A 72,089-nucleotide genomic window follows, 5' to 3' on the forward strand; every position below is an offset into this window, starting at 1 on the left:
GCAAGCTGCGGGCCAGCTAATAGTGGTGTCTCAGGACGGGGAATGGGTAGCCAGGAGGGACACACTTTCAGTCTATCCTATGTCCTTCTTTTCATATTTTATTTCATGCACAAGTATTATGTGCCCCCTCTCCTCCCAATATATCAATAATGTTTTATCTTTTCCTTTTTCGTTTTGTTTTTACTTGATTAAAAAACAAACAAACAAACCTGTGCATATTTATACAAAAGCTATAATGTATGCAGACAGTTGAAAGGAGCTTTTGTTGGCTTTGTGGGTAAGCTGCAACTTCAGCTGCAAATTGCGTGGCAACCACGTATGTTTTTTGTTTGTTTGTTTGTTTGTTTGTTTGTTTAAGCAAATGGAACATCTTTAAAGACTACACCAGAATGCGAACAGTCAAGTAGCTGCCCACTCTGCTGTGCTCAGAATGAATGAATCTTCCCTGCTTCCCCCGGCATGCGTGATTCCTGTGTGTCGGGCACAGTCAGCTTCCGGCTGTCTTCTCTGAGTTCTCTGCAGGGAAGGAGTCTAAGCAACACACGGGAGGATGCGTGCGAGAGCAGCCTGAGGTCCATGATATTTAAACTGTCCTTAGGATAAGAACGAGGTTGTGTAAGGATTAATGAAGTTTCCTCTGCTGTTCGTTCTAATCTTCCAGTGGCTCTATGACGGATCTCGCCAGCGCGTTCTCCAGGAAACAAATGGGTCAGGATAGCTCTCTATAGGAGAGCAAACAGTTCTGCCTGAAAAAAAAAACTAATCATTTATTACTTTTGCACATTGTACTTCAGCGGGGAGCGTGTATTATCTTATTATCTCCGCCCCGTGTGTTCATGCTGTGTCTACTCATAGCATCATGCTGTACGTATCTACTTTTTCATTCTGTTTTTATCCTAATTAATTAATTACGTTAGCACACATAGGGCTTTTACTGTGGCATTTTTATAGGAGGACATCACTGAACTGTGCGCTTACTCATCCCTCATCCCACTGCCCTCGACTGTGCTCCCTGTGCCCTTTGCCTGGTTCCAGAGAGTCATGTCACATGTACTCCATGAACTGACACACCCCTGAGATCTCTTCCTCTTTTTTCATTCTTTTAACATGCCGTGGCTTTTTAAACTCCCGTGACTAATTTTGGAGGGAAGTCTATTTTATCGGGTAACAGATTAGTTATACCATCTTGCTTTCGGCTTCTATTTGCTTGATAGATTATTATTTTTCCATCCTTTGACTCTCAGTCTGAGAGTGCCTTTGCCCATGTGACATGTTTCGTGTTGGCAGTAGTTGTGTCTAGTGTTTGCTTGCTTGCTTGCTTGCTTGCTTGCTTGCTTTTGTGGTAGTCTCAGTATGCTGTTCTGGTTGCTTTGGAATGAGCTATGTAGACCAGGCTAGCCTCAAACTAATAGAAATCCACCTCCCTCTGAGTCCCGCTTATTGAATTAAAGGAATTATAGGCATGTGCTACCACACCCCACTTGGATCTATATATTTAATCTAATCAGACAGCCTCGTCTCTTTATTGGTACGCTGAGAGCATTTTCTTTTCAGGTTCCTTCAGGGAAATGATTAGTAATTCTTGCAATTGTGCTTTCCTGGCTGCTTTGATTATTTGTTATTGTCTGTCTCCTGTGTCAGGGTTAGAGTTGGCAGATTTACTGTGTCATTCACAATGGGTTTCTTTCCAGCTTTCAGTTAGTCATCATTTTTCTTACGAAATTTATTCCTTCCTATGTCTGAGACTTTCCTCCCTATCAGTATAGAGCGGTGGTTCTCAACTTTCCCAATGCTGTGACCCTTTAATACACTTCCTCCTGTTGTCGTGACCCCCCCAACCATAAAATTACTTTTGTCTGTTCATTTATAACTGTAATTTTGCTACTGTTATGAATCATAAGGTAAACATCTGTGCTTTTCAATGGTCTTAGGGGACCCCTGTGAAAGGCTCATGTGACCCCCAAAGGGGCCTCAACCCTCAGGTTGAGAACTGTTGTTATATAATATCCCCTTAAGTCTCTTCTTTGGTGCAGGCTTATTGATCAAGATCACTACTACCATTACTACTTAGCTTGAAATGTCCTTATATAGCTGCAGTAACTTTAAAAGGTGACTTTGACGGTGCAGTCAGTCATTTTGGTCGGCAGTCATTTACTCTCAGGGCTTGAAATACCTCATTTCCATGCTTTTCTTGAGTTTATTCGGTTGCCTTTGCTTTTGTTAGTAGACTGGCATTTTCCCCTTAGAGTTTTCAATATTGCTTCTTTGCCTTATGTTTTTGACATCTTGACTCTAATCTGTCATGGAGAAGTTCTCCTCACATCATGTCTGTTTTGAATTAGAAATGCCTATTATGTTTGAATGTCTACATCTTTCTCTAGATTTGGAGAGTTTGTTTGTTTGTTTGTTTGTTTGTTTGCTATGCAGTCATTGAATATATTATTTGTGCCTTTACTGTGTATCCCAGCTCCTTCTATCCTGTGTATTCTCATGCTTCCCGTGGCTGGATTCCAGAGTTCTGGGACAGTGTGATCATCCTGGGTGGCTTTATGATATTTCCTCTCCCTTGTCCTCTGTTCCTGATATTCTATCTCCTGCTTGGTCAAATCTACTCATAAAGCTTTGCCTCTTTCCTTTCTTTGATTTTTATTTATTGAGTTTTTTCATTTCCAACATTTCTATTTAGTTTTTTTATTTTTCTTCAAAATCTCAATTTCCTTGATGGATTTTTTCTATGGTTTTTTTTTTTAATTCATTTTGCCAGTTTTCTCGTCTACTTTGCTGAATCTTTCTTTTCTTTTTAAGATTTATTTATGTATTTATTATGTGTACAGTGTTTGCCTGTATGTATTCCTGCAGGCCAGAAGACAACATCAGATTTCATTACAGATGGTTGTGAGCCACCATGTGGGTGCTGGGAATTGAACTCAGGACTTTTGGAGGAGCAGCCAGTGCTCTTATCCGCTGAGCCATCTTCAGCCTCTGAAGTTTTCTTATACAATGTTGCCTTTCCTCCAGATCCTCCATTGAATCCACTTGCTTGTTTGAACCATCTTTCTGATAATTAACCATTTTTACTTTTAAAATCACCTTAGCATTTTCTCTACTTCAGTGTGACACTCTGTCGTTGGTATTTCTCCTGTTTCCGTGTTGCAGTTCACGTATCTGTTGACTTGTACATTTTCGGTTATGTAGGGATCTTGATGAGCAGCCCACTCTACTTGAAGCATCATTTAGAAGGAAACAGAGTGCATGTGGAGCCATCTTCTGCTGCCCCCCAGGGAGCTGCGTGTTCGAAGCTCACCCCTTGGTGTATCACCAACCTTTCTCCTCTGTGTTTTTCAGAGACTCTTTCATTCCCTCTGTAGATTCCCAGTAGTCTTTTGCTCTTCTTTGGGAAAGAATCTTTTTTTTTTTTTATTATTTCAATTCCCCTTTTCACTGGCACACAGAGATAGCCGGTAGCCTTCCATCTTACCCAGAAATCCTACTTCATTTTCTTATGTAAAATGAAATACTTGGATGCCCACACTCTGATTATGGTCAGATAATCTGTCTTTGGTACTAGGAACCTATCCGTCATCAAACATAGCCATCCTCTCCAGTTTCAAGTTCTGACACTGTTCTAAGAGCACTGTAACTTCTGTCCTGGATCACAGTCTGTCTCCCTTTTGTCTTTTTATTTTTTTAGTACTTGGGGAATGAATTTAATGGCCTCAGATATTCTGGCCAACAGATCTACCATTGAATGACAGCTCCACAAGGTCACATGAAGTTCCCCAGACCGGCACTGGACTTAGAATTGTCCTACCTCAACTTCCCAAGTTACAGGGTTACCAGCCTGTTACTGGCCACCAGGCCTGGGCTCCGAACTGCTCTTCTCTTGAGCAGAGCGTGCCTACGTGACTTAGTTTTCTGTCTCCAGAATGTCTTACTAATACTGAGCATAACTCTTTTTTTCTTTAAAGGTAGAAACAAACTCATTTTGACAAGACACACGAGTCTCAGTACGTTATGAATCCTCTCATAGGTTCAAGTGACCCTCCCCTTCTAATCAAAATGAGCAAAGAGATAATAACATATGACCCAGGGCAATGGATTCCTAATGGTGCCAAAGGTAGCTTCGGGAAAGGGCCTGACAAAGGTGTCCTTTACTATAATGACGGACAGCAAGCTGCAAAGGACAAAGAATAACCTGAAAAGATTATGCTTGATTCTTAACTTAGATGTTGTATAACTTCCTCCTACCACGTTCGGCCCACAATTCTTCGAGAGTTCTAATAGGAACCGTGTCCATTCCACCTTTGTTCCTAGTGGGAAAAGCCAGGTCTTTCTTTACAAATGTCTCTCTCTGCAGAACAGTGGTTGTAACCAAGGGGCTGCAAGGGCCCTTTCACCTGGAGAGCAACAGGCTCTTTGGAAGATGTCACTTCCTCCTGGTTAGGGACTATGCGGTGTCTCTGCAAAAGGGTCCCTCCAAGAGGTTCTGCCGATGCGTTTGGATCAATCTTCAATCTCTCAGTAGGCTTGGGGAAAAAAAATGTTGTGTAATAAACCATTAGGGGGTGGTGGCAGTTTCTTCTCCCCAAGAGAAATGATTGCGACTCACATTTAAAATAACATTTCTCTCCTTTGCTGGCTACAATTGCAAGAGTCTCTTCAGCACCACTCTCTGCATGAGGTAAGATAAGTATTTTGTCATCTTCTATTATTAGGGAGGGATTCTGAGTCACACAGAAGCTAAGCGATTTTTTTTTCTCCCGGCCTCAGAAATAAAAGGATGAACACGAAGCTGGCTGATGAGCACATTATTTTAGGAGGAGGGCAATCGTGTCAGTGTTGCCTCATTTTCCTGGACAACTGCACCGGCTTCCTAGTCGGTTTCTCTGCCCGCAGTTTCTCTCCTCCCCGAGCTGCACTCACCCCCACAGTTACCAGAATTATATCCTAAAACCATGTCACACTTCTTTGTCACACACCTCTGACTGGGGAGTCCGTGCGGGAATCTCAAGCGCAAATTCTTTAGCTTGGTGTTTAAAGCCCATTTCCGGGATCCTAAGCTGCCTCCCTCACTCACGTTCCTTCCCAGTCTTTTACTCCGACACTGCTCAGCCAAACTGCAATGATCATGTATGTCCATCCCAAAGAGCCTCGTGCATTTCTCTCCGGTAGAGCGCCTTCCTTTTCTTATCCCTGGGGGTTATGGTTTGGATCTTGAATATCTCTCAAAGGCTGTGTGTTGAAGGGTTCCTCTCTAGCCTGGGGAGACATTGGGAGATGGTGGAGACTTTAGGAAGTGGAGCTGGGTTAAGTTAGATCACTGGATGTGCACATTTGAAGGAGATAACAGGAGCCCAACCTATTACTGTCCCTCTTTCTTCCTTGACCACCAAGAAGTGAGCATTCTCTTCTTTGTTTTCTCCCATGATGCTTTGCCTATCACCTGTGCCAGAGCAACAAAGCCAGCTGATCACCACCTAAGATCTCTTTAAAAGTATTATCTGTTACATTTTAATGTATACTGGCCTTTTGTCTGCATGGATGTCTGTGTGAGGGTGTCCTCTGGGATATCCTCTGGGAATGGAGTTATAAACAGCTATGAAATGACGTGTAGGTGCTAGGAATTGAACCCAGGTCCTCTGGAAGAAAAGTCAGTGTTCTTACCTGCTGAGCATTCTCTCCAGCCTAGTATCTCTCTAACTGTAACTCCAAATACATTTCCCTTCTTGTGGTGGTTTGATAGGTTAGGTCCCGTAGGTTCATGTGTTTGAATGCTTGGCCATAGGAATGGCACTATTAGGAGCTGTGACCTTATTGTGGCCTTGTTGGAGAAAGTGTTGTCAGTATGTGGGTGGTCTTTGAGGTCTCCTATGCTCAAGGTCTGCCCAGTGTGGGGTAGTCCCCTTCTGCTGCTTGCAGATCAAGATGTAGAACTCTTGCTTCCATTAGCAGCATGTCTGCCTGTAGGCTGCCATGCTTCTCACCATGATAATAATGGACTGAACTTCTGAACATGGAAGTCAGTCCCAGTGAAATGGTTTCTTTTGTAAGAGTTACCTTGGTCGTAGTGTCGATTAAGTGTTTTTTGTTTTGTTGTTGTTGTTGTTTTTTTTTTTTTTCATAGCAACAAAAAGCTAACACACTTTGAGGGATGGAGGGACGAAGGGAAGTTGGAGGAGGATACTCTGCTCTTCCACCGGGATCCAGTTCACATGGAGGTTTCTCTGGGTCACTTCCCAGTGCTGCTTCTACTTCCCCCTCACCTCAGAGTAGCTGGCACTCCCTGCTCTTGTTCCCATTCTCCTCTCTTTCTATTGCAATTATACTTAAAAAAAATTACATTCTTGCCACTGAAGCATGTGTTTAGCTTCCCCAGTCCGGTTTCTATTTTGTGATAACTTAGCTAGAATCATTTCCTATGCCACACACTCAATTCAGTCCAAGAGCTACCTCCTAAGAAACATTGAAGTTGCTCTCAGGGACTCCATTCTTCCAGGCAACCCTGGATCTGGGTACCATGTTCCAGTCACCTGAATGTACTCAGGGAGCCATGCCTGCTAGGGCAAGCAGATGGGTCCTGTCTAATATTATGTCTTTTGGGGTAAAGTTTGGCATGTATAGGTAAATGATAAAACTTGATTCATCTTTCCAGATAATTTTCATATTCTATGACTGTAGTTTATGAGTAAGATCCCTTTGTGTGGGTTATCACATGGAGTTTCTCAAAGTATAGTCCCCCTATCTGTGCTCTACCTGGCTGCAAGGCTACAATTTAATCTCCTGGGTCCCTGTCTAGACTTTAAGAACGGGAATCTTTGGGATCCAGGTATGACAGCACATGCCTTTAATTCAAGCACTTGGGAGTTAGAGGCAAGCAAATCTCTGTAAGTTTTGAGATCAGCCTGGTCTAATATATTCCAGACCAGCAAAGTTACGTGGTAAGACCCTGTCTCAAACACATAAACACAAACTCTCTCTCTATTTCTCCCTCTCTCTCCCCCCTCTCTCTCACATACGAGAGAGAGAGAGAGAGAGAGAGAGAGAGAGAGAGAGAGAGAGAGAGAGAGAGAGAGAGAGAGAGAGATGAATTTTAAAAACAAAGAAACAGCCAGGCATTGTGGCCCACATTTTTAATCCCAGCACCCAGGAGACAGAGGTAGACAAATGTCTGAGTTTGAAACCAGCCATGACTGCACAGGTCTTCCTAGCCTTGAACTCATGATTTTACTCTGGCTGACACTGAACCTGCAATCCTCCTGCCTCACACTGGTGAATATCTGAGATTCTCTACCTATGCCAGGTCCAGCTTGGAAGCTTCATGAGTGCATTTTTCATTATGAAAGTGAAACTCATACCACATGTAACTGGACTTTACCCCATGAGCCTTGGCCATGAGCATACATAGAAAGGAGTCCTTGTCCTTGTCGTTCTCCTAGTACCAGGGCCACAAAGGTCTCTTCCTCAAGCAAAAACATCAGGTCTTTTGGTCTCATGGAGGCAGATCCTAAACTCCACAACTGGAGGCTACACCGTGATGCTGCCTGGCATCTCAGTCACACAACATCCTTGGGTCACAACTCCTCTAATAATAGCCTATTGTAAGCCCATTGATTTCAGCAATAGGAATAATTTTTCATTTGTGCCTAGTTTGAGCTTGTCATCTCAGAATATCAGAGAAGTGAGGCAGGAGGATTGCAAATACAAGGCAATTTAATAGGTAATTTAGTGAGACCCTGTCTCAAAACAAAGGGCCGGGCCAGCAAGTACCTTGAATGTGTAAGGCAGTGGGCTCAATGGGCAGAAACACACACAGTGAAGAAGAGGGTTCATCTGACATCTTTTATGCTAAGTAAAAAAAAAAGTCTCTGGTCACTAAGATGATCCATGTTAAAGAACATCACAGTCATCTATACTACATGTGCTTGTGTATGTGTGTGTTTATATATATGTGTGTGTGTGTGTAATATGTATGTGGTACATATCTTTTGTTTCAGCACTCTGAAGGCAGAATTGGGTGAATCTTTGTGAGTTTAGGCCAACCTGTGATACATAGCAAGTTCCAGATTGTCCTGGGTTATCTACTGAGATCCTGTCTAAAAAACAAACAAACAAACAAAAAACAAAAACAAAAAACAAAAAAACTTGATATATCATACTATATACTACTATATAGTGGTTATGTTGATTTACATAAAAAGTAAATTCTCATACAGGAATCATAACAAAGACAGAGAAATGCCTTCATAAAGCACTTTTATTTGGAGCACTGGGTAGGTAGGGACACAGCCCAGCAAGCACTCGACTTTTGATGTTTGGGTGAAGACTAAAGCTTTTAGTGGGTTTAGAAGACCCTGGGGGGTTAGATTTTAAAAAGGTTGATGCTTGCCAGACACTTAACAAAAATAATCTTGTTCGCACACATGTAAATGTTGCTATAGAAACTGTAGGCAGGTGGATGGTTCAGAGCTGCTGTGAGCTTGCACTGCAGGTCTTAGCAGAGTCTTCCTCATCCAGGAGTGGAAGATTCCTTTTGGTCATACAAGAGTGGCTTTCACACCCAGCTCTGAGCCTCCCCCCAACCCCCCTCATCTGACAAACTCCTGCAGGGCATTAATTCAAAGGGAGAGTGGAAATTCCCAGAGAAAGAGGTTCCCTATATCCCCCGAGTCAGTATCAGTGTGTGTGCCCATCAGGGATGCAAATTTCAGGGCACCAGGAGACCATGGATCCATGGCTCACCCAGTAGATTTCCAATCCCTTTGTGGTATGATGAATGTGTAGCCCGCAAACAGGTGTGGCTGAGCCTGCAATGATGGAAGATAGAAAGCACCTGCTACTTCAGCAGGTATGGCCTGGAAAACCTCTGGAAAGCAATGTGCATGTGCGCCATCTTGGTTCACTTGGGTTTCTCCACATCTCACACAAAAAAAATGTACCTGGCGTGGTGGCTCATACTTTCATCTTAGCACCGTGAAGGCAGAGTGGTGTGGATCTTTGTGAGTTCAGGCCAAGCTGTTATATATAGTGAGTTCCATGCCAACCAGAGCTACCTACTGATATCCTGTCACAGAAGAAAGTAAAATTTGGAACTGTTTGCTTCAGCAATAACAAGGAGTGGTTAAAAAAAAATCCAGTCATCATTATCGTCGTCGCTGTCGTCATCATCATCATCGTCGCTGTCGTCATCGTCACCGTCACTATTATTACTGTTATTAGTGTGTGTACTTTGTTACAGAGATGCATGTTCTGGCCCAGGTATGGATCAGAAGCCAGAATTGGTTCTCTCCTTTCACCTTTGCCAGGGTCCTGAGATTCAACTCTGGTCACCAGGCTTGTATGACGAGTGACTTTTTAAACCTCCTGAACCATTTTGCCCTCTTAGTTTTTATTTTTCCTCAAATATTATGACTGTTTTTTTTTTCTCTATTCCTGAGAGTTAAATTGCTGCTACTGTGTTTTTTCATTATATGATCCTTTTAGGCAGGGCTAATAAACACTTATGCAGAGTTGTGTGTATGTGTGTTAGTTATCAGTGAAAACAGGTAGCAAGCAATAGATTATTCTTATTTTAGGATTCCTACCCCTTTCCAAATATAACCCAGTAACTGCAGTAGTCCAGTAGAATAGTGTCATCTGATAATGCTGGAGAACATGAACTATAAGGAGATGACATGATTTCCCTCACGTCACACATTACAAAGTAGCTGAGCCAGGACTGGAATCTAGGTTGGTCAGACGCCAAAACACCCCAGCCTTGACCAGTAAGATAATATTTAACTAATTACGTGGAAACTGCCATTGTACAACAGGTTAAATGCACAACAGGTTGTACAGTGTCTTTTGTGCCCCTAGGTCGGTGCTGTATAAACTAACAGACCTTCCAAGGGACGGGGATGCGAACTGGGTCCCTGTCATTTAAGCTCTGGCTTTGCAATGATAAAAGTTAAATAATGGTATACCCACTTTGCAGGATTGTCATGACGCATCAATAGTTTTACAATCGTTTCTTTACTGGGAGGTAGACATGTGTGCATGGCCCACACGTAGAGGTCAGAGATCAGAGGTCAACTTGTAAAATTCAGTTCTCTTTTACTATCACATGGGAACAAGCTCTGGTTGTCAAGTTTGGGGGCCAAGAGCCCTTACCGGTTGAGCTATCTTAACAGGTCAGTCATGAGAGATTTAATATGTAACAATCTGGTTACAAATAAACTGTAACCACAGCCTCATGCCACAATGTGTCAAGACTTGACTCTGTGAAGAATCCATCAGATGGCTTGAAGCCTCATTGCTTACACTGAAATCTGGGGTTCTCATCAGTATATTTGGGGGGAGGAGGTTCTGGGATAAGTTTGAGAAACCAAATTAAAGCATGAATGAGGTCATGCCCAGTGATTGCTTTTTCCTTGGGTAGCATCCTTTTGTTAAGGTCCATCCTTTATAGGCAAGTTCTGACTGCTGTCCTCCCTTTATGTGTACGGGCAAGCAAATGGTATGGACACCTCCTTCATTAAACTGAACTTAACTCAGTTCCATGGAGTTACAGTCGTGAGCTGCCATATGAGTGCTGGGATTTGAACCTGGGTCCTTTGGAAGAGAATTCAGTGTGCTCTTAACTGCTAAGCAGTCTCTCCAGCCCTCACGAACCAACTTTTTAAAATGCTACCTCAAGAAATTAGACATTATCCGGATCCACCCAGTTAACCTGGGTAAGGTGTCATTTGAGCTAGGCTAGGACATCTCCTCTTTTACCCCATTGTTAAACTAGAGTGAATTAAACTGGTTTGGGCAGTCTTTTGAGGGGTTAGCTGCAAGTGAGGAACCTGGCAGGCTATTAGGCTGGCTTCAAAAGGAGTGTTTGGGGCAGGAAATAAAACTTCTCAGTGGAGTCCAGTTCCATAAAGATCCGGCTGAGAAGTGGACTGACTGCAAACCAAGATCAGATGGGCCGCTCTGTTGGTATTGGTCCTGGGGGCTACACGAAGCTTTGACTTTGTACACAGCCAATCATGCATCTGATCAGGGCTTCCTGGTGTCGATCCATTAGGCCTCTTGCATTCCTGTTTCTGCTGTTCAAGCATAGCTTGCTATCTTTTCAGGCCCCTGTCAGGAGAGTCCGTCAGGATGAATCTCATACCCTCGGGTACACCTTTATTTTAAACCAGATAATTTCTAACTGTACTCTTCAAAAGGGTTAGATTCCATCTTGAGGTTTAACAGCTCCAAAGGCTGTTGCAATTTTGAAGGCCCACCCCCACCCCCACCCCCGGGACATCTAAGAGTAAATTGTGAATATATCACATGCCTATATTTTAAGTCAAGAGCTTCGAGAACACCCTCTTCCTGTTTGTTGAAAAAAATCTGCCTAGCTATTTTCACATGATGTGTTAATAAATGTCCGTTGTTGCCAGAGAGATTATTCCAGGAAGATTAAAGGTCATGCCAACTCATCCAGGTCCTAGAAGTCCCAAGGCTCCTTCAACTCAGGAAAATTCCTGCAAAGCCACATTGCTTCTGCGAGGGCCTGAAGAACATTTATAGCCATCGCACAGAAGCAAGGATGCAGGCCCTAGCTTTGTTTCTGTTGCTGTGATAAAGGACCCTGGCAAAAGCAAGTTAGAGGCGGTGGGAGTGTTATTTCAGCTTATAATACCAGGTAAAGAACATCAGTTTGGAGGAAGTTAAGGCGGGGATTTCAAACAGCTAGCCACAAGCCCTCCCCAGGCAAGAGAGGGAGGAAATTAATTCATGCATGTTCACCTATATTCAGCTCGAATTCTCTACTCACACTTGGGGACCCTCTGCCTAGGGAGATGCCCACAATGGGGTTTGGTGTCCCCCACATCAATTAAATGTAATTATTACAATCCCTTCACCCATTGAGTCAATCTAGACCATCTCTCATTGAGACTCCCTTCCCAGATCACCCTAGGTTGTACTAACCACTAATGTTAACTATTACCGTGTGCCTCCATGCTTAGGAGAGTGGGACCAAGAGGGCTTTCTATGTTCTCTCGTTTTGAAAAAGGTCTCCTGTGGTTGGGAGATGTGGTTCAGTGGTAGAATACTTACATAGCAAATTTGAGGACCTGGTTTCAATTCCCAGTACTATAGTAAATAAAGCAATAGCCTCCTACATGTGAATAATATTCTAGAAAGAAACGGAAGACATTGTTATCAAGGAAGCCTGTGGTCTGTCTCATGGCTAGAACTCTAATCATGGAAGAGAGTTTTTCCTGTGAGCCTGAGCAGTCAAAAGGTCCTGGGCAGACAAAGGGCCAACTGCGACAGCGAGTTAGTTTTATTCAAGAAGTGAATAAAGCTTTATTCAGGCTAACTTTACTAAAGCAGTGATTTAAAAGAATATCATTTTTGTGGGGACTGGGGCAGCAAGTCTGTTATTTTAAATGGTAAAGGCCGAGGAAAAGACTTCCAAGTTCAAGCAAAGCCTGTGTGGGCTCTAGAATGAATTTAAGGCCAGCCTGGGTAACTCAGCAAGACTCTCTCAAAATAAATAATTTAAAAAGGACCACGCGCTCTTTCCAATCGATCTCCAGTAACACGGGTGGGGGTGGGGTGGGGTGGGGTGGGGTGGAGCAGAGGGGGAGAAGTCACTTTCTTTGTATCCTACATTTCTAAGTTGTCTCTTATCTCCATATTCATTTGAGAAACTATTCATATTCCTAAATGTCCTTTAAGCAAATACATATATTCCCAACTTTACACGTTTATGGATTCCCCTTCTTGCTTAGCTTTCCACACAGCACTTCTACTTTCTCGCACCATACATCACTGTTGTATTTCTGGACTGATGGGAAGGTGCGCTCAAGGAAGGGAAGCAATCTTTAGTTTAAAAAAAAACAAAAAACAAGAATGAAAAACCTATTTTTGTATGTATTTTCATATATGAGTGTGAGGTCACCAGTGTGCTTTGGAGCCAGAAGACAATCTCAGATGTTGCTCCTCAGGACTCATGCGCACCTTGATTTTTGAGACAGGGTCTCTTACCAACTAGACGGGGTTGGCTGGCTAGTGAGCGCCTGTGATCTTCCTATCACTACTTCCTTAGTGCTAGTGTTGCAAGCATTGGTTTATTTTCAATTTATTATTATTATTATTATTAATGTATAGATAGATAGATAGATAGATAGATAGATAGATAGATAGATAGATAATGGGTTGGGTTTTTTTTTGAGACAGGGTTTCTCTGTGTAGCCCTGGCTGTCCTGGAACTCACTCTGTAGACCAGGCTGGCTTCGAACTCAGAAATCTGCCTGCCTCTGCCGCCCAAGTGCTGGGATTAAAGGCATGCGCCACTACTGCCCGGCTTCAATTATATTATTTAAAAACAACAAACAAACAAACAAACAAAACAACATGGGTTCTGGGGATCAAACTTGAGTCCTCATACTTACAAGAAAAGCCAGTACTTTACCGGCTTGTCATACGGATTTCATTCCTACTACTTCCCTAAAACGTGGAGTGAGAGAAGAAATGAAGTGAGTGAAGAAGTGAAGTGAGGCCCAGGGCTGCCTCCATATTGGTGAGTCATACAGGTAAGGTTTGAATTCAGGCCCATGCTCCTAGCTAAGGAACTGTGAGAGTTAGAACCCACGATACATACCCTAAGGAAGAAAGAACTATTAATCTTGTGAATGGTTGACTAGTGAAGAAAACCACTGGTGTGTGCCACGGAGCCTTACCCTCCCTTAACGTACGTGCAGTGTGTGCAACAGAACCTGTGGTCAAAAGCTGAAATGTACAACTTAGGCAAGTTAAAATCTTTGTGTCTTAGCAGGAAGTAGGAGCTTAATGATCCTTGGACGTGGTCACCTCAATTCTGGCCTCAAGCCCTGAGCACCTTCTCTGCTTTAGTTTAGCCTCGGGTCAATTCCTTCATCTTCCTTACCTAACTTGTGTTAGGTTTTCTAAAGACTGCACAAAATTACTCAGGGAGACACAGAAACAAGGCCGTGTCCACCCTACAGCACCGTTCCATAAACTCTTTCATCTGTCTCGGTGTAATGAGCCGAAAACATTTTTTTAAAATGTGCATTGGTAGTTTGCCTTCATGTATGTTTGTATGAGGGTATGGGATTCTGGAGTTACAGTTGTGAGCTGCCATATGGGGGCTGAGATTTGAACCCGGGTCCTCTGGAAGAACAATCAGTGCCCTTAGCCGCTGAAACATCTCTCCAGCCCCTGTAAACCAACTTTTTAAAAGGCAACCTCAAGAAGTTAAGACATCCCAGTCCACCAAGGTAACCTGGGTAAGGTGTCATTTGAGCTGGAGTAGGACATCTCTCTCCTGCTTTGCCCCATTATTAAACTAGAGTGAATTAAACTGTTCTGAGCAGACCTTTGAGGGGTTAGCTGCAAGTGAGGAACCTGGCAGGCTATCAAGCAGACTTAAAAGGGAGTGTTTGGGGCAGGAAATTAAAAAACAAAACAAAACAACAACAAAAAACCAACCAAACAAAAAAAGCAAACAAACAAACAAAAAAATCCGACCTTGGCCAAAAAACCTCCCAAAGTGCTCAAGCCATTTTGCAGGTTAGCTCAAAAACATATAAGCATATCAGCTAACGGGCATGACATTCCCACACATGGTGCCCACTTAATATTACAAAGACCCTGTAAAATACAAGAAAGATGACAAGGAGAAAAAACTGTAACTGGATATAGTTAGATCGAAAGGTCAAATTTCCTGAAGGAAGTGGGAAAAAATTCAGACTCAGAAACATAGGTACAAATGCTTAGAGCTCTCCACCAGTGTGCAAAGATATTATTATCAACCTCCCAACTGTCTGGTGCTTCACTTCAAATTTTGGTAAAGAAAAACCCAACCTGCTTCCCTCTTCTGTTTGGAGGTTGAGGCTTGTCCTTCACGTTTCCGCGGAGCACCCCACTTCCCTCCTCCTAACCATTGGTCCCACAGACTGAAATGTCTCAGGGTGGGAAAACCTGTAACAGATGGGGAAGGATCTGGGGGCGTCAGCTGCAGCACAGGCCTACCCCAGCGGGAGTTGGAAGCTAGCCAATGAAATATGGGCGTTTTGTTCCCAGTGCTGCCCAAAAAAGGCGCGGAGAGAGGTTGGAGGCAACCCCCATTTTCATCAAAACGCTCCTTCTGGGGCGCCTGCCTGCGGGAGGGCTCCAAAATTGGCTACTTGGACCTCCAAGTCGCCCTGTTTTAGCCCACATTTCCCAAACCCCGGAAGAGGCGGGTGATTAAAAATGCAAATTGCTTTGCGGGCGACAGTAGGTAGGACCCGGCTGCGAGGCGCTGGGCTGGGGAGATCCCGTGACCTTAGACGCCCTCCGCGCCCCGGATTCGGGAAGGGCCGCAGCCGGCGCTTCCGCCTCCCGGTCGCGGCCGGACAAAGCCCAGCTCCTTTCCCTGGGACCCGAGGGGCTGACCGGATCGGGACGCGCGCCTTCCGCAGGGCCCGCCGTCGCCGCACACAGGTGGTTTTCCGTCCGGGAGGGGCGGCCTCTGCACTTTTATATAACAATAGAACCGAGCGCGCCGGGGATGCGCTCTTGTCGCCGTCGCGGCCCCCGCCGGCCACGCCTCCATCCGGCTCCGGTGCCGCCTCCGTCCTGAGTTGCCTGCGGGTGGTGCCCATGAGACTTCCCAACCCTAACTCTGGAACCATGGGGTCCAGACAGGGACACCTCTGGCTCCTTTTCCGCTCCAGGTCTCTCACTAGGCGACGGTTCCGCGACGGCCTTACAAGCGATCACGGGGTCGTCGCGTGTCCTGCCCCCCCCCCCCCATCCCCCAGAGCAGCAATGCTGCGGCCAAAGCGCAGCGCGCAAGCGCGTTTGGAGCTGCTAGCGTGCTCCTTGCGGGGCCCGGGGACCGCTGCAGCCTAGAAAGGATAGGGGACCGGCCTCTGTCCACAACCGCCACTGTTTACGCTTGAGTTCCCGCAGGCTTGCAGGTCTCCGGGGTGCAGGAAACGTTGGTGAGGCCTGTCGTCCCAGGCACCTAACCTAGGCTGCCTTGCCAGACCGGTTCCTCTTAGAAACCAAACTCTGCTCTTGGCTCCAGATCGTTAAAGGAGCTCGACTCCCCAGGCTCGATGGGTGACCGGTGATGGTGGTGGGGAGCAAGATCTCCGGAACAATGGCTCAGAATGCCCCCACTTCACCGGAGCAGAAGAAAAGTGCAGGGATAGCTGACAAGGTTTTGGGTGCTTACACCACCCGCCCCCCCCCCTCCGCTGCCGCCAAGAAAGTTGAGAAAGCCCGGGGTTGGGGCGCTTCTGGTTTTCTGGACAACCAAACGCTTGTTTGCTTAGTTGCTTTAAAATGTTTCAACAAAACACTAGTTTGTTTCTAGAGATGTTGGATTAGCATTTAACACTTCGTTGGGTCGCTAAAGCCCAGGCAGTCCACCAGTCCCAACACAGCCTCGCCTAAAAGGACATTAGAACAAACAGAACTAGACTTTTAAAAGAGCCAAACAAATGCCACACACGATCTAAAGGAGGACCGGGTTGGGGGTGGGGGAGCAGGGGCGGCGCTATGGCGGGCTTGGATCTAGCGTTAAAGAGAATTAAAAAGGGGGAAAACCCCTCAAGTTTTATTAAGGCTAACTTAAGATTGTAAGCGTCGCGAATAAGGGCTTTTGTGCTTGCTAATTGCACTACTGGTGCGCAAGAGTTAGACGCGAAGTGTGAACTCTAAACAGAAGGAAACACGAGACAACTTTAGTGCCCTGGTTTATGTGCCCTGCTCCTCCTCCACCGCCGCCTCCTCTTCTTTCTCCTTCCTCCCGCCGAGCCCGCAGTTGCAGCTTGTTTGCACTGGGGCTTATCCGGAGCGGAAATTCCTTTCCGTTTTTGTGAATGACAAACTCATTAACAATTCATCAACACAACCTGTTCCAGCCGGCCCGTCCCCACGGCAACAGCCCCTTCCGCAGCGCGCTCATTGGCTGACCGAGAGAATGTATCCATTGAGACGCTGGCTGTTTGTATCCATTGAGGAGCTGCCTCGCACAGGGGGTGTGCTCTCGCGGAGTCCTAGGGACTGTGAGCAAACCCAGTCTTGAATAATCCGGCGAGAAACACCGGGTTGGATCCGAGGTGCAGCCTCAGAGGGAAGGATTAAGAGCCGCTAGACTTTTTTTCTTTTCCCTTTTTCTCCTCTCAGTGGCACGGAGTCCGAATTAATTGGATTTCATTCACTGGGTAGGAACAAAACTGGGCACCTTCATTCAGAGAGAGAGATTCATTGACTCGGAGAGTGATCTGGTGCAGAGGGACCACCGACTTGACTTCTGTGTCGCTTTCCCTAACCGCTAGCCTCGGCTTGGGAAAGGCGAGGCGGAATCAAACCCCGCTCCGAGAGCGGGAGCTTCGCGCAGCGTGCTCGGCCTATGCCTGCCTCGAGGGGCGTCTGCTAGGCACCCCGCCTTCTCCTGCAGCTCGACCCCCATGATAGATACGCTCAGACCCGTGCCCTTCGCGTCGGAAATGGCGATCTGCAAGACGGTGTCGTGGCTCAACGAGCAGCTGGAGCTGGGCAACGAACGGCTTCTGCTGATGGACTGCCGACCACAGGAGCTGTACGAGTCGTCACACATCGAATCTGCCATTAATGTGGCCATCCCCGGCATCATGCTGCGGCGTCTGCAGAAGGGCAACCTGCCCGTGCGTGCGCTCTTCACGCGCTGCGAGGACCGGGACCGCTTTACCAGGCGCTGCGGCACCGACACCGTGGTGCTGTACGACGAGAATAGCAGCGACTGGAATGAGAACACTGGTGGAGAGTCGGTCCTCGGGCTGCTGCTCAAGAAACTCAAAGACGAGGGCTGCCGGGCGTTCTACCTGGAAGGTATGTTGTGCGCCCCGGGTGCAGGGCTCCGGGCTGGGACTGCAGGCTGGGGAAAATGTTAGCGAGGTAGCGATCGCCGCTTGCATTGCGCTTAGGGGAGCTAGCTGGGCCACCGTGGTAGCTTCTCCTTCAAGGGTTAATCAGGCACCTTTCTTTGGGTAGGTGTAGGATTAAGGTTCACAAGAGCTGGAAACGTAGTTCAGGGTGCAGCTTGGCACCTCGCAGCTCCTCGAAATATTAAGAAAAGTAATCTTGTGCATTTCCAGATTCAGGAGAATAAGTGTTCCCAGGGTAAGCAGCGGGTAGTGTTCCTAAAGGTGCGCATTGAAGCGTGCTTCTACCACTGCCGGGGGTTCCTAGGGTGCCTGTCCATAGTGTTCTTTGTGCTTCTCACTAGCTGTAAATTACTACAGCTTCTCCGGTTACAAGATTGCTTTTCTTGTTTCTGGCAGGTGGCTTCAGTAAGTTCCAGGCCGAGTTCGCCCTGCACTGCGAGACCAATCTAGACGGCTCGTGCAGCAGCAGTTCCCCGCCTTTGCCAGTGCTGGGGCTCGGGGGCCTGCGGATCAGCTCGGACTCTTCCTCGGACATTGAGTCTGACCTTGACCGAGACCCCAATAGTGCAACGGACTCTGATGGCAGCCCGCTGTCCAACAGCCAGCCTTCCTTCCCGGTGGAGATTTTGCCCTTCCTTTACCTGGGCTGTGCCAAGGACTCGACCAACTTGGACGTGTTGGAAGAGTTTGGCATCAAGTACATCTTGAATGTCACCCCCAATTTGCCCAATCTGTTTGAGAATGCGGGCGAGTTCAAATACAAGCAAATTCCTATCTCGGATCACTGGAGCCAAAACCTGTCCCAGTTTTTCCCTGAGGCCATTTCTTTCATAGGTGAGACTAATTTACAGTCATTCATAGAGTTGAAGATCTTAATCTGTTTTCCTGCAGGCTGTTTTGCTGGACTGCAGGTCTTCTACTGTCTTTAAGAGTGTTAATTCTTGTTTACCTTCTTGCTTAAAGGGAAAACAGGGCCCGTTGACGTAGCAGATCGGGGGACTATTTGAGCCATTTAATTCATACTTTTAAAAGGAGGCTGTTCCAATCAGCCATGTTTTCCTTATCTCTAGACGACAGGATGTGAGAGGAGAGTGAGTTAAAAGCACTCACTTGCAGACAAGAATTCTAGTATTGCATTATAATTAAAAAAATATATCTAGGAGTTATTTTAGGACACCCAAGTTAGTTGTTGGAAAGCAGTTTGAATACTAGCTGTTACCTAGCTGAGTGATACTGCAGGGTACTGGTTACTGTGAGCCTCTGGGTAACCTGATCCCCCGCAGGAAGGACTGTGGGCTGAGAGCCTAAGAGAAGCGAAGCTCCAGGCATTGTAGTGCATTTCCTATTACAAAGGAACTCATTTTCAGGCCATGTAGACATCCTGTTCCTTCTAATGGGCTGTCCCCTGTGACTTCCCTCTCTCTTTTAAAATGCCTGAATACCCCCATTGTTAGCTGCACAACAGTTGGGAGAATAATTTAATAGACCCTTGCAGTCTGCTTGGTCTGTATGAGAGGCATTCAGGACCGGATTGCAGGGTTTCTGGTATTCACAAGTTGAGGCAAGGAATGTACACACATTAAGGAGTTTTTTTGTTGTTAGAAACTTACTACAAAAGCTCCCTTTACAGGAAATAATCTGAAATATGTGATTGTGTTCAGTGTGCATGTTTATCTCCCGTTATACATTTTCTGGTGCCTTCGGGGGCTTAGTTGCCACATATAATTGTTGTTTACTATTCCTTCTGAATTCAGACTTCAGGCTAAGCATTTTGCAAAGGCTTGGTTCCTTTTTTTTTTTCCAGTCTAGTGAACTCTTGCCTTTTTTTGTGTGTGTTCCCGCAGATGAAGCCCGAGGCAAAAACTGTGGTGTCCTGGTGCATTGCTTGGCAGGTATCAGCCGCTCTGTCACCGTGACAGTGGCGTACCTCATGCAGAAGCTCAACCTGTCCATGAACGATGCTTACGACATTGTTAAGATGAAGAAGTCCAACATCTCCCCCAACTTCAACTTCATGGGCCAGCTGCTTGACTTCGAAAGGACCCTGGGACTGAGCAGCCCTTGTGACAACCGTGTCCCCACTCCGCAGCTGTACTTCACCACGCCCTCCAACCAGAACGTCTACCAGGTGGACTCCCTGCAGTCTACGTGAAAGGCACCCACCTCTCCTAGCCGGGAGTTGTCCCCATTCCTTCAGTTCCTCTTGAGCAGCATCGACCAGGCTGCTTTCTTTCTGTGTGTGGCCCCGGGTGTCAAAAGTGTCACCAGCTGTCTGTGTTAGACAAGGTTGCCAAGTGCAAAATTGGTTATTACGGAGGGAGAGATTTGCTCCATTCATTGTTTTTTTGGAAGGACAGGACATGCTGTCTCTAGATCCAGCAATAGGTTTGCTTCTGTACCCCAGCCTACCCAAGCAGGGACTGGACATCCATCCAGATAGAGGGTAGCATAGGAATAGGGACAGGAGCATCTGTTCTTTAAGGCCTTGTATGGCTGTTTCCTGTTGCATCTGGAACTAACTATATATATTGTCTTCAGTGAAGACTGATTCAACTTTGGGTATAGTGGAGCCAAAGAGATTTTTAGCTCTGTATTTGCGGTATCGGTTTAGAAGACAAAAAAAATTAAAACCTGATACTTTTATCTGATTATTGTAAATATTTGATCTTCAATCACTTGACAGTGTTTGTTTGGCTTGTATTTGTTTTTTATCTTTGGGCTTAAAAGAGATCCAAAGAGAGAAAGAGCAGTATGCCACTTCTTAGAACAAAAGTATAAGGAAAAAAATGTTCTTTTTAATCCAAAGGGTATATTTGCAGCATGCTTGACCTTGATGTACCAATTCTGACGGCATTTTCGTGGATATTATTATCACTAAGACTTTGTTATGATGAGGTCTTCAGTCTCTTTCATATATCTTCCTTGTAACTTTTTTTTTCCTCTTAATGTAGTTTTGACTCTGCCTTACCTTTGTAAATATTTGGCTTACAGTGTCTCAAGGGGTATTTTGGAAAGACACCAAAATTGTGGGTTCACTTTTTTTTTTTTTTTTAAATAACTTCAGCTGTGCTAAACAGCATATTACCTCTGTACAAAATTCTTCAGGGAGTGTCACCTCAAATGCAATACTTTGGGTTGGTTTCTTTCCTTTTAAAAAAAAATACGAAACTGGAAGTGTGTGTATGTGTGCGAGTATGAGCGCCCATTTGGTGGATGCAACAGGTTGAGAGGAAGGGAGAATTAACTTGCTCCATGATGTTCGTGGTGTAAAGTTTTGAGCTGGAATTTATTATAAGAATGTAAAACCTTAAATTATTAATAAATAACTATTTTGGCTATTGAGCGTGTTTTTATTTTTAAGTGTCTCAGTCTATGAAGTTACACACTTAAGGGGTGATTGGCAGAGCTGGTAGGGGTAGCAAGGTTATACTACTCATGTCTTTCAGATGAGGTCTGAAATTTTGTTTCAAGTTAAGACCTCATAGGGTAGACTGACCACTTCTTGCAATACAGATAAGCCTTCAGGCTTCATTAAGATTTTTTTTTATTTAAACCCTTCCCGGAGAAGTGAAGCCCACAGTATAAACATTGTTGAAATATAAAGTTTGGATATTCACAAATGGCATGGCCCCCAGAAGGCTGTCCCAGGATAATGGCAGCCACATGTTAACCTCTGTCTTCCAGAGTCCTCCACTCCATAATCCTTGGGCATGCCAGGAAGGAAGTAGAATAATTTTTTCCAGGATGTCTAGTTCTGACCAGAATGATCCTAGCATGAGCTATCCTGGGTCCCTTTCTCTCTTTGATTCTCAGGACATTGTAATGGTATGTTGGCTTTCTCATGGACTTGCATGTGGTTTTTATGTTTGAATGTTCACTCTGCTGGGTGAAATCTTTTGTTGCCAATTTAAGTCTGCTTTTGTGCTTAGCTATTTTAGGACGTAGGCCAGAACCACCATTGAATCTTAGTTATAGATGGTTTTTAAGTTTTCCTCTGAGCCAAAGGCTTAGGCATCCTCTTATTCTTCTGAAGGCCTTTTTCTGAGCTCAGAAGTAGGCACACTAAATTAAGAGGAGGAGGCATGCATTAGTACCAGAAGTGCTAGGATGTGTTTTGGGATATCACGCCTGAGCTCCATCATTTTGAAGTGGGAAAAAAAGATGCTTTTCAGCCCAGCATCATGGGAGATGACTCTTGTGCTACCTGACAGTCTACGTGTAGTTGGCAAGTGGATTTTCATTCGACAAGCAGTTGTGTCAACTTGTCTTCTGGGAGTGACTTTTTTTAAGCGACTAACTCCAAGGGGGTGGGGGTGGGGGGGGGGAACCAGAAAAATAATCAAGCCAGGCTCTATTTGGGTGTCCCAAGTCAGCAGGAACACAAAGCAGAAATGGACCGCAGTTCAACTTGGCTCCCGTTCATCCGGGTTCTGAAGAGTTTCCGGTTCTGAAGAGTTTCCGGTCCTGGCTCCTGGCATTTGCAAGCAGTGGTTGCTGTCTCGCTGCAGCTCAAGTAGCTGACTGCTTTCTTTCCTTTTCTCTGATTTCTTCTCTCTCATTTCTTTTTTTTTTTATATTAAAGGGGGCTGGGGTGCGGGTAATTTGAGTGTGTCTCCCTCTTCGTGGATCATCTCTGTTCCTTCCAGAACTTGCATCCACCCGAGTTCCTACCGCTGGGCTCAACCCGGACAGCTGGCCTCCGCAGCACTTCCTCTTGTTCCACTGTGCGTTTGTTGTTTTGTCAGTCCACTTCTGAAATTAATAATGTTTTCTGGCCAAGTGCCACAAGCCATTACCACAAAGGGGAAGTAACACATATGAATAGCAGGAAGCCGTGCAGGGTCACAGTGTGAGCTGAACCTGTGGAGGGAACATAATTGAGGCTGGCCCATTCAGCAAGTGTCTGAGTGATTGCAGGCAAGGGGAGCTTACAGCCTTCGAGCGGCTCAAGCTGTGAAAAGGGGGGGAAAAGGTTTCCAATAAATTGGAAGCAAATGGTCTTTGTCACCAGTCTGAGCTAAAGGAGAGTTTAGGGCCCCCATAAAGTTGCAGTGTTTGGGGGGTTTCTCCGCTCCTGGCATATTGTTTCATAAGCCTGGTGAACACAGGGCGCCTGTTTCCTCTGTTCCCACAAAAGGGTTCATGTTAAAAGGGTGATTTTTTACGGTTCACCTAGGCCAGGAGATTCAAAGAGCTGTCTGCTTTTCTTCTGTTTCTCCTCTGAACGGTGGGAGCCAGTAACGGACCAACAGCAGGAGCCCTCACCTCACCCTGCCTCTGCCTCCTTCTCTTCCTGCTACCCTTTGTGCTTGCAAGGAGCCAAGGGAAAGCTATCATTTTCCTTCTCAAAGTTGGGCTGCTTTCCTGAATGGAGCCCTCATGGTTACTAGGGCAACCTTTGCCAGCAGCTGCAAGCTCTCTAGCCAGGCCTTCTTCATCACCTGCTATCCCCATTAGAGCCATCCTCCAGTCTGGGAGAAAGCGTTACCTTCCCTGCCTTGTGTTGGGAGGGGGGAGGCTCTGATAGGAGAAGGGGTTGTCTGCAGGTTTCAGGGGTGCTGCAAAACCAAACCAATAACCCCTCGGGGTGTGCAGCAGCTAATGGGATGAACAGATTTCAGGGTTAAAAGTCGGAGTTAGGAAGTTTTGTCTGGTGATAAAAATACCAACAGTCTTTAGAGGAATGAAAAATATTTGCATGGACTTTAAAACTGGGTGGCATGAATTGTGATTCCCCTTCTCTCGCTAATGGAATGAGTAGCCCAGGGCAAGGCTTTTGGCCCCACTAAAGGGTTTGGTTTTTTTTTTTTTTTTTTTTTTTTTTTTCTCATCTGTGAAAAGATGCTGATCTATCCTTCTAGGCTCCTTTTATAATTCTAGCCTTCTGATCGTGGATCGGTGATACTCTAAAGGTTAAAATGAGAGGGTCAGGTGGCAACAACCCCGTCTATAATAGATACTGCATACTGTGCATTGTGGGTAATACTCCTCTTAACTTCTCAGAATGGCTCTGTGAGATAGGCTCCATTATTGTTCTCTTCCAAAGAGGAAACTGAGGCAGGGATCCCCCCTTATGGCATCTAGTACTCTATTAGGGAATCCCTGTCCCTGCCCCTCTTCCTTCTCCTCTTCCCCTTCCCCCTCCGGTGTGTGTGTGTGTGTGTGTGTGTGTGTGTGTGTGTGTGTGTGTGTGTGTGTGTGTACAGTATTGTTACCTTTTCGAACCGAGCTTTGGGGCTCTGTTTGCTGCAGACTGCTTGTCCAGTCAGCGTTGGCTGCTCTTCACAGCATCCTGTGATGCTGGGTAGGAAGCGGCGCCTCCATTTTATAGCTGAGGAAGTGGAGTAATCAGAGGTTACACGGGCCGGCAGGGATGCCAGAGCCAAATCATGAAAAGGCCAAGCTGCCGGGCCTTTTCATGTGTCAGTTCATCTGGAAGCTTCTTTCCTTCCTCTCCGGAGAGAAGTTGCCCAACCTTGGGCCGATTAGCACATAAGTTACAACACTGATGTCCCTCAGGATCTCTAGTTAGCATCATGGGGCCTGGCCCCGACCTTTGCTCACACTCCTGGGTCAGCTCAGCGGAGGGGGGGGGGGGGACTTCTGAAAGCAGCTACCTCCTCCCTCTCAGAATGGCTCTGTGAGATAGGCTCCATTATCTGATTTCTTCCGGAAGAGATTTGTGAGAGAGAGTCAGGGTTAGGGGAAGGGCAAGAGAAAGAGTGGAGGTCTGCAGACCAAGGGACAAACAGCCAGCGAAGAACAGGAGATGGGCTGGGGGAGGGGGTGGGGGTGGGGATAGTAGAAACACACGGAAAGAACAGGTCCTGGGGTAGCTGATGGTAGGACAAAATCCTTGAAAAGCCCTTAGAAAACCCGTCCACAGATTTGAAGCTGTTTCACAAGGACAACTTGGGCTGTAAATTTATATGCCGTGCCTCACATGCAGTTTCCCAAGTACCCTGCAAGACTTTCAAAGATTCTAATACAATCCTTGTGTCTTCGGTGCTCTCGTAGCAGTTGGCTCTGAACAGGTCCAGTTTGGGGATAGGAGCAGGTGTGTGCGCATGCGTGCGCGCTCCCCTGGGCGCTGGGGCGATTCTTTCAAACGTCTTTATAGTCCAAAGGGAATTGAAGGGCACAGAACAAAGTTCAAACAGTTCACAAATATTTATTCAGACCTTGATGTGAGTCTGTTTGAAGAAAGAAGGTGACAATGAAGGACAGCTGAAGACCTTCACTGAGTCCTCCAAAGTCAAAGGCAGGGCCAAGCCTCCAGGTGTCAAGGGATGTTTTCTGGATGTCCCAAATCATTGGGTCCTCTAGGGACAAGTGGACTTCTTGTCTGTCCTGCTTTGTTTCAGTCATGCAAACAACATTTTATACCCTGTATTTTAATGTTTACGAAGGGATGGACGGATAGCGTGCAGCTTCACCTAGCGACTTCCCTAGAAGCAGAGACCAGATGTGACAGGAACATTTTCAAAGATGAAGTACCAAAGGCACTATATGTTCTTTGAGAATGACACCTTCAAAGAGAGCAAGAAAATCAACGACAACAAAATCTATTGTTCCTCCTCTGTTAGAATTGTCCCTTTCTGGATTTTGGAGAAAAATCTAAATTTTTAATAATGTTTAAATTTTAAAAAATGCATTCTTTAAATTTTTTTTAGTTGTACTGGAGATTGAAATCAGACTCTTTGGTATATTAGGCAAATACTCTTGTTTTTGTTTTTGTTTTTTTTGAGACAGGGTTTCTCTGTATAGCCCTGGCTGTCCTGGAACTCACTTTGTAGACCAGGCTGGTCTCGAACTCAGAAATCCGCCTGCCTCTGCCTCCCAAGTGCTGGGATTAAAGGCGTGCGCCACCACCGCCAGGCTAGGCAAATACTCTTACTATTTAGCTACATGCCCGGTCCATCCTGACTACTTTGTGTGTGTATACATAGTTGTGTGTGTACATGTAGTTGTTTGCAGAGAAGAGAAAACAACCTTAGGTACTATTACTCTTGGTCAAATCCACTTTGTTGTTGTTGTTGTCTTCCAAAAAAAAAAAAAAAAAAAGACCAGCAAGTTCTCGCCGGGCAGTGGTGGCACAAGCCTTTAATCTCAGCACTTGGGAGGCCGAGTCAGGTGGATTTCTGAGTTTGAGGCCAGCCTGGTCTATAGAGTGAGTTCCAGGACAGCCAGGGCTACACAGAGAAACCCTGTCTTCAAAAAAAAAATCAAAAAATAAAAAATAAAAACAAGGTCTCTCAAACGTCGTGGAAGCAGGTGAATTTGGCTAGGGTGGCTGGCTAACAAGCATTAAGAATCCTGTTGGGCTGGAGAAATGGCTCAGCAGTTAAGAGCACCGACTGCACTTCTGAAGGTCATGAGTTCAAATCCCATAACCAATGATGGCTTAGAACCATCTATATTGAGATCTGATGCTCTCTTCTGGCGTGTCTGAAGACAGCTACAGTGCACTTACATATAATAAATAAATAAATAAATAAATAAATAAATAAATAAATACATAAATCTAAAAAGAAAAAAAAAGAATTCTCCTGTCACCACCTCCACAGCTACAGTGCACTTACATATAATAAATAAATAAATAAATAAATCTAAAAAGAAAAAAAAAGAATTCTCCTGTCACCACCTCCCCAGCTCTGGAATTACAAGTGCACAGCCCCACACCTGGTTTGTGAGGTGTGGGCATCAAGTCCCAGGCTCTCAGGTTTGTAAGACAAGAGCTTTGCCAACAGAGCTAGTTCACCGGCCTCACACTGATTACTTTTTATTAGTTTCAGTTTAATTCCTATTACACACGCTAAAAGAAGAAGAAGAAAGAGAGTGAGATATGGAAATAGATGTGTCTTTAAAAATAGACAGCTCCCTCCCGCAGGATAATTATAGCGAGGATGATCCTTATGTTTCTGTGAGTTATTGGCACGTAATAAAGTACCACAACCTTAGTGGCTTCAAACAATGATAATTTATTTTGTTTATAATCCTGCACTAGGGCGGAGCTCAGGAAGGAAGTGTGGTCTCTGCTCCTGGCTATATCTGGTCGGGACAGTTCACCTTCAGTCCAGAGAATCCAATTCTAAGACGTCTCACTCAGTTACCTGGCAGTGTGTCCTGGGAGCGCATCCGGGACTGATGCCTGAAACTTTGCTTCGTCTCCCCGTGACCTGAATTGCCATGCAGTACGGTGAACAGACTCTGTGGACGAAATCTCAGGAAGAACACAAAGGGGGAAGTTGTGTTTACTTTTGTGACTTTGGCACAGAAGCCACTTCTGAACACAGGTTCAGAAGGGGACATTAGAACTCACCTTTTAAGATAGAAGGAGGGCCCTGTTTTTGACAGAGCAAATGCAATGGAGTTGTGTGGCTCCCATCTGTGGTAAATACAACCTGGTGCATGTTACAGGAAAGAGGTTGGACGGTGGGCCATTCGAAGTACTAGCGAGCTCCCACTAAGTGGAATCAAAATCATTTAGCTGTCTTCATCTCATTGTCCTACTCTGGAGACATAGCTGTCAATAGCTTCTGACACTTTCCACGGTTGACAATGGAGTAATAATGCCATCCAAATAAATAGCTTTTAGATGGCTTCTCACAATTAAAAGAGGAATCCGAATTTTTTTGTTGCATGCATGTGTATACACATGCTCATGTGTCATGGTTTGTGTGTATGTGTGCATGTAGGTCAGACGACAACTCACAGGAATTGGTTCTCTTTTATCATGTGGGTTATGGGGATTGAACTTAAGGCTTTAGGTTTTGCAACACATGTCTTTATCCACTGAACTATCCTGCCAGCCCAGCAAAACAGTCTCTGAACACTGTTTGCTATCACAGTAGCTTAAACACAGGTTATTTTTCTTGCTGCTTGCTCACTTTGGATATAAATAAAATAATGTTAATTTCGGTGAATAAGGCACCGTTTCTTAGATTGATTCATCTAAATTATCGATTCAGTAACTTCTGTTCCCAGCGTAAACCCATTTTTAGGAAGGGTACATGACCTAGTCTAGTCCCCAAAAGATTCTCACTTCTGGTTTTGGTAGTGCATTTCAGGATGGGACATGAGTAAATTTCAACTCACCATATCAACTCCTCCATTGTCTGTGGAAGATTTTCTCTGAGAGTTTCAAGGCCCCAGAACCTCAGAGTCAAAAATCCCTGGAAACAAAGTCCAGTGTCCTTTTCTTACAAAAGGTCCCTAGGTGATTTGTTTTCCTTTTGTCAAGTGTGGGAACTTCCTAGATACGCCAGGTATCAAACAAGTGTGTTCAAAGAACCCAATGAAAGGGAACTTGCATATTTATATGAGTGAGTGTATATGAGCATGGGCCCCCAAAGCTAAGTGCACACAGCTCAGTTGTGAACACACACAGTTATAGGTCCCGGCTAGGAACTGTCTTAGAGATGCTCTTTGTCCTAATTCATTTCTTGCCCTACAGAGTGAAAACGTAAGTTGTGTGTACCAGGCCTACCAGCTGCCCACATCTTATCTTTTCTGTTCTAAAGTCTCCGTGCGCTCTTTTCATTCCCTAATCATTGTGAGTGACCTTCACTGAACAGCCTTCACTTTCATTATGACGTTGTTGAGGTTTGGTGGCCAGGACCGAGACGACCCGTGGTATTTCTGGAGCAGAGGAATTCTGGCGTCGGTGTGTGTGTGTGTGTGTGTGTGTGAGTGCTCATAAGTCTGTGCTTTCTATTTTGTTTTCTACATCCTTCCTGATGATGCTGGCCCTTTGTGACAGCCACAATACATCTGACGGACCTCTTCAGGGAATGGCCTGCAGTGATGCCATCTTCCTTTTCCTGGATCACGTCTCCACCCGGAGACCCCGGTCTCTGCAGGATGAGGTGGGTCCTTTCCTACACTGGCCATGATGGCGCAGCCGACGCCACTAAAGGTGACTGTCGACACCCTCACACAAGCTCTGTGAGACCCCCTTCACCTTGAGTCTCACCAGATTGGTGTTTTAGTGGCCAGGGACTCTGGATGTCCCGAGAAACATGAAATTTTACTTTATTGCTATTTCAGTCGCTTTAGAAAATGGTAAACAATACTAGTGCGTTAATCCATCCACACGATTCATAGACCTTCAAGCTCAAGCACGATTACTATCCTTTTGATTTTCCATTAGGTCCATCTGTAACCTGCAATGGCACTAGGACTCAGTGTAAACATATGTGCACTTCCTATGAAACTACAGCTTCGTGATCGCTTAAAAATATACCCTTTTCTTCCAGTTCCAATAAGAAAGTGTTATTTCCAAGCCCTTTCTATAAGGATATTTGGAACTGCTCCTGGTCTCTATCCATTGTTAACAATGAAATCTAAGTCATTTGTTTATTTGAGATAGCATCCTGCTAAGTAGCTGAGGCTGGCCGTAGACTGGGGAAGACTTAACAGTATAGAATATGTGCTTAGCTGTGAGATAGATTTTCACCATGTGACCTTAGACAAGTAGCTTAGTCTCCCTCGGCTTCGGTGTTTTTCACTTAGATGGTGGGGATGGAAACAGTAACTGGAGTCTTGAAAGTCATGGAGACAGCTGTTGTCAGTCACTTAGAACAGTGGGAAGAGATGATGTTTGAGACGTTAGGGATCCCAATTGTAATATAGACTTTCACATACTCAATGCCATGTAGACAGCCCATTATACATAGGAACACCATACATTCTGGAAACCATAGAAGGCCAAATTTATATGAACATTGTCCTTTTGCCTTGATATCAAAATAATTATCATAAAGAATTGAAAGATGAAAGATAATGAGTCATACTGTGGCTGAGAGCACAGACTCTGGGTTTAGAGTCTTGAAGATTCAAATGCTAGTGGCCTCGTTAGTTACCTGGGAAATCTTTATTTTCCTCATTAAGTTTTCCTGTTCTCAAATGTTAAAAAGAATGAAGAGGCCAGGAGGCGGTGGCAGGTACCTTTAGTCGTACCAGCACTTGGCAGGCAGAGGCAGGAGAATCTCTGTGAGTTTTAGGCCAGCCTGGTCTACAAAGTGAGTTCCAGGACAGATAGAGCTGCACTGAAGAGACCTCGTCTCAGGAGAAAAGAAAAAAAAAAAATGATGGCGATACTAATACTGTTGACTGTACAGTGTTGTTGTGGGGTTAAGTGGTAAAGTTCACATAAAGTATATAGCACTTTGACTACCCCATTGAGAACAATATTAACTCTCTTCACAAAAAAGAGATCTGAAAAACTATTGTGGACGTTCAGAGGAGCCCTAGGTCTCTGTCTACTGTATGGAGAAATGTAAAACCACGGAAAAGACGATAAATCACAAAGCCAGTCCCCGCCACCACAGCTTTTGTGATTTGGGACCTCATTCCGACCCCGTGTGCTAGGCAAGTGTTCTGCTGCTGTGCTACATTCAATGCCTTAGCTTACTGAAGAATCTAACACACTGTGCCAGTATTATTAAACTGGCTTAACTCTTTTGGTTTTTGTTATATATTTTTTTGTTTATTTGTTTTTCTAGACAAGGTTTTTCTGTGTAGCCCCGGCTGTCCTGAGACTCACTATGTAGACCAGGCTGGCCCCTGTCTTAACTGAGACGTCCAACTGTCTCTGCCTCCCAAGTGCTGGATTAAAGAAAGGTGTGTGCTGCCACCAATGTCGTTGCTGCTACCACCACCCAACTGAGGACTTTTTGCTTTGTTTAAAGGGCTTGTTTTTATTTTTAAAATTATGTGTATGCGTGTGTACAGGTGGGACGTGCCGTATGAGTGCACTGCCCTAAAAGTCCATACTAAGGTGACTGGGAACTAGCTCACACATCATGCCTGAAACTGAGAGGCACCGTCGCCTCTATCTAGCCCAGCGAAGGTTTTACAGCGCTGTTATGTCTTCATCTTTCAGATAAGGAAACAGAAACCCAGTAACTTTAAGTGCAATAACTTGCCAAAGCTCATCCCTGCACCCTGCCCAGAAAAGTACTGAGAAGCTATGGGTCTACCCAACGGACTAGAGTCTCAGCTGCTTCCTTGTCCCAGCTCCTGGAAACTGGCTACTGCTCATCTTTCCGGGATGAGGGTTGGTGGGGAGGGGGCGACTACCTGGAAGGATGGTAAACAAAAACATGGAATCTGAGCCACATACTTTGTGGCGTATGTCATACAGTTTATATTAAGAAATAAAATAAGATTTTTTTTTCTCTCGCTGGGATGTCCACTGAGTGGTATGGGGTGATTCTCACACATTCTAACCCCCTGATTCTCTTGTCCTTGTCTTTTATCTGTAATCCCAGTACCATCTATGTGGACTCTTTTCTTTTTTCTTTTCTCTTTCCTTTCCTTTTCTTTCTTTTTTTTTTTTTTCCTACACAGCCTCTTAAGCTCCAATTCATTAAAATACAAATTGTTTATTATTATTATTATTATTATTATTATTATTATTATTATTATTATTCAATGGTTGGATTTCTTATTTTTTTTACACCTTAGATGAGAGATAAAAAATTATCAACAGTCACTGACCGACGATTTTCCAATAATAAATACAGAATTGTCGTTTATTGAGTTCCTCCCTTGTAGCCAGGCTAGACGCTGTCAGGAGATCATCCTGTCTAGTCCTTGGGGCTTATATGGATTTCTGCATTACTCTACTCTAGTGTTAAGCACAAAGACTCTGCAGCTACACTGTTGGGTTCAGCTCCTGGCTCTGTCACTAGCTGTCTGACTTCAAACAAGTTGTCTAACCTTCCCTCTGCCTTGTTTCCTTTCCGCTGGTATGGAAGGACATGGAGTTATATGATTTTTTTTTTTTTTTTAATGTTCTGGGTGTTTAGAGCAATGCTATGTCTGTGTGTAAGGAAAACCCATCTAAATTCCTTTACTTTCAGTTGGGGGCAATGGCTGCAGATGAAACTGACAAAAGGCACCTTATCAAAGATTTTCTTTTTTGTTTTTTTATAGGCTGGATCTTGTTATGTAGCTCCCATGGCCTTGAAACTCACTATGTAGACCAGGCTAGCCTTGAACTCACAGAGCTCCATTTGCCTCCCGAGAGCTGAAATCGAACGTCACTCGGGGGAGGAGAGGATCCAGCTTAGGAACTGATAGGTGAAGCCGGTGGAGTAAAAGAAAATCCAGCTTGGGGAAACAAATAACTTCTGGGAAAGATAAACCAGCCCTTAGAGAATAAATGCAAGCTAGGATAGTTTGTGACGACTGTCTGTTGATTTCTTTTCCTTCTATTCTTGGTGATAAGAAACTATTTTTCCTGCTGGTGACACTCCTAGTGTATGACTCTTAGTTTATGACACTTGACTTCTGGGAAGGTCTACGCTCAAGTTCACCAGAGGAATTCAGGAACAAACAAACAACCAACAAACAAAAACTGTTCCATTCCAGTGGAACATTCCAGACCACTTCCTGTAGTGTCTCCATTTTACAGGAGGCACAGTGGAGGCTACGAAAGATGAGTTCAGCTAGGATCACCTTTGGTCAGTGTGGGAGCTGAGATTTAAACCCAGACATGTGCAACCTAACAGCTTAACTTTTGTACTTCAAGGAGAAAGTCAAGGTCATCTTCATCTACCTAAGGAGACCAGCCTGTGCTACATGAGATCCTGTCATAAAAATCAAAGCGGAGATGGAGATGGAGGAAGGAAGAAGGAGAGGAAACGAGAACGCATTTGAAGAGTGAATTTTTGAATTTCTGATCCTCCTGAATCCATATCACGAATATTAAGATCACAGGCATGCTCTCTTTACCCAGACTACACCCAGAGTTTCTTGCATGCAGTCTACCTACTGAGCTACACCCGCAACAGCTGGACAAATATAAAGGCGTTGGCATAAATGTATAGCAAGTTCTGGCATTTTTAGCGTCATCTGGAATTTATATCACTATCTGCAAAATGATAATGTTGAACAATAAATGTGGCTTTTAAAGGTCTTCCTACTTCTAAAATTGTGTATTTTGGTTGTTTAAAGCATAAGTTGCCATTGAAGAAATTATAGTTATGGTTTAGGTCAAAAGATTGTAGTCTCTCTATGTCTCTCTCTCTCTCTGTACATACTCATGCTCACACATACATATCCCAGTAGGGTCTTGAACGGCGCTAGAACAGTGGTTCTCAACCTGTGGGTCGCGACCCTTTCGGGGATCCAACGACCCTTTCCCAGGGGTCACCCATCAAATATTTAATTATGATTCAGTGATAACAATAGTAAAGCTGCAGTTATGAAGCAGCAAAGAAAATAATTTTATGGTCCGGGTCACCACTACATGAAGGACTGTGTTAAAGGGTCGCAGCACTGGGAAGGTTGAGAACCACTGCTCTAGAAGGAAGAGGGTGCCGGGAAGATGCATCAGATAACCGCTGTTTGTTTCTAAGCACAAGCGGCTGACCCGGGGTTCTGCACGTCCTCAGGGAGTGCCTCTTGCAGGCCTTTTCTAAAAGGTGACTGGCAAGGGAAGCCATCCTTTTTACAAGAGATAAGTGCCTTCTTAAAGTAAACTCGGAATCAATGGAGGACAAGCACTGTTTACTAAATACTTCCTGCTTGACAGCCCTCAACGTGCAGGTCCGCATGGGCTGCTCTCTGAGACATGGAAGAACTGAAGCCAGGTTCCGCTTCGCCATCACAGGAAAGGCATCCAAGAACTAACCCCCCGCCCCCTCCCGCCCCCCCCCCCACACACACACAGCGGACAGAAGATTGCATCACTCCTGAATAGAACACGCACCCATAGAAATAGGCGCTACCCCGTGAGAGATGTGTTTAATCTGGAGACCGCCAAGAGACCTTAGAGGGTTTTGAAAGCTCGACACAAACTTTAAGTACCTTTTGGTTGTATTAAATCTGGAGAATTCTCCCAGAGTTTTTACTTTACCCGCCCTTTAGGGCAAGCGCCTTACCTACAGAGCCATCTCTGAGACCTGGACTAACCTTGCATTTGGCGCTGTCCGGTTTCAGAACTGTGAGTTTTTATTGCAGGTTATTCCTACCGGGGGCTGTTCTCTTGCTCTTCCAAGGGTCCATGGGGGAAAAATGGGTGCTTGAGCCTGCTGCTTCAGACATTCATCTTTGTTCCTCTAGATTCGTTCTTTAACTTTTTCTCCCTTGGAAACATTTCATCTGATGAGGTTGGATGCTCGTGACCTGGTATTGATTCTTAACTTTGCCTTCAGCCTAAGGACCCGGCCAGATGAAGGTGGATTGTCTGGTGTGGCAGGATCCATAATCATACCAGAAACAGAGCTCATACAGGAAACAAAGCAGAAGGATTCCTTAGGATGCTCAAACTATGGAGAGAAAGCAGCCTGGTGTTTTATCTCACAGTGAATTAACAAAACAAAACAAAACAAAAACAACAAACAAACAAACAACCACCCCTCCCAAACCCACAAATAAATAAAAGCAAACAGAACAAGACACAAAAAGCACTGTACATCAATTAATCACCTTTGACCCCCAGACTGGCAGGAAGGGAGGAGGGTTTTCAAGCCTCAGGCTAGATAAACAGGTGGGTTGTGAGAAAGAATTTTCCTTTAAAATTTTTTTTGGAGCCTCTTCCGTGTTTTAAAAAAATTAATCAAGTGGAACACCAGTAAATCTTAGCGCTCTGGACGCCGAGGCAGGAGGATCTCTGTGAGTTCGAGGCCAGCCTGGTCTTCAAAGCAAGTTCCAGCCAGAGCTACATAGTGAGATCTTGTCTCAGAACAAACAAATAAACAAGCAAAACAATAAGGCAAAACAAAATTACCCCAGCTATTGGATGGCTTGAAAAAAAATCTGCACTCAGCTGGTACTGTCTGATGCTAAACTCAATTTCTCCAAGCCTCAGTATTTTCAACTGTAAAATAGGACATGATAACAGATATATTATAAGTACTGTAATTAATCCATCGTTAGAAGGGTGCCTGGAGCCTAGCAAATGCTTAGGGAGTATTTATAGACCCCAAAGGCAAGTAGGGACACAGCGTGTGTTCATAAAGTGCATGCGTAAAGCTGGGTCGTGCACTTTGTATACTCAGTAGGTATTGTAAAGTGAAGTCTTGAAAAAGGATCTGAGCCTCTGTAAGTCATCAGGTAGGTGATGGGCGGGTGTTGGGATACTGGTAAGTCTTAGGTAACTGTTGGCCTGGGAGACCATGGAAATGAATGGACGCTTGATTAATAGACTAAATTACTCAAGGACTCTGAGAAAGTCTTTGGGAATCTGACTTGCTTCTTGCACTTGGAATTGCAGACCATTTAGAGAAGAGAGAGCTTAAGTGTCTTTACCCAACCCCTCGATCATGCTAATTTTCAGTCTGCTTACTGTTTCTTTGATTTCTAGTCTTCTTTAAAGCTTGCCTTTCTATCTATCTATCTATCTATCTATCTATCTATCTATCTATCTATCTATCTATCTATCTATCTATCTATCGTCTATCTATTTATTTTAAAGAAATGTTTTGTCTGGCTGTCCTAGAACTCACGTTATGACCACAGCTGGCCTTGAACTCTCAGAGATTCACATGCCTCTCTCCTGTTGGGATTAAAGGTGTTTGCCACCACTAGCCAACTCAGTTTTGTTGTTGTCATCTTGTTCTGTTTTGTTTATTTCAGATGTAGGAATATTGGATCTTTAATTTTTCAGTTTTCCTTTTTCTGTGTTCTGCATGGGAAGCTCTAGATGTCCCTTTCATCCGTGTGAGATGCTGTTCTGCCGAGTGGGATAGACTCGGGAGGAACTGGCTCGTTTTTCTTTCAACTAGACACCAGATAGGGTCACCTTGGAAGAAGGGATCCTCATAATAATTTTTAAAAGCTACCATAGGATGGATCAGTATGCATGTCTGTGGGGCGTGTTCTTGACTGATACTTGATGTGGGAGATCCCAACTCCTGGTGGGTGGTTCCATCTCTGGGCAGGTAGTCCTGTGGTATTTAAAAAAGCAGGTTGAGCGAGCCAATAAGCATCACTCCTTCATAGCTTCTGCTTTGATTCCCGTCTCAAGTCCCTGCCCTGACTTCCTTCTGTGATGGATTGTGATGTGGAAGTATAAGTAAAATAAACTCTTTTTGCCCCAACTTGCTTTGGGCCATGGTACTTCAGCAGCAGCAATGGAAACACAGAGCAAAGCAGGGACTCCTCTGGCATTATCATTCAGCTCAGTATATCTTCTTATTTCTCTGACAATTTTTTTCTAGGTCTTATGCAATATTACCAGTATTTGGAAGTAGATCCTATATACATTTCATCATTGATTTCCAATTTACCTTTCTTGTGGTTTATGCATATGCTCTGTGTAATTTTGACATTTTAAAATAGAATTATTTTGTGGCTTAGCCATATCTTGATGGCCAGGTCTTGGGCTTTCAAAAAAAAAAATACGTTCTGTAATATATGGTACAGTGGTCTATAAATAAATATCCATATATTCCTGGTGGGTGTTAGAGTTCATGCCATTTTTCTATTTATTGTTTGATAATTTCATACTCAAATATGTGTTTTCCATATTCCATTTCCACACTCTATTCCTTCCAGTTCCTCCCACATCCCCACCCAGTCCACCTAGTACTGCCAGGATGTACACCAGCATAGGACCACAGGAAACTAGGTGGTATATGGAGAAAACTGTCTCTCCCCTGGCAGCCATCAGTTGCCAATGGCTCCTCAGTTAGGGGAAATCATACTTCATGAGCCTTCTACTGCTCATGCTAGAATTTTGGCTGGCTTGCTTTTATGGAGGTCTTTTGCATCTCACTGTGAGTTCACGTATTATACGTGGACCCTATTGTGTCTGAGAAACGCTGTTTCGCAGCAGCTGTTCCTTACCTCTGGCTCCTACAATCTTCAAGCATCTCTTCCATGATAATCTCTGAGCCTTGTATATATATGTATATGTATATATATACGTATATATATACGTATATATACGTGTATATATATACATATATATGTATATATATACACACACACACACACACACACTAGATTTTAATAGTCTGCCTATTATGCAGGGTAGCAGGGTAGTCTCAAACTCACAGCAATCCTTTTGGTTCAGTTCCCCAAGTGCTAAGGTGATGATGGGTGTGGGCAACTCTACCCAAATTCTATCCTCACTCTCAAAACTAACAAGGATATGTATATATTTCTACGCAACTATGATTATATTCACAAATCCCTCTGGTTACCTTCTTTTAGATGGACGCACACACACTGGGCCTTCTTATTCCTTCTCAGCCAGAAGAGTTAGCACAAATTACAAATGCTGAGGTTCTCGCCATTCACAAAAGATCATATGATGCTATATCAAGGATGCCAGATCAAACTCACCAATACTGCCACTATATTAAGGTATAGCAACACCAAGAATTGCACCCTGCCCCCCCTAACTCTCCCTTCTTACTCTCATGATAGAAGATGTCAAAGATGTAATGGAGAAATCAAAGATTGCATTTATGGATGCATGAGATCTGTGCATTTGCTCGACAGTGTTTTAATCCCAGATCTCTGTTTCCTTCCACCCTGTGCCACAAGAAAATAACACGTTAAACTGCTCACACCACTCTGGGTCTAATGGGCTAAACTGAGGAGCAACTTTACAGAAGCTAATGTCCCAGGTAAGGTGCCCAGGAGTGGGGTGGTAGGAGACAGAATAATTGTCCTTGCAGGGCCTGCCTTCTGCATTTCAAGGGCTACACATGCTATCTCTTTTGTTTCCCCAGTGTCAGCCCTGAACTTAGGGCAATGATGCTATGATCCTTCTGTCTTCTCAGGGGAAAGCTTAAGCTCTCAGGCGACAAGACCACTCTGAAGCAAGCTTTGCAGTCTCTAACTAGGCAGTGGGTGCAGGGCAGGAGGAGAAATAGAAGAGGCAGCTCTCTGTCCTCCACGGGACAAATGCCTTTGTGAGCCTTGGGGAACCTGTTGCTGTGTTGGCCAATCAAGACTCAAGACTGTCCTAAGCTGGCCTTGCTTTTGGCAACAGTAGGGCCTATGTTTGTTTCCAGAAATCACGGTGGCGATCACAAAGAGGCTGTGTTCACATGTAATCTGGCTTGACAGAAATTAATTTTTAATAAGAGACTCCATTCATTCGGTCACATCATTGCCCTTTGGGGCCTGTGTCAGGGTCAACCATCCAGAGCTGGCTGCTGTGCTCTTGGCTATAGCCTGGGGCGTGTTTGCGCTCTTGCGCATGCGCGCACTAATGTGCATGCCAGTAGAGGGGGTTGGGGGTTGAGGAGCGTAGACTGGTCATAGTCAGCTTACAAGTCGAGACCAGGTATTAGTCTAATCAGAAGCTGAAGGAGGCAGGAAGCCCACTTATTTCTTTGTTCTCCACACCCCCGCAAGACACTGTGTCTAGTGCCTTGTTTGGTGGCTACCTTCTTCACAGACTCAAGGTCTCATGGACCTCGGGACAAGCCTTTCACTATGGTGGTGTTAAGGAACGCTTACTTGGCACTGTTATTTAATGGCAATACTCAAAAGGTACAGCATCATCAGCTCCATTGCAAACAGCTGGGAGTTAAGGGCCGCCCTCATCCCTGTACCAAATCATCTCGCCTCCTTATTTCTGCTCCTCCTCACTGTTACACGGAGGCGAAGCAGCTCCCCTATCTGTCCCACCTCTCCATGGAGTTACTTGAAATAACGGTACTCCATAGGCCTTGAGTCATGAGCAAATTCTCTCCATGCCATTCACCTAATCCCCTCGAGGTGCTCGTCTTTGACTTGTTATCAGTAATGATGTGGGGGTGGGGTGGGGTGGGGGTGGGTGCTTACCCCATTTTCAGATCTGGGGCCTTCTGTGTCTTTTTTCTTTTGGTAGTTGCTTCCATCTTCCTGTCCCCTCCTGCCGCACCCCCAGGAAATGCACTTTTCTTTCTTTCTTTTTGGTTCTGCTAAAAGACAGAAGCTCGAGCGAGGCTCTGCCTTCTCAGTGTGGGCGGCGCTGCCTTTCTCAGAACCGCACACTTATCCTCCAGCCGCCTCCAAAGGCTTTATCAGGAGACATGGTGACTTCTCTCCTAAATTACACAGATAGGTTTAAAAATAGGGTTCAGGGTTTCCTTGTCAGGAGAGCTGTCAGCCGGCCCACTTTTGACACCCTTTCTCCCTCCCTTTGTTGGTACACGTCAAAGCATTTTTATTTTTATTTGAGAAGTGTTCTGCTTAAGTTTTCTGGAGCCTTTAAATTACCAGAAACGTTAGTGGGGGTGGGGGTGGGGGTGGGGGTCTGGAGAGGGATGGGGGGTGCTTAAAATGATTCTTCTTCCTGACTTAAAATCTTGAGCAATTTGATTTTCTGTGCCTTCCTGTCTTTGCATGCACATTGTCAGCATGAAAATGAATTGTAGAAATCTATTTTGGTGGAGGCAAGAGCCCTGATGTACAGAGCTCTGCTTTGTGTCAAGGCAGGGATACGTTTTTAGGGCATAAAGTGGATTTGGTATGACTAACTGTGCATAGTGAAAATGGCAGAGGCCGTGAAAGATGAACTGAACAAGAGAAGAAAACCACACAACAACATACCCTGTAAGTAGAAACAAATTAGCCATAGTAATAGCAACTAGACCCCACCACACATGCTCGTAGTGGCACAGAGAATGGCCTGCCTCTTGGTAGAAGTTCTTTTGTTAATTCTTTCCCTCCAGAAAACAGAATTTGGGGCAACATCTTGTTCTTTGTGTGGGGGAATGTAAAACCCTCCTTCCCCCGCCCCCTGTAACCTTTTGCTTTCTCCATTCCTTTCCTCTTATCTGTGCTTTTCCGTTCCTCCCTTATATGGCCATGGCCGGCTGCCCTCGGAAGTCCAGGAATTTGAATGTTATGTGAAAGGGTAATGCTAATTGGGCCCAGTAACATTCATGTCGCCTGGGAGATGTATGGGGGTCACCAAGTGAGAGACCAGCGAGTATCCACATCTGCTGTGAGGCTTTTCATTGCTTTCTCTCCAAACACCAGTCTTAGCTAATGGCCCCAAGCCCTGCTGGCCCGTTCCCCTACCCGGGGCCAACTGTTGCCTTAATGATCAGGGCAAAGATTTCCTTAATATTTCAGCACTGGAAAAAAAAAAGAGAGGTGTGCATTTATAATCTCATGTATTGCACCCAGAAGAAGGTGCGAGAGAGAAGGGCAGGTATTATTATATCATGTCCACTTTGCAACCGAAGAACTGGAGGCTTTAGTTCCTAGTTATTGCTCGTGATGGCGCTCATTAAAGGCAGAATCCGCTTCCCCTCTCCCAGCCACAGGCTCCTTGGCGCCCTGTTTGGGTGGATTTCCTTAAACAAAATACTTCCTGACTTTTGGACATCAGGCCCCATTTGTGGATCCCAGTGAGAGATAATTTTGTCGTCTGAAAGCTCATTCAGATTTATGTCTCATATTAAGTAGGCTTTCCTTATCTCAATCTAAGTGACTTCATACTTTATAAAGTATGTTGGCTTCATTAGTGGGTATTTGTACTGACCTAGTTTTGAGTAGGGAGAAGTGAGCAAAATAGAACAAAATTTTCACAGCGCTCCATTCCTGCGGAGGAGATCTAGAATAAGCGGGAAGTTACAATATGCATGGAAATGAAAAGCGAGAAGAGAGGGGTTACCCTAGATTAAGAGATGTGGAGGTCCCCTTATCCTATTCAAAGTGAATAGGATAAGGGGATAGGTAGGGTGGGTGGGTGGGGTCAAAGCTGCTTTCAGGAAGGGTGCCCCGGGGTAGGGGAATGCATAGCAGATTAGAAGAAATGACTTAGGGTAGCCTGGCCAGAGCCACGGAGGAGGGAAGGCGGGTGAGCAGGGGAGGTGTTGGAGAGGCAGAAGCACGGTGAGAATTTTGGCTTTAATCCAGAGGGAGATAAGATTCGCTCGGAGGGCATTGAGCGTGGGATGCTGGTGTCAAAAGGAACGGCCAGACAAATGTCTGTATCCCGCTGAGCTACGGCCCAGTTTTGACCTCGTTCGTTCCTCACCAGGGGCGGATACCTAACTTGCGTGGCCCACTTTGAAAATAGAATCCAGCGCCTCTTGTTCAAACAGCGGGAAAGAAGACACGGTTAAAAGGCAGGGAACATACGGCGCTTCCTTTCTCTCCCCAGCCTCACCTTCAACCTGCAACGGTGGTTTCAATTTGCCATTTCCCGGAGATCTAAGTAAAGAAGACCTTAGCATGGATTTTACTGTTCATCTTTGCATAGACTCAAGGCCAGTTTTCAATGCAAATATAAGTGGGGACATTTTGATAGACACGTTTCCTGTGTGCATTTTGTTTGTACCTGGAGAGTAGAAACGCTATTTAAAAAAAAAAAAAAAAAGGGCACAGCCCATTCCCCCACCCCCGGAAATGCAAACTCCTACTAACCTTGTACCTTTTATGTGACGATAAGTAAGGAGGACCTAGAAGGAAGAGAAATTATTGGTTGTATGTTCTTCATCTATTTTCCCCCCTAGGTCATTTGGGGAGGGGGGTCATCTGTTGATAATAACAAGGAAGCATTTGGACTAACATAGGATCTGATAGGACAAACAGCAAGCGCCTGCTATTGCTGAAAGAGTTCTGCGGAATGGAAGATGTTCTCTCTCTCTCTCTCTCTCTCTCTCTCTCTCTCTCTCTCTCTCTCTCTCTCTCTTTTTCGAAACAGGGTTTCTCTGTATAGCTCTGGCTGTCCAGGAACTGGAACTCACTCTGTAGACCAGGCTGGCCTCGAACTCAGAAATCTGCCTGCTTCTGTCTCCCAAGTGCTGGGATTAAAGGCGTGTCCCACCACGCCCGGCTAGATGCAGTCTCTTGATGTAGTCACTACTCCTGCCTAGCCAACAGATGAAACGTGACTCGGGACTCTGGCCTCCAGTCTATCCTAGATGTACAGGATTTCTGTGCTTCTAGGACAAGACAGGGCAATGCCCTCGGGAAGGCGGTGGTCGCACAAGGTGGGCGTGCAGAGGCTGAGGACTTCCCGTGCTCCTGCATGTGGCTCCTTATCTCGGTGGACTTGGAAAGACAAAATATGAGGTTACCAAGAATTCTGGATCGATGACATCAAACTGTGGGAGCCATGTTTGCCTCGTCTGTGGTCAGCACAAGCTGCACACCCACACAGCTGACCCCGTTCAACCCGCGTTCTTGGGAGAATTAGCATGGCCATTGTGGCAGATGTTAGAGGGCTGAATGGATAAAATAAATAAACCTACTGCCTTGGGCACATCCTGAAACCTTGGTTACAATTTGCACTGCCAGCAAAGAGGGGTTTTAGACTCTGGTTAAGAAACTGGTACTTGCTTTGAATGGGGGTGGGTTTTTTTTTTTTTTTTTCCTTTTCCTTTTTACTTAATTGGAGATTCATGAGGATCACTGTGCGATAGCTCACAGGTTCTGCCTCTGCTGGGCTGTCTCAGAACCAGAATCCTAGAGGGTGAAGAAGAGACTGCATGCTTTAGAGGACTAGATCAGGTCGGGAGTGGATGAAGAAAGGAGCAGATAAGACAGTAGAGTTGCCATGTTGAGACCTAATTCCTGTGGAGGACTAAGAAACACCATTGGGCTCCAGAAAATGAATGTCAAAATCATATCATGGAAAATTTGATTGGAGCCCATTTCAATGTTAGCACTGTTGGCAAGGATACGGTTAAAGAGGCTATGCTACTAACATCAGGGAATAATTAAGGCCCAGTAATAGAGACATCATTGGGTATGAGCTTAAAAAATTTACTTAATTCTTACAGAAAGTGAGGGAAGGTTGATGACATAAAGATGATGTTCACATATGATGTGTGTGTGTACATGTGTGTACGTGTGTGTCCATACTTCCCCTTGGAGAAAGAAGAAAGAGTAGGATTATTTTAGGGAAGGATAAAATGTCAAGAAAAGACAAGCTTTCTGAATTTGGAGAAAATGAGAAATTTGAGCTGCTTTTTTCAGACCAAAGACTAATGTCAGGAATGAGACATTCGAAAGCAGCTCATTGCCTGACATTTGTTTGTCAGGCATTTATGGCTAAGGTTATAGGAATGGAGGTGTCACCTAGAAGTAGTTAAAAATGCAGAGAATTTCCACGGGGGCCGAGTGTCTGTGGGAGAAGGACCTCTCTGTCGCCTGGAGCAAATCTGAGATGCCCAGAAAGAAGGCTGTATTGATGCATTTCTGCCTTGATCCCCATGCTTAAGAAGGGCTTGTCCTGACTTCTCTCAAGATGGATGGATGGGCTGGGGGCCTACAAGACCAACCTCTCCCCTCATAGGAATTCTCTAATTTCTTTTGAGATCACAACCCAGATACCCGGAGTCTAATCTCCCCAGGCCTCATTCCGGCCCTCGCCCTCTTCCTCTTCCTCCATACAGAAGATTACAGCACCAGGCAGGTGGGATTGCCAAGGGCCAACTGGTTTTCCTTGGACCAGTGGGATGATCAGGCTGGAATGTGTCCAACCCTTAAGGCTGCCTGTTGTGTGGGTTGGGCCTGGGGGAGGAAGTAGGGAGGAAGGAAGAAGGAAGGGTTATCCCCATGTCTTCAGGATTCAGTGCAAAACTCCAATGACCTTGTTACTAAGAAGACATAGTTGTTAGAGTGGTCACTTCTTATGTAACTTTCCTTTATTTATTCATTTGCTATATGGGCCTACGTTTTATTCTGCCATGGACCTGCCCCCAAGTGAATTCCTTCTTAAGGTGAAAGGCTTAGGCAATGGGTGATGAGATTCTCAGATAGAGGTTGCATGACTACTGTTATTGTCTTTAGCAGTTATGTAGGAGACCCTTAAGGCCTAGGAGAGTGAGGAATCCTTTTGCTTAAATGCCATCTTAATTGCTTCTCATTTTGTGAACGGGCGTAGTTGTTTTTAGCACAAGAATAAAAATACCTTAGTGTTTTCAACATTATTTGTCCCTTTGTCCATCAGGATGGACAGACCAGAATTACTGGTTAAGCCGAGTGTCTTATTTCCTTCAGAGGTCTGGAAGGCATTCTTTTTCTGGGGAGCTGGGACTTGAGTTCCACCGTGAATTGGGTAGGAAGACAATGCTGGTCTAAAAACCTGTTTTTGTTTTTTGTTTTTTTTTCCTACTTAGCTTTGAGCCTGAACCTTTTATTTTCCTTAAGGCTTAAAATTAGGAATGTTAAAAACAGGGAAGCAGGAACAACCTGGGTAGGGCTGAGAGAGCCCAGGACCCACAATGTTGAATTGAGCGGAGTTCGAGGTCTTTTCTGTCCGTTCACTCTGCCAACAGAGACAGGTTCCATGAGTCCAAGACAGAGGCAATTTCAGATTTCCTTTGTAATAGTGAGCAAGACACACGATGCATGGGCAGGATTAGCAGGCACAGCTGAAGTTCTAGCCAAACACACGGACATGCTTTTTGAAGAGCTCCTCAGGTGCAAGCGTGCACTGTGCATCACTGTATCCTCAGTAGATTTTCGCATAACTATCATTCTCATTGTATAGGAGCTAAGCATCCCAGACGCCTACCTGAGATCTGTATGGCCGGTTGGTTGCTGAGACAGGCCTAAAAAGAGTCCTCACTGATGATAAAGCATATATATATGATTTATTTATTTATTTATTTTGTGTATATAAGAATACTGTAGCTGTCTTCAGACACACCAAAGGAGGGCATCAGATCTCATTACAGATGGTTGTAAGCTACCATGTGGTTGCTGCGATTTGAACTCAGGACCTACAGAAGGGCAGTCAGTGCTCTTAGCCTCTGAGCTATCTTTCCAGCCCAAAGCTTATATTTTTGATCATGATGCTGCAGTGACCATACTTCCAATATTCCCTGATATGATATGGGGAAAGCTATTTAATTATTTGTTTCTTCATGAATTTTGGCACTGGGTCTGAAGGTAGGGCCTTGAACTTGGTATACACATACCCTCACCGCCACGCTTCATCCTTACTTAATAAACTTGAGATAGCTAGTTCAATTAGTTCCTAGAAAACCAACATTTAGGGAAGTTACTTGGTCTGACCACTTCAATTAACTGGTTCTGAACGAGAATAACGAGAAGAGCCACGTGATGCATCTCAAATCACACAGCCGGATAATGGCAAAACTCGAATCTAATCATGAGAGTGTTGCATGGGCACGTCCCCTGCTCTATTCAGAAGGACTAGTCTAGAAATGCCGTGCGAGTAATGTTTATCAGAGAGGAGGAAATCTTTTCTTTCAGCTTCAAACTTGGAATGGGGTTGCCCTGCAACCTGTTTTGTGGATTCTGAATGCATTCAGAAGAAAACACACTGCTTGCAGTCTGGCCTTGCCATGTCATACTATGAACAAATGCAGGTGATGGTTTGCTTTGAGACACCAAATGTGTGTTCTCTCTCTCTCTCTCTCCCTCTCTCTCTCTCTCTCTCTCTGTGTGTGTGTGTGTGTGTTGTGCACACGTATGTGCCTGTGTGCAGTCGTGCAGAGACCAACAGCATGGAGGATGTTGAATGCCTTCCTTTACTGCTCTGCACCTTAATATCTTCAGACAGAGGAGTTGTTTTTGTTAGGGTAACCAGGCAGCAAGCTCTGGAAGTCTATCTGCCCCTGCCCCCTCAGTGTTGGAATTCCTCCCAGCATACACGAAAGACAAGCTCTACTTTTTTTCTTGGGTGCTATGAATTTGAACCCAGGCCTTTTAGCTTGCTCTTGCTGACCGGGCCATCTTCTCAACTCCTTTGGGTTTTGTCCTATCAAAAGCCTCTTCCTTCTCTAAGGGTAGCTGGGAATGGTGAAAGTAACCCTGTGTTCAAGTTGCTAATCTATAATTGGTTTTCTGGTTGGAACACTTGGTTCGTCTTTTTCTGTCTAGTTGAAACTATATGAGCACGGTGGGAGTGGTAGCTTTATGTGTGTAGTCCCAACATTGTGGAGGCTGAGGCAGACAGATGCTGAGTTCAAGGTCAGTGTTGGTTACACAGTGAGACCTCATTGCAAAAATAACAAATCAACAACAATAAATTACAAAGCTAGATTTAATTAATTTAGAAGAAAAATCACATTATTTATTTTACTTTAAAACACTTTTAAAAAAAGGATTTAAAACAGGAAATTGAAAAAAAAGAGAAGGGAATATTTATCTACTGTATGGGTTCAGATGCTGTTTCTGTTAGCTTGGGCAGATTATTTTAAGAAATTAGTTGCCTGAATAGTAATTGTTCATTTGTTCATGGTCACAATAGTCAATGGTCCATTCTGGCTCAACTGACTCTGTCATCACGTCTCCTTATCAGTTCCCATGCACAGTGGCCAGAGTGGAGACATTGTTGGTAGTTTGCAGATAGCTGTGGCCATCCCTTCCATCTTGTACAAAAGTCTTCTGTCATTGTGATGTTGCTGTTTCTGTGTACAGCAGAAGAGATTATTTCCTGTTATCATTTGTTGATGTTTGTTATGAGACCATATCCCAGTATCTTGCCTAGACTGGTCTTGAACTTTTAACCCTTTTATGTCTCTGTGTCAGCTTTCTGAGTAGCTATGATGAGATGCATAAGACCATGTTGGGCTTCTCTCTTCTCTCTCTCTCTCTTACCCTTGTGCTTTGATTTAGTTGATATTTTTTTTCCAGTGCGGATGTAAATACTGCTTTTATTTACTTAGATGAAGGGACGGCACGAGAGCCATCCCTAAGCTATACAAATACACAGCGTGGACTGAGCCAGAGTGCTTCTTTTTCTCATCTATCTATCCCTAGGCTTAGACCTAGGCCTGGAAGCTGCTAGCCTCCATACAATGTAGTTTTCGAAGCTGGTTGTTTCAATCTAGCTTCCCTCAATTTCTGCCTGAATTACTCTGCTTGGCCTTATACTAACTTTGGCAATATATTTTAATCTTTGGATCATTCTCTGGTTCATTCTGTCTTTACCTATGTCTAACTTGTTCTCTTTCTGCCTGTTGTCTTTGTAAAACTGTCCTGGTAAAACTGCCATGTATATGCACCCCACCCCACCACCACCCCCTCTCTTCTTCTGCTCTTAAGTAACCTCTCTTTCCTGGGCCGTTCTCCTGTGAGTTGGGCGTATCCTATCTCCGACTCATTCTGTCAAATCTTTATCTGATTCATCACTTTGTCTACCCCCCAATTAGATGTCACTTTCAAACATGGCTGCTGCCTCCTATAAACTAACCTTACCTTCATTGTTAGGGATAGAAAGTGTGTACTAAGGGTGTGTCCAGCCAGGTCATATTGTAATTCAGGGCATGTCTGCATTCCAGCAGAGTCATGTAGACCTAGAAGATCTTTCCCTTGCCAGAGCAGCCATGTTGGTAGATTAAAATTCCTTAACAGTGGGACATTAGCAAACAGGATACCGTAGCCTTTTGAATTTGCACAATGGAACTTGTTCTTTGGCTGCTATGAAACCAGAGGTCACCTGAGGAAGACACTTCACTTGGCCTCAAAGAGAATAGAATGGGAACCCTGTGCTGTGTTCCAGCTGAGACTGGAGATGTGAATGAGGCCATCTTAGTTCCACAGCTGTGTCAACTTGATCCAGATCCAAAGAACTAAGCAACATTGGTGCCACAAGCTACTTCATATTCATCTTTGCCAGCTTGTTTAAACTATTACATGTATGGCCTGCTTGTTAAGTCACACAGGACAACCATTTTAACAATTATTTTTGTGTTTATGTGCTTTAGGAATTTGAATGATCTGATTTTTTTTTTCCAGACAGGGTTTCTCTATATAACTCCGCTGTCCTGAAAGTTGCTCAGTAGACCAAGTTGATCTCAAACTTATGAAGATTTGTTTGCCTCTGCCTCCCGAGTGCTGGAGTTAAAGACACAAAATGGTGTTCTAGATTATTTTATGAAGCAGTGTGGTTCATGGTTTATGAATTTTTCTTGCCAATGGGGATGCTTCATTGACAAGGAAAGTTAGTCAATGGGAGGGAAGGGAATGGTCTGGTTGCATGGATCCATAGAAGTGTCCTCATGTCCCTCTTACAGCAAGAGGACCTGCAAAAGTCCAATGGCACCTTTAAGGCTCCCAAACGGATGAAGGTCAAACTGATACGTGAAAGTAATCGAGTTCAGAATGAGAGAATTAAAAGTCAAGATGAAAGCGTTTTGTATTTTCCTCTTGAGAAATGTCTTTGTGAACTGACACCAGAGAAATCACTTCAATTTCCTTCCTGGGATGATGAGTGGTTTACAGTGTTGGGTTGAATTAAGTCAGTGTCTTCAAAAAAGAAAAAGAAAAAACCCACCTCTATTGTACTTACAGCAGACCATTCTTATGGGCTCAAGAAACATCGTCATTACATCGTTGTCTGTAGATGGAGATCATAGTCAAGTCAGGAATTATTCATTTATTCTAGACTCCTAGCTAATGATCTCCCGAGAGCAACCTCTTGATATGAGTTTTCAGAGTTTCAGAGACCTTGAACCAGGTCTGCCTAAGCCCTTCAGGAATGATTTCTACAACCATAGTGCCCCATCATGTCATCGAAACATAAAACTATTAACAAATCGTTACCTTCTACTTCATCTACAATACCACCATGCTGGAGGCATTTTATTTATTTTATTTTATTATTTTTTTATTTTAAGATCTATTTTATTTTTGACATAACAATAAACATGTATGATCATGAATCCAACCTGTATTAAATTAGTAGCTATGGCAAGACAGGAAAATATGTTTTCTTTTTTTATATGGAAAAGAGGCTCGCAAAGGTACAAGTGCCCATGAGAGTCCTGCTGGAACCTGAGTGGATCACTGGCAACATACTTTCCTATCCTAGCTCCCATTCCTTTGGGTTTCCCCTCTTTGGTTTTTTGTTTTTGTTTTTGTTTTTTTTCATTTGATTTTTTATTAGATATTTTCTTCATTTACATTTCAAATGCTATCCCAAAAGTCCCCTATACCCTTCCCACCCCCTGCCCTGCTCCCCTACCCACTCACTCCCACTTTTTGGCCCTGGCTTTCCCCTGTACTGGGGCATATAAAGTTTGCTAGACCAAGGGGCCTCTCTTCCCAATGATGGCCAACTAGGCCATCTTCTGCTACATATGCAGCTAGAGACATGAGTTCTGGGGTTACTGATTAGTTCATATTGTTGTTCCACCTATAGGGTTGCAGACCCCTTCAGCTCTTGGGTACTTTCTCTAGCTCCTACCTTGGGGGCCCTGTGTTCCATCCTATAGATGACTGTGAGCATCCGCTTCTGTATTTGTCAGGCACTGGCAAAGCCTCACAGGAGACAGCTATATCAGGGTCCTTTCAGCAAAATCTTGCTGGCATATGCAATAGTGTCTGTGTTTGGTGGCTGATTATGGGATGGACCCCCGGGTTGGGCAGTCTCTGCATGGTCCATCCTTTTGTCTTAGCTCCAAACTTTGTCTCTGCAACTCCTTCCCTGGATATTTTATTCCCTATTCTAGAGAGGAATGAAGTATCCACAAGTTGGTCTCCTTATCTTGCTTGGGTAGTCTAGGTTTCTGGGCTAATATCCACTTATCAGTGAGTGCATATCAAGTGACTTCTTTTGTGATTGGGTTACTTCACTCAGGATGATATCCTCCAGATCCATCCATTTGCCCAAGAATTTCATAAATTCATTATTTTTAATAGCTGAGTAGTACTCCATTGTGTAAATGTACCACATTTTCTGTATCTATTCCTCTGTTGAGGGACATCTGGGTTCTTTCCAGCTTCGGTCCATAAATAAGGCTGCTATGAACGTAGGGGAGCATGTGTCCTTATTACCTGTTGGAACATCTTCTGAGTATATGCCCAGGAGAGGTATTGCTGGATCTACCAGTAGTACTATGTCCAGTTTTCTGAGGAACCGCCAGACTGATTTCCAGAGTAGTTGTACAAGCTTGCAATCCCACCAACAATGGAGGAGTCTTCCTCTTTCACTGGAGGCATTTTAAAGACTTAATGTACTCAAAATATAAGCAGGCACAGTGTATTTGGTGTATTTGGGAATTAGAGATCTGAAGGACTGGCCAGTTTTCAGATGAGGTAACAAGCCAATAAATTTGCTACCCTGTGGACAGTTGAAGCAGTGAAAAAGCAAAGACTGTTGTTATAGGTGGGAGAAACGGAAAAAAATACCTCGGAACTGAGTGAATGGAAGGAAAGGATATGAGTTCCTGGGCTTGGGGGAAAAACTTTAGAAGGGAGTGGAGAGTATTAAGAGAAGGAGGAGGCTGCCGATCAATTGCCATTTGGGCTATTCTTGACTTAAGGAGTGGTAAAGACAAATTGCCACCACTGTTGTCATTGCTGCCCTCCTCTTCCTCCTCTCCCTCTTCTTCCCCCTTATCCCCTTCCTCCTCCTCAACATCCTCCTCCTTTCTGTGGTCTGTTTCTCAAATCTCACCAAGTTGAAGTTCTCAGAATAGTTTCTGGGTATTCTGACATACCTAAGTACTTGCTCATTTATGTTCCGACGTTGGTTTCTTAAACTGGCCAATATGAAAGAGATAACTCATCAAATCAGTTTGAGAAACATTTTTTACATTAAGCCTCACTTTTTATTACAGTGGACATTAGCATAACAGCCTTAAGAGCTGTCACAGTGGACAAACAATTCTCTCTGTTAAGAATGCAATGGCTGTCAATCCTATTTAGATATAGCGACCTTCATGAAATAATTTAACAGCATGTATAGGTGACTTTTGAGTTGACTGTCTCAGTTCAACCAATATCTATGTATATGTGCATGTATATGCATATGTATATGTATGTATATGTATGCTAGGTATCTTGGAAAGATACAACATATTAGATATGATAGAATAGGAAATATAAAACGTATCATAAATGTATCCTATAAAATAGAAAAAATAAGGAGCAATCAATAAGATGCTTTCATTGAAGATTAAAACAAAACAAAACAAAGCAAAACAAAACACCCAGCTCAAAGTGGCTGAAATGGTGAGGAGATGGGCTGGCTTGTGCAGTTAGGATGTTCAAGGTTAGGTAAGGCTTAGTGACCTTGCTCTGTCTGGTCTGATTCCGTTTCATATCTTTTGGATATGCTCTTCTCTGGATGTCACCATTACCCCGGAGTTGGCTTCCATCCCAAGAACAAAATCTATCCCGTGGCAACATGAGCCACGTAGTTGCTACTTTTCAAATGCATCGAGAGAATGCACGTTTGTACAGTCATCGTTCTAAGGTTTGGGATGACTAGAGCTTGCTTGAGTCAGCCCATGGGACAAGAAAATGTCAAGTGCGTGTTGATCAGTCCTGGTGTACGTTGACTCAGTCAAAACTGATGAAATTATCCTTATGGTATAGGTCCTGCTCCAGGCTTGTTGGAATCTTTGGTTCTAACCACACGTTAGAAAAGGTAAAACAATGTTTTAGGGAACTAACTAGAAAAGCCTATTACACAAGGCTCAGAAGGAATATATTGAGGCTCAATGGATCCAGTTAATAGGCTCTGTTTGTTAGAAATCTTAGGGGAGCTGGGCAGTGGTGGCACATGCCTTCAACCCCAGCACTTGGGAGGCAGAGGCAGGCAGATTTCTGAGTTCGAGGCTAGCCTGGGCTACAGAGTGAGCTCCAGGACAGCCAGGGCTACACAGAGAAACCCTGTCTCGAACCCCCCCCCCCCCCCCACACACACACATCTTAGGGGAATAGGGGAATAGCTTTCAAGCTGGCCCTAAAGAACATGCGTTAGCCTTGGCTATGAGGGAGAGGAAGGGAAAAAGGCATTCCACTGGGAGAGGGAACAGCATGAGTCAGGAAGCAAAACATCACCAAGAGTGAGTGAAGAGCTGTTAAGCAAACAGACCCATTTGGATGGAGTAGTCATAACAAGGTTTCTATGGCAAAATGCATTCCTCATTGCAAATACTTAAAAAATGAGGTTTTGAAATACAACCCATCCAGCAAATTGGGAACTCCCTGTTCTCTGAGTGATAGTGGGAGCCCTGTTACCATTTATAACGTTTGTCTTTTGAGAAGAGTACTATTGGTATGTCTATGGAAAAAGATCATCAGAGAAAAATGACAGGATTGATTGAGTTAGTGAGTTGACCAGCGGCATGTCTTAGAGCAAAGTATTTGTTGACAGGAATTAAAACAGGGGGTGGGTGTTTCTTTCCTTTCTCCCAAGATTTATTACAGATTATATATTATTAATCGACAAAGTAATTTAGATTAGAGATAAAAACACAATTTTACACAGCTGAGTCTTCCTTTATGGCTCGTCCCTTTATTGAGTAACTAAGAAAGATTATCACGTTCCTCATTTAATACAAACCTCCTGGATAAAAGTCTCATCACCGCAAATAGTAAAGTCCATTAAGAGTGTGTATTAAAAACGGAAGAAAGGAGGGGGAGAAAGAGGAGGGCAGAGAGGGGGGAGGGAGGAGAGGAAGGGCAGGGGAGGAGAAGGGGAACAGTTGCACACAGAAGCACATGGGTGGTGGCCAACTGACAGCCCTACCACACCAGCAAAGCATCGCTCTCCCGTGTTTTGAGTCTTTTAAAAATGTCGCTTGGTGTGGTGGTGTTTGCCTTTAGATCAAGCCTCTTAGTCCCAGCAGTTGGGAGGCGGAAGCAAGAGTATCTGTGAGTTTGAGGTCTGCCTGGTCTACAAAGGGAGTTCAAGGACAGCCAAAGTTACACAAGAGGGGGAAAAAGGCACCTTCAGGGTGTGTTTTATCTTTAATTTGCATATTCCTTCTTTCTCATTAGACTCTGGGCCACTTTTCACATAAAGGCCCTGTGTTGGTCCAGGTCCCATCCCTTGGAGTTTTCTCCCCAAAGCTCGCAGCTTGGTGTCGTTCCCTCCGCTTCTGCCTCTGGCTGGTTCTGAATATGTAATTACTCGTCCGCGGAAAGAAGAGGATTAACAGACCTTGCCCTAATTGCTTGTTTTTGTCAAGTTGCTAAGAAGGACTTAAGGCTCCAGAAACAGAGGGTGTAGCCAGACAGAAGGCAGCCGGAGGAGTTCAAAAGTCTTGTAATCTTTGGCTCCACAGGCCTATAAAAATGGAGTGTTGACTGAGTGCAAACAGCCCGCAGCCTGAGAGGCTCAGGTCCCAGGAAAGATTGAGGCCGCTTGCTCATTTGAAAAGGCAGGGGGTTTCATAACGACCCTGACTAACCTGTTAATGGATGGTCCAATGTGATTTTCCCCTTCTTCACGAAGGCCAGAGCTGAAGCTGCCTGCCACACAACAAAGCTTTTCCAAGCTCCCAGGTTCCCGGAATTCAAGACTAAATGAGGCTTCTTGCAAAGACTCTGCGTGAAAGAAGCAAATTAGGAATTTGAAGGGATGATGATGCGGTTGAAGTATACTCTCGTTTCCCGGTGTCCCTCTTGAGGTAATGGTTAGAGGCTCATAATTTGTGAGCAAGACTGGGCTCAATATTAAACCATTATTACAGGCAAGTCAGAGCAGGGGGCTCTTGTGGGAAAGTGCCGGGCGATCATTCACCTTCTCACCTGGAAGGCGGAGGGGTTACCCGAGGTTAGAAAGCTTAATGAGTGTGGAATGTTTTGCTGGGTGAGAGGGCATTTTAAAAATGCAGCCAGAAGTGCTTTCAAGGGACTGACTTCACAACAAATCACATTTTCCAGCACTCCGAGGGGTTTTTATGTCTTTACTGGCTAGCTTTAAAGAAGTAGCTAAGAAGTGTGAACTATACGCACCCCATGATTGATCATTGGAATAAAATACAGATATTTCACATGAATCCTTTCAGGATAGGATGCTGTTGGAAGAATAACAGACATAGACTTAAAAGTGTTTTGTAGCTAGGCAGAAACCAGTAGGGAATGTATGCAATTACCCGTATTTTCATTTCCTTCTCAGGTATGTGTGTGTGTGTTAGGAATCACATTTTCAATTATTTTAGGAGACACTTATTTCAACCATCTTTGAAGGAATTGTAGGTAGAAATATTTTAAAGTTGTTTTCAGGAATCGATTTCCTTCTCTTCTGAGAATCTTTAATTTTAGAAAAATCATATATATACACGGTTTACTCTAGTATTTGGGCTAAGAAATCAAGAAGTTTCTGGAACTCTCATTTATGTTACTAACTCCTGTTCCTGAAGGTATTTAAATTTTTCCTCAAATCAGGGTTTTGGTTTGTTTAGTTTTTTCTAGACAGTGTCTCTCTACATAGCTCTGGCTATCCTGAAACTTGATCTGTAGACCAGGCTGGCCTTGAACTCAGAGATCCGCCTGCGTTTGCCTCTGCCTTCGGACTGCTTGAGATTAAAAAACCAAAAAGATGTGTGCCACCATAGCCTGGCTATTTATTTATTTATTATTTATTTATTTTACTTTATTTCATTTTACTTTTAACATTCCTTATTCTTAAACGTATTTGTGATAATTTAAAACTAAGTAACTTGGGCTGTGCATGGTGGCACATGCCTTTAATCCTAGCACTCATGAGGCAGAGGCAGACAGATCTCTGAGTTAGAGGTCAGCTTAGTCTACATAGCAGGGTCCAGGCAAGCCAGGGCTGCCAGTAAGATCCTGCCAAAAACAAACAAAACCACAACAATAAAACTAAGAAACTAAAATAATTTTAGGTCTAAATGTATAGAAACATACACTTATTGTGGTTGTTTTAGTTATTTCTATTTTTTCCCCCAGGAACACACATTTCTGAATACATTGTATTATGTTGCAGAAGGTGATTATCTGTTCAATTATACAAGTTATAGTAACAATCCTTTGACTTATTTTTTTTAATCTCTGGGCGCAGAAATTCAAGACCCATCAAACAACTTGGTCCTTAAGAAAAGTAGTCACTACCGTATTTATCTGGCAGGGACAGTTCTAGTTCTAGTTCCTACGAGAACGACTGACTACCCTGCAAAGAATTGTGTAGGTTTTGCATAGTTTGGATTCCAGTTTGGGGACTGCTTTTCCTCCAATCCCAGAGCATTAGCCTTTCAGAGTAAGAGGTTGTCGGTTACATAGGATTATTATTAGTGCAAGGAAATATCACGTTTGGCCTGTCCCCTGACTCTTCCAGGGCCTTCTGCTTGTTAGTTTTTTGTTTTTTTTTTTTGAAAATGTGAAACCAAGTCTAGCAGGTCTTAAAGTCATTCCAGTTTGACAAACCACACCGGTGGACTTTTAGGTTTTACTCAGCTTCTCATCAATAGAGAGACCTAAAGTCTCAGGTAGTTCTTTTGCCTGTCTCCAGCCTTAATACTGACTTAGAGACTTCAGACATTGGTGTTGCCAACCCCTGTATATGACTGAAGCAGAGGGGACAAATTGAGAGTCTTTAGATGTCTTAGGCTCCAAGGTTATGTATGGCCACCAGGCTTCTTGTCTCTGTCTTAGTTCTGACTTTCAAAGGATACAAAACCGCACATGTTCTTTGGTTCAGGCAAGGGTGCTTGGGTGGTTGTTTTGATATCTTTGACAGGTCCTTATCAGCCACTGAATTCCGGTATTCCCCTCAGCTTCGCCTGTAGAATCCTCAAGGTTTGTCCTGGTGGTTGGCTCCTCAGTAGGTATACTGCATTTTTCTCTGAGTTCAGACAACAGAAAAATTGCAGGTGGCTTAGAAACCTTAAACCTCGAGACTTCTTGGCCAATCCCCACGGAACGGAGTCGCTTAGAATAGCCGAGCTTCAGATCGTATTCTTTGAACAGGACTCTCTTTCAGATACTCTAACCTGGGGTATTTGATCTTCTGGAGATTTCATCTGTGAACCCACTTCCTTCTTTACATGGCCGAAACCAAGGTAGACAAAATTTGGAGTGACCTCTCCTCTTCCCTCCCTACCCCCTCTCCCCTCCCCTCCCCTCCCCCTTCTCCTCTCCCCTCCCCATCCCCCGTCCTCTCCCCTCCCCTCTACTCCCCCCTCCCCTCTGACCCTATTGTGTGTCCAGAAAAAATACAGGTGCTCATTCACTTCCGTTATGGCCCATCTTTTGTCTACAACAGATATGCCACAGCTGTGATGGAACAGGTCCCTGTCTCCCATCATCATAGAACCCTATGACCTGACTCTTTCAGCCTTGACTCCCCAGGAAAGAAGAAAGTGGTCAGGAACTATTTTAATGTTGCAGTGAAACGCACAAAGCTATTGTCTGGTACATGATCCTGTTCTCTTTTTCAGATGCTAGTTATTTCTTACAACACCCTGAATTTGACCTGCAAAGCATTTCCTGGAGAGTGTCACTGTCAGCTGTGACAGATCGCTGGGATTTGAGGAAGTTCTGGGTAGCTGAGTTGAAGTGTCTTTGATTTGTGCTTTCTTTCTCTGACCTCTATGCTGAAGCAATATATCTTTTGATGATCAATCTTTCAATTTTTTTTTTTTTTACTTTTAATTTCAAAACAACTCAAGCATTATAAAACGCTCCAAGAGTGACGCAAAGAAGTCAACACTTCCCACGGCAGCTGTTGACTTCATTTCCTTCTTGTCCTGTGTATATCTCTATGTATTCTTTTCTGCCTCTTTCTATTGAAAGTTAGTTTTTTTCTTACATACTATATTCTAATTACACGTTCCTGTTCTTCTACTCCTTCTGACTTCTCCTCCCCTCCCCTCCTACTGGGTCCATCTCCTTTCTGTCTCTCATTAAAAAACAAACAGGCTTTTACAGGATGATAATATAATTAATATAATGTGATAAGACAAAAACTAACACATTGGTGCTAGACAAAACCAACAAACAAATGGAAGGGGGGAAAAAAACCCCAAGAGAAGGCACAAGAACAAGAAACAGATCAGCTTGTTCACATACCCAAAAGTCCCACAAAAACACTAAAGTGGAAAACCATAATATATACACAAAGGACTTGTAAGGTAAAAAGAGAAAAGGAAAAATATATAAATAAAATAAAAGTAATAAGTTAAATTTTAAAAAACACACAACAACAAAAACAAAACAAAACAACAACAACAAAAAACAAAAACAGGAAGAAAGAGCCCTGATAGAACATGATGAAACAAGGAATCTCTAAAGATGCTGTTGCGGTCATGTTCTGCTGGCCATCTTCTGCCAGGCATGCAGCCTCCCACTGTTTCTTTGACAAGTGGCTATCAACTGGAGATAGCTTCTGGGTTAGCAATGGGAACATATGTCTATTTCTTTTAGTTCCAGGACCCCAACTGGTTTGGACCTGTGCAGGCCCTGGGTATGCTGCTTCTGTCTCTGTAAGTTCATGTGTTCATCCATGTAACGGATTCAGAGAGCCTCGGTTCTTGTGGTGTCCTCCACCACCTCTGGCTCGTGTACTCTGTCCATCCCCTCTTCTGCAGGATTCTTTAAGCCCTGAGGGGAGGGATTTTATGGAGACGTTCCTTTTAGGGCTGAATGCGACCAGTTCTCTCATCCTCCTCGTGTTGTCTGGGTGTGGGTCTCTGCGTTTGTTCTTGTACATCAAAGGTTTTCTGGCTGGGTTGGTGTTTGCATTTCTCCTTTGGTAGCATGCAGAGTGACTTTTTGTACCAAAGGTGCTTGCTTGCACATAGGGGTGAAGGATCTAGGCAGGCACCAGGTCCATTTCTCCATGTTCAGTGAGTTGTGTAGGGTGTTGTCTTCAAGAGTGGGGCCTTGCTTTCAGATTGTGGAGAGAAACCTGTAGTCTTGACAACAGCCTGGGTTATTTGGGGGGGGGAGCATGGGACTCCTTTGTCCCTAAACTCAATTAGATAACCCAATTTCAGTATTAGAGGCTTTTTTTTGATTACAAGAGATGGTATATATTGGGTTATATAACCAATGGTATAATAATCTCCCCCATTATTTGTCAATTTCATTACATGTATGTATGTATGTATGTATACACACATATCTGTGTGTATATCTGTGTATATATATATACATATATGCATATATATACAAATATAATGAAATTGACAAATAATGGGGGAGATTTATATACACACACACACACATATATATATATATATATATATATTCGAAAGCTTCAATTGTATTTAACTTACTCCTCCACTAGCCCTTAGTTTTAGTTGTCTTTCCTATACTCTTTCCCTCATCTCCTTCTTTCCTATTCCTTTCCACTTGATCCTCCATACCAGTCTCCATCCTACATCTATTTCCCTGTCCTAGAACAGCCTATTTGTGCCTCCACCCCCCGTTCCTTCTGCTGTGCTTAACCTTTAGCTCTATAGACGGTATCTTGTCTACCACTGACTTGCTTACAGCTCATAGCTAATATCTACATGTAAGTGGATACATACCATATTTGCCTTTCTGAAGCTAAGGAGATTGTGTTTCAGTTTGCTTATGTGATAGATTACATTTATCCATTCCTGTATTAAACCATCCCTGGATCTCTGGGATGAAGCCAACTTGATCATGGAGAACAATCTTTTTTGGATTTGACTTGCAAGTATTTTACTGAGAATTTTTGCATCTATGTGGGAAAGTGGTCTGTAATTCTCTTTTTTGGGGTCTTTATTTGGTTTAGGTATCAGACTAACTATGGCAATGTTAAAAGGGAACTGGACAATATTCTTTCTGTTTCTATCTTGTGGAATAATTTAAAGACTATTCCATTATTCTTCTTTGAAATTCTGGTCAAGGGGCCAGAGAGACGGCTCAGCAGTTAAGAGCACTGGCTGCTCTTCCAAAGGTCCTGAGTTCAAATCCCAGCAACCATGTGATGGCTTACAATATCTGCAATGGGATCTGATGCTCTCTTCTGGAGAGCACTCATACATTAAATAAATAAAAAAGTTAAAAAAAAAAACGAAGTCTGGTCAAATTCTGCACTAAAACCATCTGGCCCTGGGCTTATTTCTTTTAAGGGTTGGGAGATTTTTAATTACTGCTTCTATTCACAGAGGGTTATAGGCTTGTTTAAATTGCTTATCTGATCTTGATTTAACTTTGATAAGTGGTATGTATTGGAGGAAATTAGCCATTTCTTTTATTAAACTTTTTTTCCAGTTTGATGGGGTTCAGGTTTCTCTGGATTCCCTTGGTGTCTTTTATTATGTTCCTCTTTTCATCCAATTTTGTTAATTTCTTCTTTCTCAGCTTGTTAGTTAATTTGGGTAAGGCTTTGCCAATCTTATTGATTTTCTCAAAGAAACCAACTCTTCCTTTCATTGATTCTTTGTACATTTTTCTTTGTTCATTTGTTTCTATTTGATTGGTTGCTGCTACTGAGTGTGATTATTTCTTGCCATCGACTCCTTTTGGGTGTGATTTATCCTTTTTTGTTTTAGAGCTTTCAGCTGTGTCGTTAGGTTACTAGCATGAGATCTTGCCATTTGTTTGTTTGTTTGTTTATTTATTTTTCTGATGCTCGGTGGATATTTAATCAAGTTTTCTTTGGAGTATATGGTGATGACAAGTTCAGGGACAACTGAGTATTTATATGCAGAACAATGAAATGAATTCTAATGTCACCCCATATACAAAAATAAATTCAAAGCCGATAGGATTTGAAGATAAGACCCAAGGCTGTTAAAATTCGAGAGGAAAACAAGGTTGAAACTCCATTTCCTGGTCCAGGTACTCTCTTTTCTCATGATTATATTCTGCAGAAGAAATCACATGGGCTTAGGGAATAATACTGGCTTCAAACCTGGTAGGTACCTCACTAGGTGATTTAGACTTGTAAAGGGCCCAGAAAATAGATACTATGAATCACGTTAGAAATACAGAAACGCAACTAAACATCTTCAATACTAATCAAAATAATAAATGAAAGGTTGCATTCATTCCAAGAAAAGAGTCATAGAATTAAAAATGATTGATCCACAAAAGATGTATCAATATGAGTAAATCCACCCCTTATTGTAGCAACTGAAAACTATTAGCTTCCAAAAATACATAAGATTATAATTTTATAGCAGTGTATATATTTCAGAAATGTGCCCTTTGTTTTTAAAGTGTAAGCACTTAGTGCAAGGAATTTGCCTTTTAGGACATCTTTCATTATGTCCCGTGAGTTTGGGTATGTGTATATCAATTTTCATTCATTTCTAGAAAGTCTTTGATTTCTTTCTTAATTTCTGTCTTGACTTGTTTTTCATTCATTAGTGGCTCTTTCATTTCCCTGAGTTTGTAATATTTTTGTTGTTTCTGTTGCTGATATCCAGTTTTAATTTGTGGTCAGGTAGGATGCAGGGTATTGTTTTAATTTTCACTTATTTGTTGAGACTTGCTTTGTGCCCTACTGTGTGTTCAGCTTTGGAGAAAGTTGTGTGAAGTGCTGAGAAAAAGGTATTATATCTTTTGTGTTTGGGTAAAATGTTCTATAAATATCTGCTGGGTCTATTTGGTTTATACGATTAGTTCTAGTATTTCCTTGTCTTTTTGTTTTTAAAAGATTTATTTATTTGTTTTATGTAAGTACATTTGTCACTGTCTTTAGATACACTAAAAGAGTGCATCAGTTCCCATTACAGATAGTTGTGAGATACCATGTGGTTGCTGGGAATTGAACTCAGGACCTTTGGAAGAGCAGTCGATGCTCTTAACAGCTGAGCCATCTCTCCAGCCCCGTATTTTTTTGTTTAGTTTTTTTTTTTTTTTTTTTTTTTTTTTTTTTTTTTTTTTTTTTTTTTTTTTTAATCTGGATCACCTATCTATTGGCAAATATGAGGTACTGGAGTCTCCCACTCTCAAGAGTATGAGGCTCAATGTGTGATTTAAGCTGTAGTGGTGTTTCTTTTATGAACATGGGTGCCCTTTTGTTTGGTGCATACATGTTAAGGATTACAATGTCCTCTTGGTAGATTTTTTTTTCTTTGATGAATATGTAGCATCTTTCTCTGTTTCTTCTGATTAGGTTAGGTTTGCAGTTTATTGTGTCAGAGATTAAAATGGCAATCAATACCAGATTGCTTCTAGGGTCCATTTGCTTTGGATATCTTTTTCTATCCTTTTACCCTGAGGTAATGTCCTTGATGCTAAGGTGTGTTTCTGGGATGCAGCAGAAGGGTGGATTCTGTTTTCTCACCCATTGTTTCTGTGTCTTTATATTAGGGAATTGAGATCATTGGTTATCTTTCAATAAAGAAAACAATAAGCAGTGTTTGTTGATTCCCGTTATTTTGTTGTTGTTGATGGTGGTGTGTGCTTTCTCTCATTTGATTTGCTAATCTGGGATTAAGTTTTAGTACTTTGTTAATTAAAACGGAAATTAAATATAACCTTAGAGTGCCTATGTGGTTCCTGTCTCTGATGAAATATAGTTGACCTAATATGCTTACTATCTATTTTGCCTCCCATTTCACCAATTAATTTGTTTCTCTGATCTTATGTTTATCTGCCTTCATAGTGTTTAATGGCACCAAAAGTATAATTTTTCATTTGCTTGCTAGTTTGTATTCTGTTTCCGTCCATAAAACGTGAGGATCAAGATAGGAAAACTCATTTATTTTATTCATCAGTATCCCAATGCCCAAAACAGGGATTTGATCTACTGACTAAATAAACTCATAAATAAAAGAATGAATCCATACCCATAGCCTATAGTCAATTGATGCTTTCTTGTTAGTCTGCAGTACAACTTAGCTTTCCATGTTAGTCCAGGTTTTTGCAGAATTAGACCTTGTGAGTGCACTTATCAACACTGGCCTATTGCTAACAACATTACTGCAGATGCCTACATGTTTGTGTGTGTGTGCACATGCTAGTGTGGGCACACACATTGATGAGTGATAGACAACCTCAAGTTTTGGTTCTTATCTTCTACCTTGTTTGAGAGAGGGTCTCTTGATTACTACTGTAAATGCCATGACCTTCCAGTGACTCTTCTGTCCCTGCCTCTCATCTTCCCAGAGCAGTGCTGGGGTTAAAGATGCCACTGCATCTAACTTTACATGGGTTGGAGATCTGAATGAAGATTTTCATCTTGCACCATAAATTCTTTGTCTTCTGAACCAACCCCACCCTTCCTAAATACTTTTAATAACACCCTATGCATTTGGTCTCCATTATAACTTAGTGCTCAGCTTAGTCTTTGACAAATAATGAATGTCACCAGTGTTTCCTTTTCTGAATTAGTTTACTCTAAGGGAAGTTTGAAACTTAGCTTTGCTGATAGACTTTATAGAAATGGTCTCGGGACCACTGAATTCCATGTAAAAGCATACATGGCATGGCATGCTCTGTTTATTATTTTTATTTTGTTATTTTTATTAGGTATTTATTTCATTTACATTTCCAATGCTATCCCAAAGTCCCCCACCCGCTCCCCCACCCACTCCCCCACCCACCAACTCCTACTTCTTGGTCCTGGAGTTCCCCTGTACTGAGGCATATAAAGTTTGCACGACCAATGGGCCTCGTTTTCCTCTGATGGCCGACTAGGCCATCTTCTGCTACATATGCAGGTAGACACACGAGCTCTAGGGGGTACTGGGTAGTTCATATTGTTGTTCCACCTATAGGGTTGCAGATCCCTTTAGCTCCTTGGGTACTTTCTCTAGCTCCTCCATTGGGGGCCCTGTGATCCATCCAATAGCTGACTGTGAGCATCCACTTCTGTGTTTGCTAGGCCCCGGCATAGTCTCACAAGAGATAGCTCTATCAGGGCCCTTTCAGCAAAATCTTGCTAGTGTATGCAATGGTTTTAAATGAACAAACAAGAGTGTCAACCCAAGACTGCTTTGTCCTGTCTTAATTCCTGTGCTGGTTTTGAGTGTCTTCATAGCCAGTTTGGAAAAGCCATGGCTGGAGTTGGTGTTTTAGGCTCCTGGAAGTCTCTGCTAGCATCTGAGGAAATGTAAAATATAAAGTTTGTGATATTAAAACTATGTCTCTCCAGCCTCCAACATTCTTTTTTGGCCTTAAGGCAGCAAAGCAGAACTATACACAATTTAATCACAGAGTTCTTGTTTTGTCAAGGCAGATGAGAACATACACAGCTAGCGTTGCCTGTGTGGGTTGGTGAATTACTTAGATTTTTTTCTATGCTTGGAGAGAATGACCACAAGAATGGTTGAGACATCCATGAATAAGTTGTTCCAGGTCCGTGTCTACAGTGAGTACACAATTCCTCTACCTTCCGGTGATTATGGCAGTGAGTCACCTCAACTTTGTGCCTAAACTATTTGGATCTCTTGGAACAGACTCACCTATGTCTAGGAGCTCAGCTCAGGGAATGAGCCATGGGTACATCACTGAGGGATTCTCAGGCAGTTCTCCAGCTGTCTGGGAAAAGTAATTGAACCGAGTTAATCTTTTCATTGATTCTGCCCACCGCGTAGTTGAGGAACATTTCAGGGCCACAGATTTAGATTCAGTTAGGCTCTATGTACCTGGTGCAAAATTTATGCAAACTTTCTATTGAAACAGTGTATACTTTATTGCTAGGAAGCCATCTATAGCAAGACCGACTGACGGAGAACTCATTGCATTTAAGTATAAAATAATTATTAAATACCTACTGGGTGCTAAGTTCTACATGCTAGGCAGCTTTGAGAGATACAAGGGAAAGCAAGAAATGATAGTTATCTTCAAAGAACTTAACATTGATGTTAGTCATAAACTTATACTTTGATATAAGTAGTATGCAAAAAAGTATTTTCTCCCTCCAGAGTTTTGCTATGTACCTACCCTGGGATGGCCTCAAATATATAATCCTTCTGACTCAGCTTTTCAGTGCTAGGATTATAGGCATGTGTTACCATGTCTAATTTAAATACTGTATATTTTAACATAAGACTTTTTTTTTCTACTTCTTCCCACATATAGCGTGTGGGTGGAGAGATATACTGTGCTGTGCCTTAGACAGCAACATCAAGAAACTTAGGCGTTGATGGACTTTTATCTTTTGGACGTCATTACATGGCTTGTATTTACTTGCATGTCTGTGAAGCACTAAAAACAGGGCTGTGAATCACATAATTGAAATGAGTTCGTTTTAGTGAAACTTAAAGAGAAACTAAAGAAAAGGACCCGCGCAACCGGAAACGTGAGCAATCAGGCCGGAAGTTTGTGCCTTTTAAGTGTCCTTCAGTATTTATTTTCTTGGCATCTTTTTCCCCCTCCTCTGATGTTGAAAAACAAGAATACTGTAGGTGCTGAGTGAGATTGCTCTCATCTTTTCTAAAGGCAAGTGGTTTTCAGATTTGCTTTCCTTATTGATTTCATAAGCATGGTATTTTACATTTCTGACTCCCCAAGGTTACTTTTCTCTCTCGGGAAAATCCTTTCCCCCTCGCCCTTCGGCTGCGTTCCTCAGCAGAGAGAACACTGCACCTTATATGTCTCTCCTTCCTCCCACGGCGTGCTTCTTGATGGCAGCCTTCCTCGCTTCAGCGCAGCTCCCAAATTTAATTCATTTGTTAGGCCTATTTTTACCTTGAGACATGAAATCTCAATGTGTTGCTAAACTATCAGAGAGAGTGCTTTTCTTTGTGCCTTCCATCTAAGGCAATGTGTGCTCCTCTAATGGTATCATTTATAGCTATGGGCTGTGAAACCCGAGCACAGGCGGGATGCCTACATCTCTGTCACGATTTCTCCTTCTTTCTCTCTCTGGCTTTTTTCCCCCTCTTCTTTTCCTTTTGGATGGAGCAGTTAGTCATTAGTACCAATTTGTTTGGTCATGAGCAAGGAGTGAACGTCTGAAATTCAGTATGCTTAGTTCCCACAGCCCTCGTGTGAACTCTCTGAGGGAGCCACTTGAGCGAGGTAAGCTGTGACGGACAGACAATTGCAGGTGGATGAGATGCCCTCTGCATCTCTGACATTATCCTTCCTGCCCTAGGAGTCTCGGTGTGTGAACGTGTCACTCAGGACCAGATAGGTACATCTTTGCTACGGCAACAAAAGGCCCCCACATCTCAATGATGTACAGAGTGATGTATCTTCCATAGGGCGTGCTTTCCAGCTTGGCTGCCTCGCTGCTCCCTGCTGTCTAATGGCGTAGCTCTGTCTGGAACACAGTGACTGAAGCAGAAGGAAAAGAGACATTGCTAACCTCTTGCTGGCTTCTGTGTGGAAGGGTCATGTGTAACTTCTGTCCACATTGCATTGGCTCTAGCACGTTATCTGGCCACCTAAGAGTGCAGTATCACATCGTATGCCCACAGAGACAAAGGAGGGGAGGAGACAGAGTACTAGGTAAACGAGCCACTCCAGTGTTGGGTCATTGACTTCATTTGGGGGTACACAGAGAGTAAGCTTTTCCCGGGGCAGAAATGAATCCCGTGACTGAGCACGAGGAGAGCCTTTTCTCTGGGAGCCTGGCGAGCAGACATCAGAAAGTCCCACTGCTTAGAACACAAGGCTGCTGAGGCTCGTTTGCGGAGTCTACATTCCCATTTTGTGGGGTATCTGTATTTACTGTTTTATCCACTCGGCTGAAAGATTTTTCAGGCATTTGGATAGCTTGCCTATGTATACAGGTTCATTTCATCCTTGACTCTTCTCTCACACTCTAATCCCTGGCTGCAATTAATTATTTATTATTCTACACATTTCTTCTCATCCTTAAATGCTCCAAGTCAGGGTTACTGTGTCTGGCCTTGATCAGTTGCCTCTGTGTTCCGGTGGCAACCGTCTTTATGTTCATCCCAAGGAACAATATTTGTTTATCAGTTCCTTACTGCATCGAATTCATCATTGCTCAGACAGGCCGCGGCTCCGGCTTCATTTCTCATCCTTCTGCTTACTTGACCAGGATGTGACAGTTGCACTGAGCCTCCAGCTGTTTGGTGATCAATCCCAGTTGGATCGTGCCCTAGGGCCTCTTCACTCTTCATTCCTGCTGCCTGGAACGTTCTTCTGTCATCTCTGAAATAGAGCAAACCCTTTGTGTATCACCCATGTCCAGGTTTAACTACCAACTCTTGCGGATCTGGTGGCAGAGGCTATTCTTGTAGCTACTCTGGAGGTGCAGGTAGGAGTTGCAGTTTAAGACTTGCTTGAGCTGCAAGTTCAAGGCTAGCCTGAGAAACTTAATGGAACCCTTGTTTGACATAAAGAATAAGAAGAGGTTTGGGAATCTATATGGCCCTGCCCATATTCAACACCCATTACTGTTTAAAAGCAAAGCAAAGCAAAACAAAACACCACTCTCTCAGAGATTCCTTCTGACTACTAACCTCATTATCTCTGCAAACCCTTATCACTGTCCAGTTCTTTCCCTTCTTACTGTCTCCTCTCGTCACAAGAATGTAAGCTTCCTGAGCAGAGTCCCTTTGAGTCTGTTTATCTCTCACTTATCAACATTGAGCATAAGGGTGGTTAATATTACTGTTAGCCACTCCAAACAAATAGCTTCTATATTTTGAATAAATTCACAAAACTGTAGTAGTTCTTCAAAATTCAGGGGAAAGCCTCAACTACTGGTAAATATACAAAAAGTATTTGCTAATTTCAATTAATAAAATTCTGGAAGTTTTTTTTTTCCAATATGTGTAAAACTTTATCTTCCATAGCAACTCTTGGTATTTTATAATCTTCTTACAAGTTTTTTTTTTTTAAATTTCTGATACATAGCAAAATTCTGATAACTGTATTTTTGGGGTAGGCCCATTTCTACAGTCAATGGTACTATGATGTGGATCTTAAGTGCTCCCCAAATGCTCAGGTGTGAAAGACTTGGTCCCTAGCCCAAGGTTCTACCAGGAGATCATATAGTACATACGATGTGGGCCAAGTGGGAGAAAGTTAGGTCATTGGGAAGACTTCTTGAAGAAACTCTTGAGATTCCAAGCCTTTTCTTTCCTTTCCTTTCCTTTCCTTTCCTTTCCTTTCCTTTCCTTTCCTTTCCTTTCCTTTCCTTTCCTTTCCTTTCCTTTCCTTTCCTTTCCTTTCCTTTCCTTCTTTTCTTTTCTTTTCTTTTCTTTTCTTTTCTTTTCTTTTCTTTTCTTTTCTTTGTCTAGCCACAAGGTCACCATTGAACTCCTTCCATAATGAACTATTTAGACCCAGAAGCAATGGAGCCAAAACCATGATGCAAAATAAGCCTTTCCTATTTTTAAGCTGACCTCAGATATTACAACAAAATAGGTTTTATTAAAAGGTTTCACTAGGCAAATACTGGGGCCATAGATAATTAAGATCTAAGCAAATCCTACCAGGATTCAAAGGCTCTGTTTAAATTTCAACCACTTAATTGAAATTCCGCAACCTTCCATAACTTACCTGTGGAGAATTCATTCCAAGATGCTATGGAAATTTCTTGGGATAAACTTTTTAGAAGATTCAATATGATTTGGGATACCCATGGAAGCTTTCCCGTAACTTTATTGAAGTATATATTTTTTTTCATGCAAATAGAATGTGAATCAGATTATCATTCTGATGTCTTACTTTATTTACAAGATATATGACCTTCGAATATTTATTTGAGCTTTCTATGTCTCCATTTCTCCAACTCTAGATACCTGATAATACTATTGACTTTAGTTAAAGGGTTGTTGAAAAGGTCAGTGATTAAAAATTAATTGAAGAATAAAAGTCCTATCCAAAAATATTGAACTCTGTGGAAATAATGGGCATGAAAGGAAATTCACAGAGACAAAAATGAATTAATGAAAGTTAGTACAATAAAAACCTATTGGCAAAATTTTTTAGTATTGCTCTATGTTCTTATAATTTAGTATTATAATTAAAATTTTATCGTTATTTTTAGTGTTATAATTTCAATGGAAAATAGCTATTATAGCAAAAAGAGTTTCAATGAAAGAAGAAACTTGAAGGCAAAAAGAGTTTATGCTATAAATATTCTTAGGGCTAAAACTTCCTCAGGAGCAAAAATGGCAGAGTCAAAATATAGGCTTGAAATGTCTTGTAGATTTTACTTTGTAAGTTGATTTTTTTAGTTGTTGTTGAAAATTTATCTTCAGCAACCTTGTATATCGTCCAGTAGTCATCTACACTACTTTCAGCTCTCTCATGATACCCTACTGTGCGCAAATACAATTTTATTTGCAAACAGACTTCTTTTATTATGCAGTTAGATTACACTAAGATATCTTGTTATTATAGCTCAATGAAGAGCACTTTGTAGGAGGAAGATAATTTTTATAAAAGGTACTTTTTTTTTTTTTTTTTTTTTGAGATGGGGTTTCTCTGTGTAGCCCGGGCTATCCTGGTACTTTCTCTATAGACCAGACTGGCTTTGAACTCAGACAGACCCACCTGCTTCTGCCTCCCACGCACTGGGACCAAAGGTGTGTGCCACCACCACCCAAAAGGTACATTTCTTGACATTAAAAAAAAAAAAAAAAAAAAAAAGATTTCAGAAAAAAAGTACCATTTAGAAAACTGTGAAAAAATGAGATTATGCTTTTTCTATTCCATCTAGTTTCTGATAATCTGGCATTAAACTAGTTAATAAAGGAAACCCCTTAGAAATGAAGCTTTTCTTTACCTTCTGATAGCATCTGATATTGCGACAAAATGAGAGACAGTGTCTGAGCCGGGCTTTTAAAATAAACGAGGCCCAAACACTATCACTCAAATAGCTCAGAAAGAGCCCAGAAGGATTGAAATGTCACAGAGAAGCGGCTTCCATTTGATCAGCGGGGATTTATTTGACCTGGGCTTATTCCAGAGCCATTTATAGTCAAAGGCAAATATAATTTTAGGTCTCCTTCTGAAACCACAAGCAAAACCAAATGTCGTTTCTGTGCAGGGCTGGAAGGAATGGATTGGGGACAAACTAATTTCATACTCATTGCTCAGTACAAACAGTGACCACATTTCATGAAGAGTTGTTCAATGAATGAATAAATTGATTGATGACGAGGGAATATTAGTCTCATCGTTGTGACAAGCAAGTGTAAACTAGAGTACCAACGGGAAGTTTTGCTTAAAACGATACACCTTCTACCTCCTTGAGCATCACGGGGCGCGGAAGTGTATCTGAGGTCAAGGTTATGTGTTAACATGGTTTTACCTGAGCATCCAGTGATGAGTGTTGGTGCTTGCTGCTTGCGGTGAGTTACATGGGTGGAGCTGGCAGTTGATGAATATGAGGGAATTCGGCTACCTTTCCAAAGCAACTGCGCTGTACCAACCACTTACAACTTGACAAATGCTTTTCCACTTTGTAGGTGTGTGTGTGTGTGTGTGTGTGTGTGTGTGTGTGTGTGTGTGTGTGTGTGTGTGTGAGAGAGAGAGAGAGAGAGAGAGAGAGAGAGAGAGGTTTTTAAAAAAAGAAAGAGAAAAGAAAAGGCTGAATATATCTCTCAAAGTTGGAAAGCCAACAGATTTAGCTGGTACAATCCCCCACTTCTATATCACCCCAAAGCCTGGGACTGCCATGGTACTCACTGTCTGACTTTTGAGTTTATATTCCAGTATTATCTATTAAAATAACTCATGATCCAACCATGGAAATAGTTGCTGATAATCTCCTAAAACGTTAGAAGTCATACCTTGAGGGATATCTTCCGGTCGATATGTTCTGTTTTGTACCATAGCTTTCTTCTTTTCCCTTCTAGCAATATCCTTGAATTTTCTTCATTCTGTTATTACATTTCATCAAATACCAGAGTGGTGATTCCTCCCATCCCTGTACCCTAAGTAAAGTATGAAGTCTGTCAGGGAAGAAACTTTAAAAAACATTTGTACGACTGTTTATTGTTAATATTATATATTTGTATTTATTATTATTGGTGTAATTTAATAGTATTTATATAGCAATGTATAACGTTATGTAGCATATATAGTATTATATAGCATTTATCTTATCAATGTCAGGTATTATACCAATCACGTCAAGAAGAATTCATTTTGCTTTCAGCAATGTGCCATAAAGCAATTCTGCTACGATCTCACTTTTGTGGTTAATAAGTGGTGGAGACAGGCTGAAATGTAGGTGGCCTGGCTCTGAAATGCCTGCTCTCTCTAGTCTACTCAGAACCTGACATACACACACAAGTGAATGTGTGTCAACCTGGGCTCATGTGCTGGAAGGGCAAGTAGCGAGCACATTTCCCTGAGCACTTCCCTAGGGCAAGAATGTGCTTTTGGGTTTTTTAAAATCTTTAGTGTTAATCAATGGATATGGAAGAGACTGTGTTGATAGCATTTCCAATGTACAATCAGAGTCAGTTATGGCAGGGTAGCCCAACCGAACCGGATGATGCTAAGGAATCTCCAGTCATGGCATGACTTGACAAACTCATGTTGCGTCAGCAAACTGGTTTTTCTCTTCCTCCCTCTTTCATTGAGTCTAGCAAGGCCTGCCTTTCTTTGCTGTTCCCGAATACAGCAAGACTGCTTCTTTAAAGTTTGTTTTTGCCTTTGTTGATTGATCATTTTGCCTGGAACACTTTGCTCTTGGGTTTCCATTGGCTGACTTCATTTCACCATTTAGTTCTGAGGTCTAATCTCACAGTCTCAGCTAAACTCCAGTCACCTCTCCTGCTTTAGGTCGATGCTGTCAGATCCAGTTTGTTTGAGGTTCTTCATAGTCAGTCTCCTGTACATTTGCTTGCTTATACCCTCCTTCATTTAGAACATGGGGTTCCATCCATTTTTCAGAGTTTACAGAACGTTTTTCATATAACAGTTTCCCCGAAATACTGCCCCATGAACTGTACACATGATGTTTAAGATGCTGTGTGGCAAAATTGATTGACTATTTTAATAGAGAATTTTAAAAACTTAATCAGCCTTTTCTTTCTTAAAAGACAGGATCTAAAGTATCTCAGGCTGGCCTCGAACTGACTATGTGGCCAAGGAAGACCTTGAACGTATGCTTTTCTTGTGTTCACCTTTTGTGTGCTAGTGGTTACAGTTATACATTACCATACTGGCATTGTATGGTGCTTGGAATAGAACCCAGGGCTTTGTGAATGCTAGACAAGTGTTGGACCAGTGAGCTGCATCCCATCCTAGCAGACTTTATAACGGAAATTTTGTCCAAGAGAGAATTCTTGTGGAGAGGTAATTGTGCCTTACAGGTCAACCATGCAACTTAAACAATGATCAGCCCTCAGTTTGATTCAATAATAACATCTACCTTGCCTATGGAGATATTTAAACACATATGTATTCACATGGAGAATGAGGTCATTCATAGTCTCTAAATAAAAGCAGTTAGAGTGGATCTTATACAATAATATTGAACAGTTTTTGGTCTTTATTAAACTCTTGATGAACATTTTGTTGCTGTTGTTAATTTCAAGTAGCACCCTTTCTATTTAAATATGCAAAAATGTATCCCTAACACCTCACAAATCTACAAGCACAGTTTCTCAAGACTGGGATGATCCTTAGAGAAGGAAATCACTATAGTGAAATTTCAGGTTACCATGGCTACCTTTAATTAAAGTCTATATGTTTGGGAGCTATTAAGTCTAGCTAAACTGTGTAATGATGCTTTTGTGGCAGAGTGTTTGGATTGTTAATTAAATACAGTTGTGACTTCAACATTGCAATAAGAATATACTGACATCTGTCTGTCAAAGGAAGATGCAGTTTTTAACCTATGATTACAAGACAAGGTTCCAACTTCTTGGTGTACATAGCCACATAATCTCCAACTGTTGTCTGGGGTAGGTTGTAAAACTTACGAATTTCACTCCTTTGATTAGGTTATATAATACGGGTGAAGGGATTTTGTAAATTCACTATAGATCTTGTATTAGTCAACTTTGCACTATTAAAAGGAGACTATTAAGCAGCCTGCACACTCATGTTTAGCATGGCACAGGTCAGAGTAGCCCAGACCTGGAATCAATATCGGTGCCCATTAATGGATGAAAGGATAAAGAGAATAGGATGAGTATACATAATAAAATAGTATCCTTTTTTTCCCCATAAAGAATGGAATGATTTTGTTTTCAGGAAAAGGAGAATATCATGTTACGTGAAATAAATCAGGTTTGGAAAGACGAGTGTCCTATGGCTTGTCTCACACACCTAGTCAGGAATGGCAGTAGGAGGTGACAATTGAGGTGGTGGCAGGACCTAAAATAGGAGAAGAGGCACATTCGAGGGCAATGGGGGGGGGAATATATGAATTAAGCATGCAAAATACATGTTGGAAAATGCCATAGTGAATCCTGTTATTGTATACAATTAATAAACTCTAATCAAACATAATCAGGCAGGCCATTCCTTATGCAGAAGTTAATGCATGGCTGATCCCACAGCAAGCATTTCAAAGATAACAATGAACAAGACTTACTAATCATTTTAATTTCACGAGCATAGCATCAGTGAAGTAGATCCTTCAAGAATTCCTTACCACTCAATAGTTCCCTTTAACTTTGACTTTACATATTATGTATGATTTTGAATATACTATTTGAGACCAGTCTCCTTGAGTTTTCTTTTTCTTACCAGTCATAATCTGACAGTGCCCTTCACACG

The 72,089-nt window shown here is 43.0% G+C and overlaps 1 protein-coding gene and 1 long non-coding RNA gene across 2 annotated transcripts; one reads left to right on the forward strand and one right to left on the reverse strand.

The window, feature by feature from the left end:
• Positions 1-16,986: 16,986 nt before the first annotated feature.
• Positions 16,987-21,245, forward strand: Dusp6 (dual specificity phosphatase 6). The gene is made up of 3 exons (NM_026268.3): positions 16,987-17,847; positions 18,300-18,737; positions 19,748-21,245. Exons 1-3 carry the CDS (start codon positions 17,448-17,450, stop codon positions 20,053-20,055), a joined length of 1,146 nt encoding a protein of 381 aa, NP_080544.1. The 5' UTR covers positions 16,987-17,447; the 3' UTR covers positions 20,056-21,245.
• Positions 20,620-24,655, reverse strand: Gm34921. The gene is made up of 2 exons (XR_380738.4): positions 24,119-24,655; positions 20,620-22,763 (listed from the first exon to the last, which is right to left on the reverse strand). It is a non-coding gene; the product is annotated as a predicted gene, 34921 (long non-coding RNA).
• Positions 24,656-72,089: the final 47,434 nt, after the last annotated feature.

Source organism: Mus musculus, chromosome 10, assembly GCF_000001635.26.
Source record: "Mus musculus strain C57BL/6J chromosome 10, GRCm38.p6 C57BL/6J".
Taxonomy (NCBI): domain Eukaryota; kingdom Metazoa; phylum Chordata; class Mammalia; order Rodentia; family Muridae; genus Mus; species Mus musculus.

Bases quoted from the DNA above. Each gene is read 5' to 3' on its own strand.
- Dusp6 (NM_026268.3), top strand. From the start codon at position 17,448: ATGATAGATACGCTCAGACCCGTGCCCTTCGCGTCGGAAATGGCGATC. The intron at 17,848-18,299 runs GTATGTTGTGCG...TGTTTCTGGCAG, and splicing joins CCGGGCGTTCTACCTGGAAG to GTGGCTTCAGTAAGTTCCAG. The intron at 18,738-19,747 runs GTGAGACTAATT...GTGTTCCCGCAG, and splicing joins TGAGGCCATTTCTTTCATAG to ATGAAGCCCGAGGCAAAAAC.